The sequence below is a fragment of the Quercus suber genome, unplaced genomic scaffold (genome assembly GCF_002906115.3).
Source record: "Quercus suber isolate HL8 unplaced genomic scaffold, Cork oak 2.0 scaffold_88, whole genome shotgun sequence".
NCBI classification, from domain to species: Eukaryota; Viridiplantae; Streptophyta; class Magnoliopsida; order Fagales; family Fagaceae; genus Quercus; species Quercus suber.
Window position 1 is genome coordinate 391,460 of NW_027069553.1, and position 72,089 is coordinate 463,548.

General features: G+C 36.1%; 4 protein-coding genes, 1 long non-coding RNA gene, 3 other non-coding genes and 1 pseudogene across 9 annotated transcripts in view; 4 read left to right on the plus strand and 5 right to left on the minus strand.

Annotated features, from left to right (window-relative positions):
• The window catches only part of LOC136067868 (uncharacterized), a 4,708-nt gene extending 344 nt beyond the window's left edge, over positions 1-4,364 (minus strand). Inside the window, exons 1-5 of one of the 2 annotated variants that reach the window (XR_010629266.1) lie at positions 4,095-4,364; positions 3,952-4,015; positions 2,108-2,317; positions 284-443; positions 1-178 (exon numbers count right to left, since the gene is read on the minus strand). The exon at positions 1-178 is cut by the window's left edge and continues 344 nt beyond it. This is a non-coding gene — a long non-coding RNA (uncharacterized LOC136067868). The remainder of the gene's footprint in view (positions 179-283; positions 444-2,107; positions 2,318-3,951; positions 4,016-4,094) is intronic. The other variant, XR_010629267.1, reaches the window with a different exon arrangement.
• A 1,967-nt stretch (positions 4,365-6,331) lies between these two features.
• Positions 6,332-6,985, plus strand: LOC112000250 (uncharacterized). The gene has a single exon (XM_024032346.2). It carries the CDS (start codon positions 6,332-6,334, stop codon positions 6,983-6,985), a length of 654 nt encoding a protein of 217 aa, XP_023888114.2.
• Positions 6,986-22,033: 15,048 nt separating this feature from the next.
• LOC112032903 (pectinesterase 2-like) lies at positions 22,034-22,654 on the plus strand. The gene has a single exon (XM_024065668.2). The coding sequence runs from the start codon at positions 22,034-22,036 to the stop codon at positions 22,652-22,654; it is 621 nt and encodes a 206-aa protein (XP_023921436.2).
• Positions 22,655-24,218: 1,564 nt separating this feature from the next.
• Positions 24,219-24,342, minus strand: LOC112017915 (small nucleolar RNA snoR98). Its single transcript, XR_002883536.1, has one exon. It is a non-coding gene; the product is annotated as a small nucleolar RNA snoR98 (small nucleolar RNA).
• Positions 24,343-24,871: 529 nt separating this feature from the next.
• LOC112017917 (small nucleolar RNA snoR53Y) lies at positions 24,872-24,957 on the minus strand. Its single transcript, XR_002883538.1, has one exon. It is a non-coding gene; the product is annotated as a small nucleolar RNA snoR53Y (small nucleolar RNA).
• A 135-nt stretch (positions 24,958-25,092) lies between these two features.
• LOC112017916 (small nucleolar RNA snoR69Y) lies at positions 25,093-25,187 on the minus strand. The gene has a single exon (XR_002883537.1). It is a non-coding gene; the product is annotated as a small nucleolar RNA snoR69Y (small nucleolar RNA).
• Positions 25,188-33,739: 8,552 nt separating this feature from the next.
• LOC112017911 (F-box protein PP2-B15) lies at positions 33,740-37,821 on the minus strand. Its single transcript, XM_065774210.1, has 3 exons — positions 37,459-37,821; positions 34,890-35,008; positions 33,740-34,483 (listed from the first exon to the last, which is right to left on the minus strand). The coding sequence occupies exons 1-3, from the start codon at positions 37,720-37,722 to the stop codon at positions 34,024-34,026; spliced, it is 843 nt and encodes a 280-aa protein (XP_065630282.1). The 5' UTR covers positions 37,723-37,821; the 3' UTR covers positions 33,740-34,023.
• Positions 37,822-57,080: 19,259 nt separating this feature from the next.
• On the plus strand, positions 57,081-57,716 carry LOC112017891 (uncharacterized). Its single transcript, XM_024050349.1, has one exon. The coding sequence runs from the start codon at positions 57,081-57,083 to the stop codon at positions 57,714-57,716; it is 636 nt and encodes a 211-aa protein (XP_023906117.1).
• An 8,199-nt stretch (positions 57,717-65,915) lies between these two features.
• On the plus strand, positions 65,916-70,144 carry LOC112017892 (SKP1-like protein 1A; annotated as a pseudogene).
• Positions 70,145-72,089: the final 1,945 nt, after the last annotated feature.

Here is a 72,089-nt window from a genome sequence, read left to right on the forward strand (position 1 = left end):
TTAGGAGCTCCCATGCTTCTGCTTCCCTTGCATAAGCCTCATCTCTTTCATTTCTTGCAGCTACAGTGTTGGCCTTATATCTCGCAAACCTTTCGTGGACAAGTGGTGCCGTTGCACGGCCACATGGGCATGTATTCTTGTCCAACCATCTGAAGAACTTACATGCCTGATCAGAGTCCTGCATACAACATTGAAGACATATATAAGATGGTCAGCAAAGATAGTAAAAAAAAAATGACAAGTCGAATATGTAATGACAATAAAATTGAAGATAGAAACTAACTGGCACCCACTGCTGACATCCATAGAACCTCCTACCGAAATTATGGATAGACAAAGAGGTCCTTTCCACACACCGATCCATATCGCACATATGGTCGGAAGAGGTGGACTCATAAGTAGTGGCAGAAGACATGGTTATGACTTTTCTTTTTCCAATATATCTACACACATATAATTACATATATATATATATATATAATGTCAGTACATAGCTCTACATAATCAATGCACTGTCAATGGAAATTCATCTTTTTGTTGTTAACTTCATAGCCTTCATTATTGTTCTACCACCTAGCAGTAGGCAAATTGATTGATTGAACCTCCTACTATAGTATACTACATTTTACAGATCTCTGCTTGTATGAGTTGAAAATTGATTAGATTGGATTGCCTTTGACGTATACCAAGAAACATGTAATTCATATAAATTCTATCTGCCATCAATGTAAAGGATACTTTTAGAGATTAGGTAAAGCAGATCTAGAAAATAGTCCTAGGATTGTACTACTTGTCATAATATGTCTAGCACACTGCACACCATGTATTGTTGATACTTTACTGCAGTTCTCAAAAATGAATATTGCTTGCTGCTTTCTGTTATTTTATTTATGAAGATATTCTTGACATGCAAACTGTGTTCATCGGATCCTACACTAGTAGCATAAGAGAATAAAACAATATTTGTTCCATGATGTGAACATTTTAACAAAATAAACAGCAGGTAGCATAAGAGAATAAAAATTTATTTTTATAAGTCCTTAGCAAAGGAAAACATTAAAACTTCATTTGTGTCAATGTGTGTGTGTGTGCCCACACTCCTACACTCTTGAGAGAAAACCCTTCACAACGCAAGGATTTGAAGAAAACAACAATTTACTAGTTGTATTTCATATTTCCTTCAAAAGAAATATCATTTTAGTGGAAACAAATTTAAAAACACTTGTGGGACTTCGAGTGGTTAGTTTCTGGATTTAGTTAACAGAATGCATTACATTCTATAAAAGGTTGGAAGGGACAATTGAGAGGCAGGTCATGTTTTGGTGTTAAATCTAGACCCTTCTTAAGTCTATCTTTGAGTGTGCTGTAATCTGTGACAGCAGACATTAAATCAAGATTCTTTTGCTTTTTTCATTGTTCTCTCAGTACTTTTCACAACATGTAATGATATACATTGTTTACCAAGATAACTTTAATTTTTATCACATTTTAAATGACTCTAGAAAACACAACTCGAGTTCACTAAGGCAGCAACTTCAGATTCAACAAAAGATACAGCCGCCCATTGTAGAAAAGGACTACATCTGGGAGGAGTGGAAACTATTCCTTCACAAACGTCCTAAAGTTACAAATTATTAGAGCAGTACTTTACTTTGCACACTTCTTTAAATCAAAGTATAGTGAAATATAAAGAGCAAGGAAACCTATCCAATTAGCTTAATGGAGAAAATGCTACAAATACAAACTGCAATGTTGTTGAAAGCATAGGAGATGAAATGCCAAAACCATACAAGAATTTGAATAGAAAAGTACATGACATACAACAACAACAACAACAACATAACCTCAGTCCTAAACATTAGGGTTAGCTACGGATCCTCAAGAGACTAACCACAGTTCTGTACAGGATCCATTCATAATAAAGTGACTAAACCTATTGCAACCCTTCTCTTTTTTTCTTTTTCTTTTTTTTTGGGGGGGGGGGGGGGGGGGGGGGAGGGCGCTTGGGACCAAATATGAATCACCAACATTAGCTGTGACCAAAATAGATTATGTCCATGTCTCCAACATTGGAATAAATCATAATTACTGCCACCAACATAATTACCTTTTGCTTGATCACAATTTCATGCTGTAATTGGCGTATCTTTTCACAAATTACTTGAAGGTTGTCCTCGTGCAAGGATATCTTCACAGCATCTTCGCTAGATCCATCCAAGAGCAAAGTTTCTCTCTTATGTTTGTTAGCTGTGGGCCTCTCTCTCAAGTCCTCTATCTTTCTTGCAATAGATTCTGCCTAGCTCTACATTAATAATATCTGTAAGAGGTGCCCATCACAAACAGGAAAAAACTGAAAGGGAAGAATATATCATGTGTTGCTGAGATAAAATAAGGATGTTCACAAAATATCATATTTTTACTTGAAAATTCCACATGTACTCTGTGAAAACAAAATCACCATCTTCAAAAAGTCAAGCCAGAGGACTAATGACAAAAGTTAATTTTTGTTGTAAGATACCGCAATAATTTTATGTATTACCACTGATTTGCACTTGTCATTTTACATCTTTTATTAGAAATATAAAAAAAAGGAAAGAAAAAAGACACTCTTTAAGGCCAATTCTGTGGGACCAAAACAAAAATCTAATTACAAAAGCTATTCTTAAACGTAGAAAACACTCATGCAAACAAGGCTAGAGCCGTACATGCAGCAATATGATTATGTAAATGGACTGAAAATTTAGCTGAAGAGACCCTCCCATCACAACTCAAATACACACACACACACACACACACACACACACACACACACACACACACACATATATGTAATTTTTTTGAATTATAATAACCTGAACATGTTGTTGCAGGGATGATATCAGTGCCACCCAACAGAAAACTATCAACTGAAGAAAATAAGTTTCTTTTAAGAGACCTTAACATAATCCTACAAGAGGGTTAATAGGACAAGCAAAAAGTTCAATTTCTCCACCACACAATTTTCCTGTTATTAGACCTTAACATAATCTAATAGCTTCTTTATTAGTTTAAAATAATAACAATAATATATATATGTATGTATGTATGTATGTTTTAATGAAGAAGTTGTGGTCCAGTGGTATAAGCTGCACCTCCATTGAGGGAAATCCAAAAACCAGGATTACAAATTCTTTACCATTTGTTCAAAGGGGTGCATTAGAGTAGGATTCACTTTACCATTTTTAGAACTTCCATCAGTTCCATGCAAGTCTTACTAGAATGGGATTCTATTTTTATCAAACCCTTCTATGCGTACATCAATTGACTAGATTACTCATAAGTCATCAAATACCTCTCCAATGTTGACAACACACTAAACTTGGCCCTGCAAAATAAAAATAAATCTCCAGAAGACCAACTTTAATTTCCACCATCCCAACATTTGAATTTCTCTTCTTTCAAAAACTATGAATAAGCTCTAGATCAATTATGTTATTTTTGGCAATCCGTCTATTAGGTACAAAAGCCGACTGTTGGGGTCTAATGAGTTTATGCAATAATGGTCTTTTAGCAATAATATTTGTTATGGACTTGTGACCACATTGCACAAACTAATTCCTCTATAATGGACGACAGAGCTCGGATTAATAGTGACTTGTCCAACCATGTGCCAATAATGTTTGAAGAATAGCCTCAGCATATCATTATGACTGGGAAATTTGAGACAATTTTAATTTCAATGATGACTGACTTAATTTCCTTAGGATTAGGGTAACTCCAAATCAAATAGTTTTCCTTCCGCGTCATACATGGTTGAAGGATATTATCAAGACTTTATGTGAAGCATAAATAAAGGGGACTATATAACTTAAAAAACGTGAGATTTGAAGCAGCAAAGTAAACACAATTCATGTTTTCAGTGATATTGAAGCAGCAAAGTAACAAAAAAAAAGTGTTGATTTATTTACATGCCTGAGTTGAAATCTGCCTAGGGATTCTTCTAAGACCTCGGCGAGATGAACTTTGAAGAACCCACCTGCAAAACCCAGAACATTTTTCTCAAAATCCAAATGCAAAACACACAAATCAGCTAAATAAACAAAGTGAGAGAGTACAGGACTGTCGAGGTAGCATCGTCTTGGGTCGGAGGAGACCGGCTGTGACAAAATCGGGAAATGGGTACTGTTTCTTATGCTCGTCGGCGCCGCTGGGTCACGACGGAGGAGATGGCGCCGACGTACGTGTCGGAGAGATCGGTGTTCTTCACTGGCGACGGTCCTGACGAGGCGAGGGAGCTTGAAATGAGAAATGGGAAGGGGAAATGGGAGAGTGACCGGGCTGAAGGGGGAAGGGGAAATGGGAAATGAGAAAAGAGAAGCTGAAATGGGGATGAGTAGCTAGGCGCGGGTAACAAAACAGAGCCAGCTGGATATGTGACAAAGCTGGGGCCCATGAATAGTGATGAAATTTTTTGATTTATGGCATTGTACTGATAAGCCAAACGGGTATTGATTTAGAGTGATGGGTGATGAGTGATGAAAAATGAGTGATGAGTGATGAAAATTGAGTGACGAAAATTGAGTGACCAAAAAAAAAGTTGCCAAACACCCTCTTATTAGTCAAGAAAAAGCAACATACAAATTTTTGATTGCTTTGGATGCTGCAAGTAGAGCTGCTTTTGCTTCCGCTGTTAGGGGGTTCATGCTTGTCTCGTGTCTGTCAACTCTATCCATGAAAAGTCATCTCTCCTTAGTGGTTTCTTGCTACTGTTGCTATACATGCTTTGTCTTTATTAATGGCTGCATAAACCATCTTATTGCTTTCATCACCACCAATCAGTAAACACCCATTATTAGAGGCGGAGCATTAGCATCGGTTGTTCTAAAAACTTACCTTTTTTTTTAAGAAAAAAAAAAACTTTCTTTTTTAACACATCAAAAGTTACTTTATTTATTTTAATATAGCATTTGACAATACATTTCTTATCGCATCTCTTACTTAACACATCACTATTAAAATAACCTAAAATAAAATTAAGCTTTTGTTAAAAAAAGACTCATCCACAAAGTAAAAGACTTGACCTTATAATAAAAAAATTAATTAAAAAAAAAAACCCCCACAAATGAGAGACTTGACATGTGAGAGGAGAGAGAAAAGGAAAAGAAAGAATAAAAAAAAAAAAAAAAAAAAAAAATTGGGTTGGGTTGGGTTGGGTCGAATATTTTTTGACCCACCATGGTGGGTCGGGTCAAAAAATTCCCTCAACCTGACCCAACCCGACCCATGCACACCCCTACTAGTCTCCCTTATGCAACCCTCCCCCTTTTATTATTTGACCAAGTATACTTACTTCCTCTGAAGCACAAATCAATAGCACCACACTCAAACATAACATCTCACAGCCCATTGTAAGAAGGGCTTATCTCAACATTGCCTCATTACTTTTCCTTTTGAGTCAGAGTTAAATCTCCAAGATAGAACCAAGGGCCGTCAAAACAAGACACTAGATTCCTCAACTGCTTTCAAACTTTCTTTTTGTATGACACATATGGAGAGCCATAAAAGTCAACCAGAAGCTAAGGCTTATCATGCACATCTAAGTTAACTAACATACCAATTAGGTTACTCTCATGTGCAAAAATGTCGACTTTCAAACCCAACCTCCATGGAGCACCAAGACCACCTGCGTTATTACCTTCAGATTCTACACAAAATTTGCCTTCGAAGTCAATAGCCCTCCTAACTTCTTCCATTCAACTCTTGAGCCTTAGTCTCACAGTTTTTTTTTTTTTTTTTTTAAAAGGGCTAGTGAAACCTCAACAGGCCCTAAGGGCTCTCATTGTCGAGGCATGGTTAATTCCTCGATCGTTCTAGTTTAGGATCTTCATGGTAAGGATGGGATAGGTAACTAGGAAATAAAATGGGCTTTGTGTGGCACACCTAAAAATGTATTGTATGTGCAAGCTAGATGAATTTCAGGAGAAGAGGTGTGAAGAGTAAGAAACTTACTGAGAAGAAAGAAAGATGTTCTTAATGAGAAATATGAGAATTTTTGAAAGCCTCATGGAGGGAAGAAAAAAAAAAAAAAACCAAGCATGCTGTGAGCAATAGAGATTTTGATTAAGAGAACAAGTTGAATTTAGAGAGAGAGAGAGAGAGAGGAAATAACAGTGGGGTTTATATATTCTCCATATTAAATATCATTCAACAGTAGTGGCATACTTTTCTCTCTAGGCTTTCCACGAAAACTTGGAGGTGAAAACTAGGCTTGCCGTTTAGGCAAATATCCTCTCTCCGTTCCGACGGTAAAGCCCATTTCAAACTGCTGTGTCTTTCTTGCAAAACCAACGATATGGAGGACATCACGAACCAGTGTGCAGGACTGAAACTATTAGAAAGGGAAGGGAATGAGGTGGACTTGACACTGACTGTGAGAAAGAATGGTTGTGTACTGGCAGGAAAGTTTTGTACGAAAAGAAGAGTGAACCTAGAATCAGTAGCTAGAGTTATGAAGACTGTGCGGCGAACTAAGGAAAACTTTGAGGTGTACGATATGGGTGATAACAGGGTCATCTTCCATTTTAGTTTAAAAGAGGACCTCGACAAGGTACTTTTGTTGAGTCTATGGTCGAAGTACCTGCTGATCCTCCACAAACTTGGCGCAGAGGAAGTAGTGACGAAAGTGAAGTTTAACAATGCATCCTTTTGGGTACAAATACATGGGCTCCCTACCATGTGCCAGACGAAGGAGGCAGGAACGGTGATTGGTGGGACCTTGGGGAAGGTGGAAAAGGTGGACATGGATGCAAAGGGCTTTCACTTGAGAGGACATATGCGCATCAGAGTTTCCATGGATATAACAGTACCGTTATGTCGAGGAAGGCTAGTCCGTCTCGGAGGGCCATCACCGCAATGGGTGGACTTCAAGTACGAACGCCTACCGATATTTTGTTACTGGTGCGGGATGGTCGACCATGATGAGTGTGACTGCATTCAATGGATTTGAAGTAAAGAAACTCTTCGCACGGAGGAGAAACCATACGGACCTTAGCTACAGGCAACGCAAGAATGGTTACAGAAACCGTAGCTCGTCAACACAACAAGGGGTGACTATGGAGGGTCGAAAGCACACAATATTGATAGAAGCCCAAGCGAGGAAGAGAAGCGGGCATGCATGGAGGTGGCGGTGGTAAAGGAGGACCTCAACACAAGGACCGAGAAAGCCTGTGATAGGCACGTGAGGAGTCACGTGGCAATCTCAGACTCTTTTAACACGCAGCTGATACGTCCAATCTAGGAAAACCTGCAATATACAGCTTTTGAAAAGCAACTATGTGACATCGACATAACCATTGCAGATGAGACGTCAATTTCAGAACAGCCTTTAAGCCCGGATATGGTGCAGGTTTTTTCAGCGGAATTGATGAACACGGCACAAGGAAAGAGGGTCAACGAAGGGGGAGAAGATGAACAACAGTAGTGACATTGGGGTTGGGCCTAGAGTGGACTTAGGCCGAAAGAATGAACACTTGGACCGGTCCACTAACTCTAGCCTTACACCTCACCTCATGGGCCAAGAAGTGCAAGAATGCAATTTTGTCACGGGCTTACAGACTCTTAAGCCTCAAGGGATTAATAAAAATAAAACAATGAAGGGCCCCATTCAAAGAAAAAGCAAAGCTGGACGTAATCTGGAAGGAAAGGAAAACCATGCACGTGGGGCTCGGGGTCAAATGCATGGGGAGGAAAAAAAGGAAGTTACGATGATGGAAGTGGAAGCAAACGGCGTAGGAGCAAAAAGGAAGGAACGTCTACCATTGGAGGAGATACCAGTAAACGATGAAACTGGTAAGAAACTAAAACTTGATGGAGATGTCATGGCTCTAGGAAAAATCATGGCACAACACCTGGGATCGGCGTTGGCTACAAGGCAGCCACGCCTGGAGCAATGAGTACAGTAAGTTAGAACTGTTGGGAGCTTGGGAACCCCTATACAGTGAAAGCTTTTTAGAAGCTCATTTTGGAGGAAGATCCCATCTTAGTTTTCCTTATGGAAACCAAGTTTGTAGTGTCTGAGATGACACTTATTAAGCGCAAACTAGACCGGCAACAGGGTCTTGTGGTTCCTAGTATTCGGCGTGGAGGGGGTTTAGCACTCCTATGGAAGAGTTCTACGAAAGTGGATGTCCAAACCTTCTCACCCCGACATATTGATGCGATTGTTACTGAAGAACAGAGTAAGAAACAATGGAGATTTATGGGTTTCTATGGACACCCTGAAACAAATAAACGGATGGATTCTTGGAGATTTCTAGAAGAGCTAAGCACAAGAAGTACCCTACCCTAGAGCTGTATGGGTGACTTTAATGAGATAATGCATGGGAGAAAGAAGGAAGGTGGTAATACATGCCCTGTATGGCAAATGAAGAACTTCAGCGATGTGGTCAACCAATACAACCTAAGAGATATTGGCTACATAGGGTCAGACTTCACATGGTGTAGAAGACTGGGTAATCGTGGTTGGGTTAAAGAGAGACTAGATAGAGCTTTGGTATCCATGAATTGGGCTAGTATATTCCCTAAGGTGAGGCTACACCACGTAGCTGCCTCCACCTCAGATCACTGCATGCTAGTGTTAAAGGCTCCTAGTGATAGACTGTGAAGAATCCGAAGGAAGAAGCTATTCAGGTTTGAATCCATGTGGTTAAGGGATGAGGGGTGTAAGGAGATAGTGGCTAACGCATGGGACAGAGCAATTAATATGGGAGGACAACATCCTTTCTCTTAATGTATGGAGGTGTGTAGGCAGTCTCTGACGACGTGGAATAGGAACACTTTTGGGCATGTGGGTAGGAAAATAGTAGGGTTAGAGGAAAAGCTTCAATGTCTGGAGGGGAGGAAATGTAACATCAACATAATGGATGAGATCCAGGAAACAAAGCTGGAGTTGAATAGAATGCTCTTGGTGGAAGAGGATATATGGTAGCAAAGATCAAGGAATGGTTAGTTAAAGTCGGGAGACTGCAACACATCCTTTTTTCACACCAAGACTTCTAACAGACATCAACGAAACATCATCACAAGGATCAAGGATTCAAATGATGTTTGGCAGGAGGATGAGGAAATCGTGGGTAGAACTTTTGTGGAGTACTATACAAAGTTGTTTACTTTATCCCATGCAGAAGTCAGTGCAGAACTTCTTGAGGCCGTCCAGGGCAAGGTGACAAACAGAATGAACAGCCTACTCCTGCAGGAATTTCAAGCTCATGATGTGGAGAAAGTGCTGAAGCAGATGCACCTATTGAAAGTGCCTGGACCAAACGGTATGCCTTCCATTTTTTACCAGCAATTTTGGCCTACTGTGAATTCTATTGTTATAAAAACTGTGTTAGACTTTCTTAATAATGGCGTAGCCCCTCCTAAGTTCCATGAAACACATATTATACTGATTCCTAAAACGAAGAACCCAAAAAGAGTAACGGATTACAGGCCGATCAGCCTATGCAACGTGGCCTACAAGCTTGCATCCAAGGCAGTGGGTTCCTCCTGACATTTATTAATTTTATGTATTTGATTTTTTAGCAATTAAATAAATTGGCTTTTCAACCTGCTTCTCAAAAAAAAAAAAAAAAAAAAAAGTCCTGCCAACTGTGAGTTTCACCCTTAGTAATTATGTTCCCAAGGTCCTCCCTCTACTATCTTAGTCTTGCATCCTCTTCCTACTGTTTTTTTTCTTTTTTTTTGAATGGAAAATACTCAGTTTTCATTCATAATTGGAAAAAGCACGTACATCTTGCATCCATGCATGCAGAATACATCCCGGGCACTCCTCAAGCCGAACTAGAAAGTCCTCCACGTTCACTGCATGTTGGGCCAGTGTGTGGACAGAAACATTTCCTTGTCTTTTTGTGTGTGAAAAAGCAAAAGTACGAAATCGTTGAGCACTTTGGAGTATTCCTTTGACCACATTTTGAATAGATGGGGCAACTTCATTCAGTCCGTGAATAGCATTGTTGAGCACTAACGAGTCGCTCTCAAACAGCACGTCCCGAACACCGACATCTCTCGCAAATTTGACCCCAACCTCCATGGCTTTTGCCTCAGTCTCCAACGGCCCCAACGGAGCAAACAATTTTCGACAAAGCGCTGCTATCACCTGTCCTACTTCATCTCTAATGACCACTCCCACGCCAGCTTGCTTCCGTTTAGAGAACACGGCCCCGCCAATGTTCACTTTATAGCATCTTGTTGGAGGTGGGACCCATTTTACAAGTTGGTTTTGTTCTGCGGTGGTTGATAGTCATTCATTTGCTATCTGGAATTCCTCCAGCAAGCTAAGGGAGCTCCTTGTCACTGCCAGTCCACTTCGTCACTTGCCCCCATGACTTACTTCATTCCTATTTTTCCATATCCCCCAGCAGCTCATGATTGTCCGCTCCAAGATTCCTAGACGTGACTCCTCCCACTTTTGAAGAAGCCATATCACATCCATAAAGTCCCACGAAGGTTGAAAGTCAAAAGGGAGGGAGAGTTTGCACGATGACCACACCTTTTTTGCATGTTCGCAAAACCAAAAGAAATGGCTTATGGTCTCCACCTGCTCCCCACAAACCTCACATGTACTGTCTTTAGTGATGTTTCTCTGTCGTAAATTTTCTTTTGTGGCTAGGATATTTCTACAAGCTTTCCATGCAAAATATCTGACCTTGTTTGGCACATTCATCTGCCATAATCTCTTCCAGGTCTGTTTCATTGGTGACTGGTTCAAGCTTTCCGCCATCACAGTATCCCATTATTCCTCCTGTGCTAGTCTATACGCACTTTTAACTGTGAACCATCTGTTCTTGTTTTCAGCCCATATCACTCTATCTCTTGCTCCAGTGAAACACAACGGTATGCTTAGGATGGCATTTGTATCCTGTAGTAGAAAGCATTGGCTGACTAGGTCCCTCTTCCATTCCTTGCTATCTTCATCCATAAGGTCACTAGCCCACTGTATTTGCCTCGACACCCTCTCTGGTGTAACAACCTTATATGTTCGTGGACTTGGAATCCATTTGTCTTTCCAAGCCTTAATCTGTGTACCATCTTCCACTTGCCATCTCATTCCCCGTCTCATCAGTGGCTGTGCTGCCAAAATGCTCCTCTATGCATATGAAGGCTGGCACCCCATGTCCGCATCCACAAAATTGTAGTTTGGGAAGTATTTTGCCTTGTATACCTGATAAAACAAGGAGGAGGGATCTGTTTGGAGTCTCCACTCCTGTTTTGCTAGGAGGGCAAGGTTGAAAAGCCGTAAATCCCGGAATCCCATCCCACCTTTCTCCTTCGGTAAACACATCTTCTCCCAACTCAGCCAAGCCAATTTCTTTTCATCCTTTACTTGCCCCCACCAGAATTGCCTAACCATTCCTGTCAATTCATCACATAGTGTATTAGGGAGCTTAAAGCAACTCATTGTGTAGGATGGCACTGCTTGTGCTACCGCCTTAATCAGAACCTCCTTCTTGGCATTAGATAACAATTTTTCCTTCCACCCGGTAAGTTTGTTTGCCACCCTTTTTTATTTTCCCACTAAAGAAGGCAGACCTAGATAAGACTCGTGTGGTCTGATGATTTGTGCCCCAAACATTGTTTTTATTACATCCCTTGTGTCGTGGTTTATGTTGTGGCGAAAGAAGAGAGAAGTCTTGCTTTTTTTGAGTTGTTGGCTAGAGGACTCCTTATAAACTTTGAGCACCCCCTGAATTTCCTTACCCTNACCTCCAACAAGATGCTATAAAGTGAACATTGGCGGGGCCGTGTTCTCTAAACGGAAGCAAGCTGGCGTGGGAGTGGTCATTAGAGATGAAGTAGGACAGGTGATAGCAGCGCTTTGTCGAAAATTGTTTGCTCCGTTGGGGCCGTTGGAGACTGAGGCAAAAGCCATGGAGGTTGGGGTCAAATTTGCGAGAGATGTCGGTGTTCGGGACGTGCTGTTTGAGAGCGACTCGTTAGTGCTCAACAATGCTATTCACGGACTGAATGAAGTTGCCCCATCTATTCAAAATGTGGTCAAAGGAATACTCCAAAGTGCTCAACGATTTCGTACTTTTGCTTTTTCACACACAAAAAGACAAGGAAATGTTTCTGTCCACACACTGGCCCAACATGCAGTGAACGTGGAGGACTTTCTAGTTCGGCTTGAGGAGTGCCCGGGATGTATTCTGCATGCATGGATGCAAGATGTACGTGCTTTTTCCAATTATGAATGAAAACTGAGTATTTTCCATTCAAAAAAAAAAGAAAAAAAACAGTAGGAAGAGGATGCAAGACTAAGATAGTAGAGGGAGGACCTTGGGAACATAATTACTAAGGGTGAAACTCACAGTTGGCCAGGACTTTTTTTTTTTTTTTTTTTTTTGAGAAGCAGGTTGAAAAGCCAATTTATTTAATTGCTAAAAAATCAAATACATAAAATTAATAAATGTCAGGAGGAATAGACTCCATTCAAACTAGAACAGGAAAGGAAAATCTCGCTCTCTTGGCTGGAGCATGTGCCAAAGTGTTGCCTTGCCAAAGGTTCGACATGTATGGGAGAGAATAGTTCTAAAGAAAACCAACTAAAGACATGATGTCTCGAATCAAGTGACCACTGGATGGATGATGGAAGCATTGATTTTGATAGTCAAGATAATCAAATTCATAGGACTTCTATAATTATAACCAATTTCATACCCATTTTCACAACTATGTTATGTAACAGATTGCCTATCACTCTCACACAGGCCTACTACATTTTTTTCACCACTTTAGATTAGTCATATAGGTTGAAAATTGGTGTGAAATCAATTGTGGTCCTAGAATTTCTTTTCAAAGGTTTTAGGTGCCCTTTAGCAAGAAAGAAACTTTGTGACCAGTAAAAGGCAACATCGTTTATAATGGAATTGTAAGCTGGTCAAAACTCAAACATGCTTCTTTATCACAAATACTATAATCTTTAAAAAAAAAAAAAAAAGAAGAAGAAGAAGAAGAAGAAGGCAAATGGTGATTTAAGAAACCATTTTGATTTCATAATGTCTAAATGTATATCTTTTCTTGCAAAGCAATAGAATTTTAAAATAACTAGTTACATTTCTTTACGATAAATATTTTATTTTATTAATATTATAGATAATTTTATTTTTTAATTTATCATTCTACAATCAAAAGAGATATAAAGATAATGCTAGTCAATGTTTTTAATAGGAACATGATAAAATAATCTACTAAATTTTATTCATCTATAAAAGTTCTATTGGTATTTCGCGAGACAATCCACATTGATGTTAGGGCCGACTCAATATAGTTAGGGGCCTAAGGCAACAATTTTATGTGAGGCTTTTGTGTTTAAATATAATTAAAGTAATTCTAAAAAAATCAATATTGATTGTGAGAAAAAATATATAACGCTATGTGGCGAGTTGTGAGATGTGGAGAAAAAAAATAGTGGATCCATAGGGTTTGCATCTCCACCGCTCACAACTTACCACGCAAAAGTTGTGATTTTTTTTTTGTGAGATTAGCATTTCTCCTTCATTTTAGGGATTGATATACACACACACACACACAAGACAACTAGGGGGTTTGGCACACAGATGAAAGACAGATAGCTACAATAGTAAAGGACTACTACAAGGGATTGTTCACATCCTCAAATCCGGTGAACATGGATGGGGTCCTTAACTCAATTGAACGGGTGGTCACAGATGGCATGAACCAAACTCTAACCAATTCATACACAGAGCAAGAAGTAAGGGTGGCACCTTTACAAATGCACCCCTCGAAGGCACCGAGACCGGATGGCATGTCACCCTTTTTCTTTCAAAAATATTGGCACATAGTTGGGCCCGACATTACCTCTATTATTCTATCAGTTTTACATTTTGGTAAAGTGTCTCCATAAAATGAACTATATTCATATTGTGTTAATCCCCAAGAAGAACAACCCGCAATATGTCACTAAGTATTGACCGATTAGCTTGAGCAATGTGGTTTCATGGATTGTATCAAAGGTTCTAACTAACCGTCTGAAAACTATTCTCCCGCAAGTCATCTCAGACTCTTAGAGTGCATTTGTGCCTGAAAGACTTATCACTAACAACACTACAGTGGCCTTTAAGAGGCCCCACAAAATGCAGAATAGTAGGAGAGGGAAGGTTGGCCATATGGTGATAAAACTAGACATTAGTAAAGCCTATGACCGAGTGAAATGGAAATTTTTGCGACGGATTATGTTGAAGTTGGGCTAATCCGAGCAATGGGTTAACCTAGCCATGGAAACTGTCCAGCCTGCATCTTACTCAATGCTCATCAATGGCAAGCCCAAGGGATTTATTAAGCTGTTGCAGGGCATCCGACAAGGGGACCCTCTTTCCCCATATCTTTCTTTTTTTTTTTCTTTTTTTTTTCTTTTTTTTTTATGTGTTGAGGGCCTATCTTTGATGTTGAGACAGGCAACAAAAAGACAAATCAAATGCAAGAAATACTTTCCTGTAGAGGGGGAATTCATATCTCTCACCTCCTATTTGCAGATGACAGCCTCTTATTCAGCCAAGCAACACATCAGGAATGTTAGCACCTCCACCACATTCTTGCCCAATATGAAGAAGCCTCTAGGCAAGCCATTAATAGACAAAAAACAACTTTGTTCTTTAGTCGTAACAAGCTAAGAAGTGAAGAAGGATATTCGGACAATGCTAGGTGCATAGATTATGATAGATTGTGAATGGTACTTAGGGCTCCTTATGGTGGGTGGTAAGTCAAAAGTGGGTACTTTTAAGGAAATTCTGGAACGAATCACTAAACAAGTGATGGGTTGGAAAAAGTATTGCATTTTGAAAGCAGGTAGGGAGATTCTTATCAAAACTATAGCCCAGGCAATACTGACTTATTCCATGAGCATCTTCAGAATACCTAAAGTGGTGTATGATGGCATTAACTCGATCTTGGCAAAATATTGGTGGGGCCAAATGCGAAATGAGAAAAAAAATCCATTGGATCAATTGGGGGAAACTATGCTGGCCTAAGAATAAAGGAGGGATAGGTTTTTGGGACTTTAATGCTTTTAACTTAGCTATGCTCGCAAAGCAAGCTTGGTGTCTCATCCAAGGAACACATTCGTTATTCTATTGAGTGTATAGGGCTCGTTACTTCCCTACATGTTCATTTATGGAGGTTGAGTTGGGAAGTAACCTCTTATACGTTTGGTGGAGTTTATTGCAAGCGAGGGAGCTTATAATGGAAGGCTTTGCATGGCAAATAGATGATGGTGAAACTGTGGGGGTAGCTAGCCACAAATGGCTTCCTTAACTCCCCATCTTTCGACTTAAAGCGGATCAATCCCTGAAGGTGTGGAGTCTTTTTAACTCGAACACTGGCTAGTGGGATAGAGCTCTTCTCCAACCTATGTTCACTGCCTCCACAAGAGATGCAGTCCTTTGGATCAAATTGGGCAATTTAGGAGGTCGAGACAAGCTATGCTGGATGGAGACTAAGCATAGAAACTTCACTGTCAAATCTGCATATCATGTTGCAGTTAGAATGGCCAAGCCTCCCAGTGGTGAACATTCTCTGGCTAGCCAAGATTGCAAGCTTTGGACAAAGTTTTGGATGTTGAATATGTGAGAGACCTCGAAAGTTGACTCTCAAAAAAGAGAGATTTTTGGAGTGCTTTTTAAGGCACCTCTCTTTTTGGGTAAGTGGTATGGAGTTGCCACTTATTTTTTTATACAAAAAAAAATAAGAAAAAAATAAATACATGACTAAATTGTTCTCTTCATTGATTGAATAAATATTACATATTTGAAAATTACCTGGTTTTGGGTCCTAGTTACAATCTATCAAATAATTATATGGCTTATTGTCCTAGTTACATCCTACCCAAAATAAAAAGTAAAGACAAGGCTAGATTTACTTAGCCAAAATTCTAAATTCGAAGGTTAGGTTACGGAATGGGAAGGTGTTAGGAATCCATTTTGCCCAAATAAAGTCTAGTCTTTTAGACTCTTGTAACTAATGTACTTTTTTATGCATGTCATGAATGATATGTTGAACATGTGAAACAAAACTTAAATCACACAAATTTATTTATGAATGTGTTAGGTTCTAAGGTCTTAGGATTTTATGTATTTAGAACTCTAATTTGTAATGTTGGCAAACCATGATCAAAACAATGTATTTAGTCTTGTTTAGGCTTGCTCAAAGTTGGTTTATTATTGTAAAGTTGGAATCGAGTGGCTGCAGAAGTACTTGGGACTTTCGGCCTAGCTCAATCGATTGAATAATAGACTCGATCGATCGAAAATCGCACAGGTTGTTTTTTCTGCAGAATTTTCAACTCAGCCCTACTTCATTAAACGTTTAGGGTTTTATGTTTTTACCCCTAGGTATATAAACAAAACCCTAGCCACGTTTTTTAAGGTTGCTCCAATTGTATTGTTGCTCATACATTGTTGTTTTGTGTAAATCTCTTGTGAGATCTTTGAGGAGTTTTCCTTTACACAAAGTTTAGGGTTTTCAAGTTGGAGATATTATCTACATCTTGATGATCAACTTGGTTACTTCCATTGAAGCTTAAAGATAATCAAGCGGGGGTGCTTGTAGCTGATTGAAGAATCCAAGAAAGAAGGAGTCCGTGGATTCGGAGCTTGCACGTGGTCATGTCAGTAAGTTCTACTGGTGGGTAGCATTATAAAATCTATACGTTATATATATATATATATATATTATAATGGGTTATTTGAGGAAAAATAAGAAAATCACAATAAAAAAAATATTCATTTTCTTGAATGCATAATTGTAAAATTGCATTTCATAGAACATAAACGGAAAATTACATGGTCTTGGTCATAGATACAATCTAATAAAGTACATGATTTTGATTCCTAGTTACTTTATAAAAATGCAAAATGAATTGGATATGACCTAGTTTATAAACCAATCTAAGATCAGAGGTCAAGTTACAGAGTGGAAAGATGTTAGGCACCAACCCCTTCTAATGAATCAATCCTCTAGAATATTGTGGCCATGATGATGTCATACAAGCATCCAAGTATGTCACAAGGAGAGTAAATTTGCATGTTATGTTCAAAAAAATGGATTGAAAGATTAGGGTTTTGAAAAAGGTTTTGATCATGTGAGTATAGGTCATAATCCCTATGATAACTTAGCATGATTTTATATGAGCATGACACAAAATAGAAAATGTGTTAGAATGTTGAGAGGTAAAAAACTAATAATCTCTCTCTCTCTCTCTCTCTCTCTCTTAATAAATATGATATTATTTAAAACTTATAATGTTTGTTTCATAAGAATTATTTTTTATCATTAGACTAAAATTTGAATGTGTTTTTTTTAAGATAGGCAAGACAACCCAAATACCTTATTCAACAATAAAACTTTTTGTTAATTGAGCTAACTAAAATCATATCTCATTTCATTTGACAAAAATTAAACAATATAAAAGATTTAGTTTTAATATATCTAATGTTTGCCATTTGAAATAATTTATGATTAGTTTTCTTATCTTATTTGGTATATGTAATTTTAAATTGCGTGGCAACTGGCATCATTTCGTGTGTAGTTGTGGCATTTAATAATAAATACAAGTCAATAAGGGAAAAATAAGACTTGCAAATATAATATTAGTAATATTATTATTATTGATAATTCTCATAAGAAAAGGGTAATATTATTGACAAGGCATTCATAATCCATTTAATAAAGTGACTCTTTAATTGTGCACATCCTAATAGTTATTAAATTGCAAGAGAAAATAGGAAAATTATTGGATGCTTCCTTTCTGAGCGGAAAAGTCTAAGATCACATAATTTTTCATAACTTCTTGTCACAATTGTGATGTGACAAAGTGTGATTGGTGAAGAAAAAATGGTGGGTTATGTGTAAGTGATAGTTAATCATTCACAATCTGCCACGTCAGAGCTATGTCAAAAAAGTTGTGGAATAATTTGTGGTTCTAGAATTACTCTTTTTGAGCATGACGAAGTAGTCCTCATTTCTCTTATATTCGGTGAATCCTACTATGAGTTTAATTAATAAACTTTATTATAAATATGAAATGAGAGAGTACTATATCACCGAGCTTTAGAAGCGCTCAATAATTACTTGACAAAATAAGAGAAGTTTATATATATATATATATATATATAGACACACACACACACCTATTGAATGATTAGTGATTCAGGTACTCCATCTGCCTATAAATAGCTTACTAGTGAGTTTTCTCAAACTATCCCTCATAAGAGCATTCTCATTAAAACTTTTAAAATTTTTAGCATTTAGCATATCAAAAAGTTACTTTATCAATTTCAACAACTCATTTTACAGTACATCAACATCAAATGTTCTATTTTGTTACTATTTTGTTTAAAACAATATAAACTACTCATTAAAATAATAAAAATCAACTACACAAACCACCTTTTCCACCACAAGCATTAAAATAATAATATTTTTTTTAAAAGATTGGAGCTAAAGTGAGCTTTCGAAGATGAAAGCTCATTGTAGCTCAATTGGCTTTTTTTTATTTTTTTATTTTTATTTTTTTTTAAGTTTAGCATGTTTGTTGTAGCTTGCTTTTTGGTGCTTTTTACAAACTTGATGTTAAAATTTAGCATTTATAGCATTTAGCATTCTTAATAAGAATGGTTTCCTATCCAAAGCCAGTTCCTCTCTTTATGTCTTTCTACTCATTTTATGAAAAAGTATAATTTTCTACTTTCTGGGTATAAGTTTGTGAAGTTTTTAGTTATAAGTTTCTCTAGATGTATAAGGTATAAAAATGAGTTTGTGAAGTTTTTTAATAGAACGATCTGTTCTGTACCTCAAGCTTTCAAGTTTTTGTGGATTTGCAATTATTTAGCAGCAAGTTTATGAAATTATTTGAAGTATACAAAATTATTTATACTCTCTAAAATATAACTTAAAGTTGTCAAATTTTCATTACATCTTAGCCATAAAATGGCCCTGATCTATTCTAGAGCAAATGGAAAGAATTCTAATGCTCGAGGTGAAGTAGTTTATTAACACATCATATATACATTATAAATAAAATTCTCTTTCATATGATGATCTTATAATTGCTATTCAAGATCATGGCATTTAAGAGTAATACTCTAAGAGTCTTAATCTTTTCTTGCGCAGTCTTTTCGTTCTTCGGTTTGCTTCTATCTTACACTTCAAATGTGACAGTTACCATTGATGGTAGTGGTGACTATCAAACTATTACTGCGGCTGTGAAGAATATACCGATGAATAGAAAACATGAGTATGTTATTTTCATCAAGAAAGGAACTTACAATGAATCAATTTATATTGGAATGAATATGTCCAACTTAGTGTTCATTGAAGATGGCAAGCAGAAGACAGTTACTGAATTTTCTGAGAGTGTTGCTTCTGGGTTTGAAAAACACGAGGTTCAGCTACACTGGGTAAAGGTTTTTTTTTTTTTTTTTTTTTAAGTATTATTGCATTAAGCATATTTTTAAACATGTAATTTGTTTCCCCACTAGATCATTCACCTCTCCAAAAGCCAAGCTCTGAAACTTGGAAATTGGCCACTATTTTGTTGCAATTTGTATGAGTTTTCCTTGATGCCATCTTTTGATGTTTTAGGATGTGCATGTAAGGCTTAACCAAATTGTAAGGATAATAATAGTAGATAATTTTTATTTGTCATCTTTTATGTCTCATTGCTAGTGAATTCATTAAGATCGAACAAAACATATAAGAGCTGTTCGATCACTAGCTTCTTAAACATATAGTAGATTTTTTTTTTTTCTTTTTTAGTTTTTAAGAAACTTAAATTCTGTAAGGATGTGGTGCAAAATCTATGTTTTACCCATTCAATCCCAACATATCACATCATCTTATTATATATTTGAGAATAAGTACAATTATACTCAATCAATTCTAATACTCATATATAAATCCAACCAAATTGGGAATTTATTAAGACGTTATTCTGTGTGGTAAGATGTATTGAATTTTAAGTAAAATGCTGATATGACAATCTCTTATTGGATGATGTAAAATATGGATTTTACACCCCATCCTTATTAAATTCGGACTCGTTTGTTAAAATGTGAGATAAAAAGTGGTTTTAAGTATATAAGTTAGCTTATTTAAAAAATAATAATAATAATTTATTTGCTTATTTGTTAAAACTAGTTGGAAACCGTGCAATGCATAAGAAAATATAATCTATTTTATTTATTTTATTTTATTTTATTTTATTATTTCTTGTTTAAATACGAAATGTGATAATTATTATAGTTATTAATAAATATTTATTATTACTGTTTTTGAATAGAAAAGTATATATTCTAGTATTATATATGGTGTTTTCTGTATATGGAAGCATATATTATATCATTTAAAGAAAATTTAAATATAAAATAAAATTTAAATTTAGTTAAAAAATTATATATTAAAATAATGATTGTAAAATTGTAAAGCCTAACAAGCTTACATGGCACAATATTATGAAGTCAACCAAGAATCATTAATAAGTATTTATTATTATTATTATTATTATTATATATCTATATATATATATATGTATTTTTTTGGTAGAATGTTATTTATCTATATGAAACTATATATTTGACCATTTCAAGAACATATGATGTGACAATAGTCTAATGGAATGTTTGAATAAATAATAGAATTTAAATTTGATTTAAAAAATATATAGTACCAAATATATATATATATAATATTTTTCATCAATAAATTGAAAAAAAAAAGTTATATTTAAAGCTCATGAGACACAAATATTAAAAGGTCAATCAAAAGTCCAACATTCTCAATTTTATATATATTTCAATAAGCCGTGTAATGCATGGGAAATTTCATTAAATATTATTTTATCTAAAAAATGACCCTCTCTCTCTCTCTCTCTCTCTCTCTCATTTTGTTTATAAATTTGAAATTTGATAGTTATGATAATTATTAATAGGTATTTATTATGATTTTGTTTTTATATGAAACCATTAAATATATAATTATGGTAATTATTAATAGATATTTATTATGGTAGTGTTTGCATATGAAACTATTAATTTTATATATATATTATTTAATAAGGTGTACTGTGGGAGCATTTTTTGCTTCAAAGCCAAGGGATAGACCAATTAGAGCCTAGGCAAATTTTGCTCTTGTCCCACATAGAAAAGAAAGCCTCCCTCTTCATGCCATATAAGGGATGAGCCAATGAGAAAGAGTAAAAAATGCCCCCACATTAAAAGGTTAACCAAACTAATGGTACTCTTTCTCATTGGCTCATCCCTTATATGATAAGGGGCATTCTTTTTCATGTGGAACAAGAGCAAAATTTGCCTAGACTCCAATTGGTCTAGCCCTTGGCTTTGAAGCAAAAAATGCCCCCACATGTATTCATATTGACTATTTAAATATGTAATTGATTTTTTTTTTTATCTCAAGTAATTAAAAAATTGACATTAAAATTTTGAGATCTCAAAATAAAGAAGTGTGAACATGTAATTTTCATAAATATAAAGATGATACGGCCGGCAGGTTTGCCGCTGATGGTAATGTCATTTTCCTAAATATCAAATGAAGAAAAGTTGCTTGATTTGTGAAACAAGGTTGACTAGGCAGACAATCATTTTTAACCTTCACATTTAATGTATAATCATGGTATAATTTTTTGGGTTTTAGTTTGTCCTAGGGGCATATGTTACGAAATTAATTTAGGAAAATTTTTATGAAAAAATGAAAAAAAAGTAACTAATTGATTTGATAATTTTCTTTTAAAATTTTTTCATGAAAAGTTTTCTAAAATAGATGGTTAATGTATGCCCTTAGGACATACATAGTCGGACCCTAATTTTTTAATTTTTTATTTATATAGGTTCATGTTAATTAATTTTTCTTTCAAAGCTAATTTTCCTTTGTGGTTTTTTTTTTTTTAATAGATATTAGTGTCAATGATGTACTGATCAAAGGCATATCTATTTTGAATTCGGCTTGATCAGAAGGTGGCCAAGCTATGGCTTTGAGGACTGCAGGGGATAACATAGCGGTCTACCAATGCTCTATCAAAGGCTATCAAGACACTTTACCTTCTGCATATGGGCAACAATTTTTTAGAGAGAGTGAGATATATGGTACAGTAGATTTCATTTTTGGAGATGCCAATGTTGTTTTTCAAAATTGCATGATTTATGTGAGGAAACCAACCCATGGCCAAGTTAATGTAATAACAGCCCAAGGCCGAGGGGAGCCGAAGAAGACTGGAACAGTGCTACACAACTGTTCTATTATTGTAGACAAGGAATTTGAGCCCTATACAATGGAGGTCAAGACATTCTTAGGAAGGCCTTGGTTGGACTATTCTCAAACAATAGTCATGGAGTGCTTTCTTGGTGAGATCATTGACCCCGAAGGATGGCTTAAGTTCAATGGTGATGTTGCCTTGTCTCCATTGCATTATGTGGAATATGGGAACCGAGGCGCTAGAGCAGATACCAAAGGAAGGATTACATGGCCTGGTTACAACATTGCCAACAACTCTAATGATGTCCAAGAATACACTGTAAATTGGTTTATAAATGGAACTAATTGGCTCCCACGTATGGGAGTTCCATTTATGCCTCGTTTCATAAATTAGTGCTTTCTGAAGTAACAGGTAGTTTGAAATCAAAGCAAATAATAAAATTTCATATGATGGAATATTGTCTTTAATTTTATATAATTCAATAATTGGGAGTGGAGAATTTGAACCTTAAAAATCTTCGTTGAAACCAACATTTAGGTGGCCTAGTTGGTAAGAAACCGAGCTGGCAAGTTTCAGGACTTGGATTCGAGCCTTAACAACTAGCTGTGTGTTTGTGCTCTTTATATCCCATTTTCATCCCAAACGGTCCAAAAGAATAATAAGTGAGTTTTTCATAGACCGAGAGTATGGGGTCTCGCCCGGGAGCGGGTAGGGTGTCATTATGGTCACGCTCAGTTAGAAAAGCCACACTGGTCGCCCCCCTCTACCCCTTTTTGACACAAAAAAACATTATATACTTCTAATAAATAAAATTTTTGTAAACATCTATTTAATTTTCTTGTCTTTTTTTATTCAACTCAAAATTTCAACATGTTAGACTTTAGGATAATTTTTTAGAATCCTCATTATCTAATAAATTGGCCAAGGTTTGCTTCAAGAAAAGGTTGGCTCAAATAGAGTATAGATGATGACCTTCGGCTTATACTGGGGAGGAATGACCTTCGGCTTATACTGGGGAGAAGACTCACATGAGTTTGCAAATGGCATGTAAATATAGTAGGAATGGTATAAAGCTTAAAGATTACAAGTTTTGAGACCACTGCATTGCTTAATAATAGTGAACACTGAACATGCATTTCTTTGTCTTGTAGCTCACAGTGTTTTTTTTTGGGTTATCTAAAGAACATTGATTTTACATGTTTAAATTTTCGAAATTATACCATATCTAATAAGAACTTAAAAACTATCATACTGAAATAGATATTTATATGTTAAATAGCTATCTTAACTTTGTGTGTGACCAAAATTTTTATACAAATAAGATTAATTTTTTATGACATAATTATTAGAATTCATAAAATTAATGTCTCTTTTAATTAATGTAAATCTCTATATACTTTAAAAATCAAATAATTTATATCTTTATTTTGTAATACAAATAAAATCTAAAATTAATTTTAATCACTATTTTGTCCCATGTTAGCACGTGCTGCCATAACTAGTCCTCTATAAAAGCTTGTTTTAGAATATTCCTGTTGTCTGATTCAATAGCATGTTATGGCTTTAAGAACATGGGCTAATTTTCCTTTCAATTCCGGTAGTAGGCCGAACTTTCATTCAATAAATGTGAACATTATAAGAAAGGTTATAATGGACTAGCAGATAGTCTTGGGCCTAATAAGCTAACAAGCCCATATCCTCATCCAGAAAACAAAAACTATTAAATGATATTGCAGTTATATACAAAAATAAATTTGATACTTTGTATTTTTTTTTTTCTAAGAAAATAAAAATTACATATTTTTTAATACAAAATAGAAATTTTAGGCTAAAATAATAAAAATATATTAATCTACAAGAGTATATTAATCTAAGTTTGTATGTGAGTTTCATTTTAAAGACTTGAACTATTCGTAAAATCCGCATCAACCGGTAGAAAAAATAAATAGTTGCTAAACAATATAACAGAAGAGCCAAACTTGAAAACCAAACAAAGTGGCATACAAGTATTAGATTTCTGTCTTAATGTCTGGGGAAGATATTCTGCTTTCTGAGTAGAGGGAAATCTGTCATTGAGAAACAGATACCACTTCACCCACTCCCCCAAAGGATACTTTATCTTATATGGGTTTCTCTGATTCATATATTCATCGAGGCACCAAGAATCATGGGGATGCCATGTTTCCACTAGTTTTGCCGCATTGTTTCATAGTTTCGCACATTTGACTGATGGAAGACACAACCGGAGCTTAGGATACCCAAATCTGATTTGGTTCAACCAAGCTGTTTCCTCTAGTTTCACACATTGTTTCATAGTTTAACCCAAATCTTATTTGGAACTATTTGAATTGGTCAAAAAAAAAACAATGGGTTCAAACTCCTTAATTTCATTTGAATACAATAACCAAGCGTAGCTTAATATATAAACTGATAGAATTTAATAACGTGTTTTAAAATTTATCAAAAACCAAAGCTTAAGAGAAGCATTATTTACACATAATTTTTTTAAAAAAATTAATACAAGCACGTTTTCACTAAAAATACATAATAGCAGAATACGCAAATTCAAAAGAAACTTCAAGACAGAATCCAACAAAACAGAATTGAAATAATTCCCTCAGTTAAATGAATAGAGAAAGGATCAATCACGGAATTATCAGCATTAGCATGGTTCATACAGAAACATCATAGGGAACAATTCGGGGTACCAAAAAAATAACAAAGTGGAAACTCAAATAAAAACACAAACCTCCCTGAATAAATATAAAATCCTACAAAATAGATTAAGATTAAGAAAATTAAAGAAGAAGAAGAAGAAGAAGAAGAAAACATATAAGGGTCAGATAAAATGTGGATAAAGACTATTCCTAGACCTACAAAAGGTCTCATAATGAGCTGGGATTACACATTTATCATCATCCCCAAAGACAACAAGAAGGCAGAAATCTAAAAGACCCACCTCCAAAATTTCATTGCGACCATCTAAAAGTACCAATATTTACACAAATATTTAATAATAATAAAAATAGACAGAGAAAAATTTGATAAAATTTACAGAGGATTTGAATCAGGGAAAGATAGAGACAGAGAGTATCGTATTGTGGAGATGAAAGGTGAGGAGAGTTCGGATTATAAAAGCGAATGACAGTGTGTGGTGAGGCGGCTAGGGTTTAGGTTGTTTTTTTTTTCTTCTTATTTACGATTATGACCCTGGGCTTAGGATGAAATTATAAGGTAATGTGGGCCGAGTTTTTAATAAAGTGTAGCCTTACGTTTCATTACCACCACCAGCCAAGCCCCGGCCCAAAAGTAATGTTGGTCCCCTCGCCAAGACTTCCTTCTTTTATCGAATCGGTAATATCTAAAACCTATAAGGCTATAACACGTTTGTTCCATGGTGAAACGTAATGCAATAATATATATAAATTGGTAGAGTAATTCCTGCAAAAATTGACTGATATTTTAGTTTGATAATAAAAAAATTATCATTAATTAAGAACAAATGTCATAAGTTAAAACTTTCTTAAAAAAAAAAGTAGAACTTATAAATTTTTTAAAAAAGTAATAATTTTTTCATGTTATACAACGAAATGCATGCGTTGTCATATGTATGCATGCGTTGTCATCTGTACATAAATGTGACAGATTTTAATGATTCCCATATTTTAAAATTCCACAAAAAATATTTTAAAATAAAACAAGACAATTTTTTATAACTAATTGCTAAGCATGTTAGATTTGAACTAGTTAAGCACTGAATTAACTATGAAAAGTACATACCACATGTTTAGATCTTTTTACGCCCGGGAGAGTTTGGAGAGGGTTCAAATGATCATGATATTAAGCACAATAGGATTTCCATGAACCAAATAAATAAATAATTTCATTCTTTACACATCTAAGTAGGGCCGTAAAAGAGCCAAACTTTGCCAAGAAGTGTATGTTTGAGTCTGACTCGTTAATAAAAATCAAATACTCAAGTTTGGCTCGAGCTTGAGACAAGCCTAAAAAAAATGTTTGAACTCGAGCTCATGAGAATGTTAAAAAATTTGAGTTCGGCTTGACTTGGCTTGATTAATTAATCAAGCTAAGCTTGAGCTTAATATCAAACTCAAACTCAAACTTGAGCTTAAGTCAAGCTTTTTGTTGATGGTTGTTTTGGAAGTCAAAAAGAAAGAAGAAGCCCAGCAACACAGGTAGAAAGGAGTTGGTAAATGATAGAAAAAACCATTAAACCCAAGCAGCAAGAATAATGGATCACAGGTCCATGAAATAAACAAACAGGTCTCGAGAAAGCAAACGGGCCCAAAGTAGCCCGAAAAGAGAGAAATAACAAACTCATGAGCAGTATATGATGTAGAAAAGTGAGAATAAGCCACGGCAGACCTGAAGTAATGCAAGTAAAAAAAGTGAGGGGTTGATGGCAAGCTCATGAACCTCAAGGATGAGAACAAGGTAATTGGGTCAGGGAAGCCCAATAGAGTTAGTAAAACCCCATGAGAATACAAAGTTAGGAAAAGGGCCAAGGAAGCCCAAGAAAAGCAAATGGGCCAAGGATACTTGAGAGAAAACAAATGGGACACAAGAGCCCGCAAGTAATCTGATGAAAAAACTAATGGTCATACTGAGCCACTGGGGAAAGATAAACGGCAGGCCCAAAAAGGTCCAGCAAGATTTGGTCAAATAAATATCACAGCAAGAATGATAGAGTGATATGGCAGGAAATGATAGCAATTAAGGAGTAGACTAAAAGAAGGCAAAGCCTAACATCAGCTAAAGCCCAGCCCCTAAGGGGAGTGGAAAATCAGAAAGCAGCTCACAAAAAACGTCAAGGACGGATGACAGACTGTGCAGGCAAGCCTCCAGACCACGATGAATGCATGAGCAGTAGGCAGATTTTGAACATACATGGAAGGGAGGCACGTGTAAGGCTCAGACATCACCAGCCTGTACCTAGTCAATACGGGAGATGGTGAGGTCATGGGTCAAAGGTAAGAGGGCATGGTTTGGCAGTGGGGAGAGGGGAAAAATCTATTATGAGGTTCTTGCTTGGGCTTTTTTAGGGGAAGTATCCTGTTGGGATGACATACCATCCAAAAGAAGTAAGGCTGAGTTGAAACTACTAGGTGCATGCCATAAGGGATAGGGAGAGAGAGCACCCACACCGTAGCAGGAAAGGGTGCCATGGCAGACAAACAAACAAAAGAGTCTTCTTTGTCTGGTGATGGAGAATGGCATACAGACGAACTAGTTGTGGTCAGCAAGTATACCTAGACTAGACAAAGGTGGTTAAGGGATAAAATTGTAAAACCCGGTCACAGCAAGCACTATAAAAGGAGGCCCCTGCCGTGCATAAAAAAAAGGGGAGCTACAATCATGGTAACAAGAACCACAAAGTAAAACTACGAAATAGAAAACAAGTGTGGAGGAAAGAAAAGAAAGATAAGAGAAAAATTAAAAAAGGAAGAAAGAAATAAACAAAGAGTTAGATTAGCAGGCATGCACCAATAGCTTAATTCCCTCTCTCCCTCTCAAAGTCATGCTCTCTGCTAGAAGCAAAAGAGTTCACTTGGGCACCAACCATTCAGGTCCGTTTATCTCAAAGTGATTAATTTCAACGGTAGGATTTCCCTGAGAGATTATTCGCATTGAGAAGAAACGTTCTTCTCTCTCTAGTTTCGGTTCTGCGGATTAGACTTGATCTAATTTCTTTCTTTTTGATTAACCCATATGCAATCCACTTATTCTCTCGCTCACTTTATAAAATTTATTGTTGTTATTATGATTTTCCTTCTTAATTAGGGGTTATTTACTCACTTTAATTAAGAAGCAGAAATACTTTTTTTATTTATTTATTTTTATTATTATTATCATATCTGTCTGCCACGACTCATCTAAAATAGCCATACCTAACGTAAGCATGCTTTTGGCAGATAAGGCATAGTTTGCACACAAGCCGAATCAAATTGAGTTGCAGTTGGACCGGTCTCAACTCCCTTACTCAGAATACTTGGGCCTAGTACCATAGGAGGCAGCTCATCTCAATATAACAAAAAGGTCCACTACACTTTTTAGGTTGAGATCCAAAAAAATTGCACCATCAAATGCTTATATCACCAAAAATCAAGTAAAAAAAAAAAAAAAAACTCATTTTATCATGCTTCTAATTCCACCTGTGATTAGAAATTGTTCAAATTACAACTTTACATAATTAAATCCATCCATTCATCATTCATTGTCTATACCTTGAGTAATTGTTCAAAATAAATTTTTTTACATCCACATTTATCATCTATGCAACTATAATATTTACAAATATAAATAAATTAACATTCCAAAACATATATGAATAACAAGCTATAAATTAACATTTCAAAACGAGTTTATTTAGTAAATATATATCAAACTATAAATGAGCCTAAGCTCGACATGCTTTGTATCGAGCCTTATTGTTCACAAACTTGTTTATGAACAATTATTTTTGCTTGGGCTCAGCTTGTTTATCAAACAAGCCCAAAATTAAGCCTCGAGCTTGATTTATTTATAAATAAACGAATATGAATGAGTTTTTTATCGAGCTAAGTTCGAGTTGTTTATAAACAGCTTGATTCGTTTTCAGCCCTACATCTAAGCCATTATGTTCAAAGAAAAATATTTTCAATTCTATGTTAGATTCTTCGAACCAATAATTATGCACTAAATTAACTGTGAAAAGAGCATATATGCCACATGTCATGCCCTGAACCCAACTATAAAGATAGGCATGTGACAATCTCTACATGCTTATAAAGTAAGCACCCTACAAGTGTGCAATACCTTCTTAGCAACTAAAATTTATCCTCAAAAATTAAATCAAATAAATCCAAAATACCTCAACAATTTCTTCATGAACAGATCTCTAATAATTTAATAGGAACAAAATCCAAACCTCATGTACATAATGCCAATTGGCCAATAAATATAAAACTATTAGAAAACCATCTAATCCCAAAATCACTAAGCTTCTTTTTCTCCTCACAGCACAACATTAAAACTTCCAAAACTTGCTATTCTTCACAATCTGAAACTGGAGGGGAAAAAAAGGGTGAGCTGACAACTCAATAAGTAACCAACATCCTAGTAAGTTCTATCAACCAATAGATCTGTAAAGTAATAAGATGTAATATGAGTTTTCAAAATTTATAATAAATTATGAGTTTTCAAAAATAACTAAAGAAGTTTCATAGTCTTAAAATAATAAGTTGCAAATGGATCACATACTTTAATCTTACAAATATATCATAGATGGTTTAAAAAATAGTCAATTTTTCATATATCAAAAACTATAACTTACAATAGGTTCCAAAAATATATAAGCAATTTAAGTGACTCAAAATAGTTCAAATACTCAAACATTTCCAAAATCACATATGTAGTTTTAAGGACTTAAAATAGTTCAAATATTCAAACGTAATTTATATTCTTAACAATCTTATGACTATGGTCACGATATATCCCTGTGGCTGGGCATCAGAATACCAATGAATAACTCCCATTGGCTGAGTATCAGAGTACCAATGAATAACCCCCATTGGCTAGGTATCAAAATCAATTCATAGTTAGATTGTTCATAATCATATATATGAAATCATAGTTTCTAACAAAAATATATCTTATTTAAGTATGTATATAAAAATCATATACTCGGTATTAAAATATATTTATAATAATCCTTTACTTGAAATTAGTAATACAATAGAAATAAAAATTCTAACAATTATAAACAATTTTCAGTAGTTAAAAATACATTAATATAAGCAAAATAAAACTCAATTAGGATAAGGTTACTTACCTCTAAAAGCCATATCAAAAGGAACTTCTCCCTAACACTTCCTCTAAAATCCTTAGATATCACCTAAACAATTTTTCAAATATCATTTACTTAATAATCTAACATTTTTAAAGAAAACTTATATGAATACCTTGCCAGAAGAGAGACTGTTAAAAATATCCAATAATTTTCCACTATTATTTCATAGTTAAAAATCCATGTATTCATAATATATATATTTCCTCTACTTTCTACCACTAACATTACCTAGTGATAAAGCCTGTAGATACACCATACGTATAGCCATATAGGGTCAAAAGTACACCACCTAATCTTCTATACGTGTGCTCATATATATATATATATATATATTAACCCCCATTCACCCCTAGTTCTCTTTGAGATGAGGACAAAACTAGGAAAAATGTACTATATTTTATATCATACAAAATCAAGCCTATACAAACATCATTACCTTTTGCAATTCGCCAAAACCCCAATTTGGTAAACCTATGCAAAAACCAGACCCAAGAGCCTTCTTTTACACTTAAGACAACACAGGGCCCAGAAAATAAATCAAATTCCTTCTTCGTTTACATTGTTAAACTCATTGGATATATAAACAGTCTCACTATTGCCCAAAATACTCACATAAAAAAAAAAATCAATTCCCTATAAAGCCTAAATTTGACAAAGAACGTGATTTCTTAGGTCTTACCTCAAGTGTGCCGTCAATCTTTCACTACTTGAACAAACTCAAAGAGTTAGAAGTCCTCCTCTAAAATATTTATCATTATACTCTAACTTAATTAGCTTATATATATAGTTAGGGTTTCAACCTAATTTTCTAAAAACTCCCTTAATAATATTAATTATAAAAATTGACCCCACAAAAAGATTTACTTAAATAACCCTTTTAAATTTTTTTTTCCGAGTATTACAATCTCCCTCACTTACAAGAATTTAGTCCTTTGAATTCATCACAAGGGGAACCAATTTATAATGCTTCCGCTAAGCTACTCTAAAGCCACAATCGTATTGGTCTATACAAATTTATCTCCCATCACCACAGTAAGAGCAATAAAATAATGAAGAATTCCTTCTCCTTCTTTTTATTTTATTTTATTTTTTATTTTTATGCATATCACTCGACCCAAATTGCACTATAATTTACTTCCATAGTGAATATAAATAAATTTCAAAACCTATATGTTCAAGTAAACCCAGTAAAACGATAGTTTTTCAATAAGTAATCTCCAATAATTATAAATGGTGAAGGAGCCTCCAAGGTTGTGATAAAAGAAAACCACAATCAAAGTCTACCATAAATCATTATGCTTAGAGATCAAATTGAGTTTTATATTACTTCCACTTAAATATAAGTTCAAAACTATTTCACAACATATGCATAGACTTTTGCTTCCTCAAAATTTGTAAAATAAAAAAATTTCCAAAGCAAATGGAGCCATGATGCTTCCGTTGCATAATACAATACTACTATAAAATCTCTTACTCAATTACCCATAGTTTAAGAACAACCATATTATGAAAAAAATGTAAGATTCTTTAAAGATATACATATCTCTAGTCTCAATAGCTCTCTAAGTTCCTTTCAATATGAATAAAAGTTCCAAGGCCCATTCATTTAGATTAACCCCAACAACTGATTTTCCATTGATTATTAATTTCAAAAAAATTCCAAGGCCTAAGTAGTCTCCAAAAATTACAACAAGGGAAATCCACAATTTTGAGATTCACCATAGACCATTGAATGCTAGCATCCATTTAATTCTATACCTCAAAATTAAGTAGTGCATCCAAAGTTCCATTCTTTCATAAGTTCAAAACTCATTTACAATATGTGTATATCTTTTCTTCCTCGAGTTTTGTAAAATAGAAATTCCAAAGTCTCCATAAATAATCTATTGACCATTGACATAAGGGTTTGTCATAGAACATCTATCTTAATCATAAATTATCTTCTCAAATAAGCAACATTTATTCACCTTTAATCTCTAAATGATACTTGGGCTGGAACTCATTGAAGAGCTGGGTTCCTTATAATTACATTTCTTATTATGAAAACAAATCTCTAAGTATACATCGGCTAGAAAGGAATAGTTCATGAAGTATCTCAAACCATTTTTTTTATTTTTTTTACCTTGCAAATAATATTGTCCTAGCAGCCTAGAACTTATAGTACAATGCAATTTATAATCATTAACCATCTGCCAATATAAAACAAATGGTACCAGAAATGACTACAATTCAAATTGTAAAAGTCTTAAAAAAAAAAAAGAAAAAAAAAAAGAAAAAAATCTCTTGCCACCCAAATCCATCAATATCCAATCAAAATTGGTTCACAAATCCAATTTTATAATACCACAAACATTGCTTTCTACAAGCTTCTATTTTGGCAAAATTCGGTCTGAGATTTTAGCCTTAGGATGGCTATCTTGTTTGCCAGGAAATTAACCATTAATTTTAAAATTAACAAATTAATATAATGCAAGTACGCCTTAGCTGGAGGCCTTCATGCAATTGATGATTAAGTTTGGGCAGTGTAGCTTCAAATGCTACTGAGGGAGTTTTTTCAAAGGGTTCTATTAGTAGACTGTCTATTTCTGAGAGAGACTTAAATATTTTAGAGAAGATCTGAGAAGGACTTTGTTAAATTGAGCAAAATCTTTCAGTTAATATAAAATCTTTTTGAAAACAAACTTTAAATAAACTTTTTGAAAAGAGATATATTCCTTTTTGAAAATAATATGTATGTACTTAAGTGCTACAGGGTAGAGTTTATAGCATCATCTACCATTGGGTCTATAGCAGCAATAGTATCTGTTGCTGGTACAATTCCGTTGGCACTCATGCCTTTAAATATGAAGATTTCTTTTAACAAATATATATCTTTGGGGATTGGGGGTAGGATAAACTTAAAGAATATTTCTGTCTTAAAAATTTGAGTATATATTTCATTGTTAGTCGTAGAAAAAGAATAAAGTAAAGCCAAAAAGGGATTTCCTAGAATAACTTTAGAGGACAATTTGTCTGTTAAGAAGAAAGGTGTTCTAAAATTGATTCTATTATTATATATGTATGTCTTTGTCAATTTATTACTTATTTTTAGTCTATCACCATTAGCTTGAGTTAATTTGTTTGTTGTTGATTCATAATATTTGGAAGGTATTAATCATTCTTGTATGCAATTAATGTCAGTACCTGAATCAACAAGTGCAACAATTGTTAACGAAAATTCTTTATGAACAACCAGGTTATTTCAGTATATCATTTCTGGAATATCATTCTATCGATTATATTTAAAAATTCATTTTTATAAGAACTTTTATTAGTATAATCATGTCTGTCGGGAAGAGAGGAGTCTGTCAAGGGTTCATTACAATATTTAATTCGATCCTTTATACTAATTACTTGTGCAGCTATCTACTCAGTCATATCTTTTAAAATGAAATTTTCTTATTTTAATTATTTCAATTCTTTTCTTAGATTATTAATATCTATTTATAAATTTGTCATTGTTACAAGTTTACTGAGTTTAAATCTGTCAGTTTTTTCTAATAGAAAACATTGTTACAATTTTCTAGTTCGTTTACAGCCCTACATCTAAGCCTGTGTTCAAAGAAAAATATTTTCAATTCTATGTTAGATTCTTCAAACCAATAATTATGTACTATATTAACTGTGAAAAGAGCATATATGCCACATCTTTAGATCTTTTAAGGTCCGAGAGAGTATGGGGAAGGTTCAAATGAGAATCAAATGACCATGCTATTAAGCACAATAGCACTCTCATGAACCAAATAAATAAAAAATTCTTTACACAACAGATTGTCTTCATCATAATTCAAGAAAATAACATATTTGGAGCCCAAGTTTTGCAATAAACAGTTCTAGTTAATAAAATTTGCACAAAGAAGCACAAGCCTTGAGATTACTCTATAGGTCTAAGTTCAATTCCCTCAACAATAAGACCACCTTTTAAATGCTCACCCTTCACCTCCTTTAAGCACATCTTCACCTCCTCATCACCTTCATCATTATAAAAATACCCCAACTTAATCTCTATCCATCCATCTTTGCGTTCACCAGGGCCTGCTTGTCTCTCTTGAAAGACCTTTGATTTCATTGCTTTAATTCGATTCACAGAAGGTATACTTTCCAAAGATTGTTTTTCAATTTTAGGGCGACTTAAGTATACTGTCCCTTGTGATTTGAAATTACCAACTTCAAGTGACACCTCTGATGGTAAAGAATCTAACCCATAAGCACGATCAGCAAAGTTCACAATGAGATAGGCACCATAACTTGTTCTTGGTGAAAGCAATCGAGTGCTCAACAAGCCTTCAATTTGTAGCCAGGAAATGGTCCTAAGCTCAGCAACTTCAGCAAATCTGAAAGTTTGGCAAAGAAAATAAGCTGTTAATTATATTTTTCTAATAGAAAACACTAGGATCCATCATGCGAATTTCGTATTGATTAATCATAAAGAATAAATTTTTAATTTAGAAACGAATGCATGTGTTAAGTTGAACATTATGTCTAAATAAAGCAAGTTAACACACTAAGAACTATTGTGTATCATTTAATTTAATCCTATCCCAAGGATCATTCATTGCTACTTGAATCCTAGACATGGAAAGGGTTATCATATTTGCTACTCCTTTTTGTAGTTCTAATTGGTATTTATTTATTTTATAAATATTTTTTTGGGGTTAATGCATGAATACACCTTCAAAGCATTAACCTTTAGCAATGCAATGATAAATTCTTTTGTGATTATTAGGATTTAGTGCAAACCTTGATTGAGAAAGTGGTTTCCAGCACCAATAAAGAGGATGGCTTGCCCATTTGATTGAAAGCTCCCTTGCACCCAACATGTAACATTTCTTATTTGATGATATCTCTACTGAGAAGATCTGTGTCAATTAAAACGAAATAGTACCATGATAATTACTGTGTGTACTGTCATGCCATGTGACTAAAAACCTTTTGTATGTGTTTCAGTAATGTAAAAACAAATAAAGAAAAGGTGGAAACCAAAAAGTATTAAAAGAAAAACACAAAAAGAAAAAAGAGCATGGTTCATGGGGGAAGCACACAAAAGTTGACTTCAGGAAAGACCACCCAATACGAATCATAACTCATAAGGATAAGTTTATGTGGAAGAGATTGGGCCACCTTTTCTATATTCTTATCTCTAACAAGAAATTATGCTGATGAAATGATTGATTATAAGCAGGCAATTGCATGATGATATTGGATTGGATCTGTTTCAATTTTCTTTTTCTTTTTTTCTTTTTTTTTTTTTTTTTAGTTTTTATGTGATAGCCTTAATTAACACTGTGTCTTGGAATTTATATATATATATATATATATATAAAGAATAAAATAAATTGGATAAATGATAAAGAATTCAGTTGTTATGTTTCTAAGTTTTTTTTTTTTTTGTTATTATTTCCAACATATGATTTTCGCTCCATGGTAATTAATTGCTTTATATTGTTAGGCCAAGAAACCAATTGGTTTATGTTAGAAATAAAATAAAATTTCAAATTTTTTATTCAACGATAAAAAACTTTACTAATTGAGTTGAGCTAACTGAAACCTGCGTATTTAAGAATTTGTAAGGAAAAAAAAATTTAAAAGAAAAGAAATATATTTTACTAAATATACCCTTTATATTATATTTTAGTATGAAAAAAATAAAAACAATAATATGATTTCTTCTTAACTAATGAGGGGGAATGGAAGTGAAAAAGACTTTTACAAGGAAATGAACATTTAATTCCATTCACTTCTATGCCTTTCTTCAATCCCAAACCCCTTTGCATTCTATTTATTCTATAAAACAGTGCATTCAAATGCACTGTTAAGGGCATTTGTGCATCTACAAGCGATGGAACAAATATGAAGTTTGTTACAAAATTCATATTTGGTCCACCGCCTGTAGATGCTCAAGCAACCTTGATGAATTATCCAGAATGCATTTTCTCATTAATTTTTTTAATTATTTCTCATTAGTATACAAAAGGCTGCACATGCATTCATTGTCAATGGATCAAATTAACTCCTTCGTAATTGATCTAATGCTTTGAATGCATAGGCCACCTTGAGAACAAGTTGTATTTATTTTCGTTTTCTCTTCTTCTAGCTTCTAGCGTATGAAAGCCTTTCAGGGCTTTTTCTTTGCTTTCATAAAAAATGTATTAGTTAAAAACTCCTTAAATTAGTTTATGTTTCATTCTCATCCACCTTATTACTATTTAAAGGCAGATAAACTCCTTAAATTAGTTTATGTTTCATTCTCATCCACCTAATTACTGACTAAAGGCAGCCAAACAAAAGCGGTAGTTAAGAATTTTTATTTGGGAGACTGAGCTATGGTACAAATTTTTTAATGAAGACAACACCTCCCCACCTCCCCCAAACCCATGCATAGTAGAAATTAGTATCTTTATAAAATAAAATAAAATAAAAAGATGCTTGATGGCAATTTTTCATAGAATAAAATTGATTATTTGCTGATTCCATAGTGAAATTCCTAAAATTTTCATTTTTAATATAAACTACTAAATTTCCTACCAAATATGGGAGTAAAAAAATCTCAATTCAACTATGAAATTTTCAAAAATATAAATGATTCAAAACTGTAAGTGATATAAAAACACATTTTATAATAATAATTAAAAAAAATTGAGAAAAATAAAGTAGTTTCTCTATAACTATCAGACCAATTAAACAATTCTCTTTTTTAGGACAAGTCTAACTCAAATATTGGGGGGAATTCCTATTTTTGTAAACTAGCCAAGAGAAACTCCATATGCTACATGGTACAACTTTATATTTCTCCTTAGGGTTGGTCAAACGTACTCTTTGATTTAAAATTTCTATCCAGCCTTAATTAATTCTTGTCCTTTTGTAATTACGAAAGGACAACAATTAATACAAGGGCAGCCATGAGGATTGCCTCTCAGTGTACATTCTACCAATCTATTTTTTTTCGTTACTTGTTTTTATGCATTTGACAAATGTTCCAATTTTTATATTTTTCCAACTTATTTTACATTTTTCTTTTTGAGAAACCAACTTATTTTACTTTATTACCAAGAAAAGGAATAATACTAGCTAATAGATAGTAGTTGACATTCGTGCAATGAGAATCTCTTTTTCCCCCCACAAATTTTTTCAATGGACTAGTAATTTACTTGACTACTCAAATTAACAAAGTTACAGGATTTCGTTAAAGAAAAAGAGTGAATAGAAATGACAGATTATTGTGGCATAATTGTCCTAAAAAAATCATTGTAAAAATAATAGAAAATAGTTATGTATGCACTAGATGTAATAATAATTTATAATTAATTACCTTTCTACCTTCATCAATTAGTTGTGGTTTACTTAACCTGGAAAACAACTCTTTCTTGGATGAATAAGCCAACGGAGAGACTAATCTGGAGAGGATTTCTTCATAGTTAGATGGCAGAAATTTCTCCCACACGGTGTCTGAATCAGCCATGTACCGGATTAGCGACGAGACGAAGGCGGATCGGCACACATCTTGAGGAGATGTTAAGGACATAATGTGTGCAAAACAATCTTCAGGCAAGAGGTCCAAAGTGATTTCTCTCATACTTATTGATGATCACAAACTATGACACAATGAAATAAAATATGTTGCATATAAAACGAAGAACAATGGTATTATTGTGGCCTTATTTTTAAAAGTATTGTATCTAATGCATTTCTAAGTCTCAAACTGGATCTATATATATATATATATATACATACCAAATGGTCCAATAATATCGTTAATATGACGACATTTCTTTTGGGTCCATTTAGTATGACAACATGAAGGGAAAACATGAGGACATCCAATTTTTTTGATGAACACATGAGGACATCCAATGACACTGCAAAGAAGTGATAATTTTAGGGACTGATACGTTAGCGTATGATGTTACATCTTGAATTTTCTACCCCATGTTACCAGTAATAGGTCACGTAGGAAAAAAAAAGTATAAAAACAATTGCACACGTAATTCTCCAAGCGACTTAGCCAAAAAAACAAAAAACAAAAACAAAAAATTGCACACTCATTGATGAAATACTACTTCCAAACTTGATGGTATTAGACCTACAATTTAATGGGGACACATGCCCAAAAGTTATGAAAAGAAGAAACATTATTCTCCAAATAACTATATAATTTTTTTTCCAACTTATTTAAGTGGTAAATTTCAATTAAACTAACATTAATTACATTCACATTCACATCTACGTGAACTTACTACTAATATTATTTATTTTTATTTATTTATATATTATAATTGGTAAAATCAAACTGTTGTATTTTTTTTTTTTTTTTACCACTGTTTAAAATGCGCACGTACCGTGTGTCTAACTAGTAGATAAGATATAAGCCCATTGACCAAGAGTAATTCCTTCCTTTTCTTTATATTTCAAATCTTGTGTAAAATATGAACATTGATTACAAAATTCCTTTCCTTTCCTAGCAACCAAATGCATCTTCTACTATCTTCCATCACCCGACACATCTGCACTCCAGAGTACACATAAAACAAATGAAGAATCAATCAAAACATGTCCACACATAAAATGAAAAAAGAAACACCTTTATGACTTTTTCTTTATGTTTCGTATAACCTTTGTAGTACCCTTTTTCTCCCTTACTTTTAAAACAAACATGCTTTCATTAGTCTTTAGGCCTTTAATTCCTTGAATGCTAGCTGAGCCCTCCTTTAATTATTGATGACCCTTATAACCTCCATCAAACTCATCTTCACGTCCTCATAAGTTTCATCACTAAACAACTCCCCCAGCTCAATTTCCATCCCAGTGGTGGCTCCAAGATTTTTTTCTAGGAGGGTCAATAATGGCAGAGCCGAAAATTTGTTGGTGAGGGATAGATGGATAAAAAATCAGATAAATAAATTTTTTTTTTTTTGTTTGTTTTTCTATATATACAATTTCCATGTTATATACAATACAACTATGTTATACAATAGTCTAAAAAGTTACTAACAGTTCAAAGTTTTTTTTTAGGGGAACTAATAGTTTAAATAACTGATCATACATTTTTAACAAATTAATAATAAATTATTATATTTATAAGTTATATCAATTGAATGAAAAAATATAGAATAAATAAGAATAGTAACATACTTAGGACTATGGTTGAGAGTGTTCAATTACCAATTGTTCCAAAAAGCTTAAGCTATTGAGATACAGTAAATTTAATCATTTAACCACACATACTTCTAACAGAGATTAAGCGTGAAACTAAGAAAAATAATACTCTTGTAATAAAATTTTGCTTTTGAAGTGTAGAAAAATATTTCTTGGACTTGAAAATGTGTAAAGTACTTATCAAACTACTTGATTGGACATAGAGAAAAACTAAGAAAATATAAAAATTAAGGATCATATTCAAGCTTATTTCAATTGGGCTTAACAAAAAAAATTTAAGGTAAGGGTGTTCAAAATTTTTATTATAGAGATAAAAAAAAATTAAAAATAATATATAATGTTTCTTTTGGGACCAAGTCAGGGGTTCATTTGAACCCCCTGGGCTGGTCATGGAGCCGCCCATGTTCCATCCACCCATTCAGGTCCTTCTATGACTGTCTTTCCCAACGTTTCAGTGTTGTTTTGTTGCTTATTGCCATCTTCATGACATTGATAAGTCATGCCATTACGTACACATTTTGTTGCCCACTTCAACTGACATTTAGATGGTATAAAATCAAGCCCATGTGAACAATTAGACATTTTCATTTTAAGATAAGTACCATATATATATATATATATATATAACATGGAGCAATAATCCAATGCAAAAAAAGCTAGTAATCAGTACATCATTCAAGGTTACTTTTCTTGTGTTTTTGGAAATCACATAGGATTTGATATATATATATATATATATATCCTTAGATGAGTTCTCCAACTTGAAGCTCTGCATTATTGGGAACATAGAGTGAAAAATAAAATGAAGTAAAATATTATTTTAAATTTATCCTATATATTTTTATTTCACCACTCTAGGCCACCTATGGACATTACATCAAATGGTACCATTTCCATTGTGTTCGAATTTGAAATGTCATTGTTTTTTTCTTTTGAGAAGGAATTCAACATGTCATTTGAAATCTCTCAATCTCACTATCATATATAGCATGTGAAATAAATGTATGGCATGCATAGAATTAGTTGTGAAAATTCAAGGGAAACATTTACATGTTTCTTACAAGTTATAATAAAAATTATAAAAGATATAAAATAATCATTAAGGTTACATTAACATGAAGCCAAGCCATTTTTTTATGTAGAATAATAGTTATCTTCATCAAACAGAGTGAAACATCCAAGAAAAACACATAAACGAATCCATAAGGTGAGTATGTGAAACGAAAGAGAAGATGAAGTTTGGTTTGAAGGAGTTCAAAGTAGGGGTGACAAATGGGCGGGTTAGGTTATAAATGGATTGGATATGTAATTATCCATTAATCCATTTATGACCCATTTATATATAAATTAATTACCTATTACCCACCCGACCCATTTAATTAGTAATTTATTCATTTAACCCATGTGACCCAAATACCTCTAAAACTATTTGACCTCTAAAATTACCAAAATACCCTTAAATAACAAATACACCTACACTTCCAAAATCAACAATATACCCTTGGACATCCAAAATTATCCCTAAAATATCTTCAAAATCTCTAAAATGAGCAAAATATCCATGAAACCTCTAAAATGACCAAAATGCCTCCAATATCTTTAAAATCACAAATATGCTCAAAAATCACTAAAATAACTAAAATATCCCCCCAAATCTCTAAAATTATCAAAATACTCATGAAACCTCTAAAATAACCAAAATACTCCTGATATCTCTAAAATCACCAAATATGCTCAAAAACCACTAAAATGACCAAAATGAGAAAAATACCTATGAAACCTCAAAAATGACCAAAATACCCCTAATATTTCTAAAATCACCAAATATGCTTAAAAACCACTAAAATTACCAAAATATCTAAAGTGAGCAAAATACCTATGAAACCTATAAAATGACAAAAATATCCCTAATATCTCTAAAATTACCAAATATGCTCAAAAACCACTAAAATGAGCAACATACCCCCAAAATCTCTAAAATTAACAAACTACCCCCCCCCCCCCCATAAAACTTAAAAACTACCAAAATACCCCCGAAACCTATAAAATGACAAAAATAACCCCCCCCCCCCAAAACCTATAAAGTGACAAAAATGCCCTTAAAACCTATAAGATGGTAAAAATACACCTTAGATCTAAAGAATGACCAAAATACACCAAAACCCTCTAAAATGATAAAAAAAATAACCCGAAACCTCAAAAATTTACCAAAAATACCACAAAACCTAACCAAAATAGCCCTTATCCTCTAAAACAGCCAAAATACCCTCTCAAAGATTTAAAATGACCAAAATACCCTTGAAACTTTTAAAACGACCAAAATACCCCTAAACCTGTAAGATGACCAAAATACACTTGAAACATCTAAAATGACCAAAATAGAGGCCTGTGGTATTTTGGATTTGTGAAGGTATTTTTGACAAATTAAAGATTCTAAGGGTATTTCGATCATTTTATAGGTTTCGAGGAAATTTTTGTAATATTTTTCTTGATATGAATAAAAATTGTCACCCTTACTTCAAAGGAGCAAGTTTGCAAGAAGGCATAGAAATCAAATCCATAGTCATTAGTCAAGTGATCTATTCATGTAGCTTCAAATATTCACTGCATGCCTGCACATGAGGCCTTTTTTTTTTTTTTTTTGGTTAATTAGGATTTCTTTTAGCTATTTTTCATTTTCGTAAAATGGAAAAACAAATGTATATTTTTTCTTGATTATCACATGTTGTTTAAACCCTAAAATATGTCTTAGGGAATAGTTGTAAACTTATGAGATCTTTGGTTGTTACATGTTCAATTTAGATGTATTTTTCTATGTTATTTGTGTTATAATCATGCTCTTCACATATTCATGCATAGCATTTTTAACACGATTAATTCATTAGAATTGTAGATTCTATAATGTTAGAAATACTGAAATCAATAGTGTTGTATTTCATAATCAAAGAATATACATGAGTGCCTTTATATAGGAGGCATATGTGTGTAGTACAAGTAAATATGTGTGCAGTACAAGTAAATATGTGTGCAGTACAAGTAAAAGTATAGTACAAAAATGTGTGCTATACAAGTAATCTAACTGGGCTTAAAGCCTACAACATTATACACGTTAACAGCCCCCCTCAAACTCAAGGTGGATGTGAGACTAGCTTGAGGTTGTCAACCAAATCACGAAGGTGTCCCTTAGGATGTGGCTTAGTGAAGATATTGGCAGGTTGATCTTTGGAGGAGACTGAGAAGAGCTTGGAGCACCATGGACAAGATGATAACGGATAAATTACAATCAATCTCGATGTGTTTAGTCTGTTCATGGAAGACATCATTGTGAGCAATATGAATGACACTCTAGCTGTCATAATAAAGAGGAGTAGCAAATGATGTGGACACACCTAAATCCTTAAGAAGCCATCGTAGCAAAAGGAGCTCAGATGTGGTATCAGTAAGGGCACGATATTCTGATTTAGTACTGGAGCGGGCCACAAAAGTTTGTTTCTAATAGGCCACAAACTGAATGACCCATTATGATTAAACCAATTAAATAATTAGTCAAGTTATTAATTAATCAATTTAACATGCAAATATATGGAAGAACAAACAAATCACCAAAAACTAAATATGCAGCAGAAATTGAAAGATACGGTGATTTGTTTACGAATGGGAAAAACCTTTGCAGCAAAAATCCTACCGGGTGATTTTCAAGTCACCACTCCCGAAACTCCACTATTATCAAATCAAGGGGTTACAAGTAAAGGAATCCCAAGTACCTTACCAACCTACAGTTGAACCTTTACCCCAATACCCAATTGGACTTGATCTGTAGTGACAATTCTCCCTTTTGATGCACGGCTCCCAAGTACGTGACTAACCAATGCGCAGATCCTAGTACGCGACTTCAAACACCAACTTAGAAGGAGAGGTTGGTTGCAAAGTTCTTCAGTTCATCCTACACGATGAAGATCAGGAAGATGTTTGGTCACAAAACCCTTTTGTGCAAAATACACAGTAACTTCTTTAGAGAAAATGAACTAGGTCAAGAATTTCGTCTTTGATCACAAATTGCTTGAACAGAGTTTGCTCAATGCTTATGCAACTTGTGTATATCTTAACGGCTCTTAAAACAATCATTTTATATGTTTAGGGTTTGGAGAAAAAAAGGCCCAAAAGCATATTCACGGATCCCAAGAAATCAGATCAGAAAATCTGATTTTATAAATCTTGATAAATAGTAGGTGTCGAGGAGCTATCGAGCAGGTGTCGAGTTTTAATGAAATTGCACTTCACCTTGTTTTTCTTGGACAGACTTGATGACCTCAACACTTGATCTTGAAACCTTATTTCTTGAAGTATTAAAAACACCTAGAACTACCCAATTACAAGTAAAGTGCGTTTTGTCAAAGGATTAGTCAATTTACATAAATAAGTGACATATATTCTTAACAAGTGAAAATACATATGTCCTAACAATCTCCCCTTTTGACAATCCGTGACAAAACCACAATAAACAAATGAACATATGAGAGAAGTCATAAATCACTCAACTCATACTCACTTGTTGAATACAATAAAATCTATCCTAACACAAACTTTTGAAAAACTTTGTAAGAAGAGAGTTTATGGCAAGTAAAATTTGACAACCTGTATTTCTGAAATACTTTAAACAAAACTCATCAAGGCATCTTGTGTAAAACAGAAATAATAGATTGCATACAAGTATAATAAACATGTGTATGAAGATAGAGAAGAAACAACACATGAAGAGAGAGGTGAAAGAAACATACATCCACATATAGAGAGAAAATAAGTACAATGTATGTAAAACTGGTCACAAAACCTTATATACAAGATCAATGTATCTATAAAGAATAGAAAAGAAAAAATACATCAAAACCTCCCTACATCCCTCAAATATCAACACTCCCCCTAACAAAAATGTCCTATACTAACTCTCCCCCTAAGATGACTACTCTCATAACCCAAAACTGCTCCCCCTTTTTGTCACGAGTGATAAAGGGTAGAGTGTCATGTAGACATCTCATCAGTAGAGCTAGCATCTCCATCATCATTATCATCTGAAGCGTCATCGTCATTACCATTATCATCATAATCCTCAGAGTCAAAAGCTGCTGGAGGAGGTGGTGAAGGAGTAGTCTTAGGAGCAAAACCACCCATGGTCGCCTACCGTCGTGCAATACGACCAACACGAACATTCACCTGATATAACTCAGAGGAGAGTGTATCGAGGCGAGCATCCATGCACTGTAGCTGCACCATGATGTCTCTGAGAGATACATCGCCCATAGAGGAAGAAGGAGCAGATGTAGATGAAGTAGATCTGGATGGAGCTGAATGGGAGGGAGGAGTGAAAACCGTCTGTCTTGACCTAAACTGAGCCTCACTACGTTTTACGGTAGCAGCATCTATGGCACAAATGTGTGTGAAGTGGTCGGACACAGGAAAAAGAATAGAAAAATGACGTAAGATTCTCGTGATAACGGAAAGAAAGATGAACTTATCACGGGACACTGAATCTAAATGAACATCTATGATAGAAAGGATGAAATGAGAAGGAAAATCGATAATAAGATGCTCAAGAAGAGATAACAAAAATCGAGCACGAGGCTCTGTGATGGAGTTGTAGTGAGAGAGTGGATGGAGTACAAAAGTCATCACTATGTTTAGGAATCTAGGACCTTTAGCAAAAGGTCTACATGATGTATACTGATGCTCACCCCAATCAACGGGGCGCTGACAAAAAGCAGAAATGAGCTCATCTTTAAATACAGTCCTCAAACGCTCACAAGAAGGATAGTCAGGAAACTCTATCCTAAGAATCCTAAGCACATCCGCAACTAGCTGCGGTGTGACAGGAATACGCGTACCTCGAACGCAAGTAAAAAAGAGAGGTACTGAACGATCAATCCCGTGCATGTTAGAGTAAAACTCCTGAATAAGCACGAAAGGACAAGTGACTGGGATGGTACACAGTGACTCCCATCCCTTACTGTGAATTACAGAGGGAAGGTCAGTGTCGGCGAAGTCCGCCAAAATGACTTGGCGTTTTGAATGAATACCTCATCTAGAAAAGTTCTCTGAAAATGCCTTGTGGGCATCACCATCACAGAACCAAAGATTTAGAGGAGTAGAATCAGAAGATGAAGAAGCTCCAGAACGCAGAAGGTTTCGAGCAGAAGTGGATTTACGCATAGGTGCCATAGACACTACTAACGTAAACAGAATGAGGAAGAGATAGAGAAGGAGACAATCAGAAAAGTCCCAAAACAGTTCACATATATCAAATATATTGAACAAAAAGTACGTATGCATGGGGAATGCATGAACATGTGACATGCAAAAAAAAAAAAAAAAAAAAACATCATGGGCTTAGCCCAATCCAATCATGGGGAATGCATGAACATGTGACATGCAAAAAAAAAAAAAAAAAAAAACATCATGGGCTTAGCCCAATCCAAGCCTACCAGCACACAAGCAGAAAACACACATCTAAATGCATGAAAATACCATTCTAATGCGCATGAAATGTAATGTATGACATTTTGAACACATGTAAGTGAAAACCCAACCCAAAATTTCAAGAAAATCTCAATAATTTTCAAAAACCCCAAAAATTTTCAAAAACCCCAAAACCTAAGATTCAAAACATGAAATGCATGAAAAAGGAAGGAAAAAGAGATCTTACCAAGTGATTTGAAGCAAGGAATGGCCAAAAATCACGTGGATTGGAGATTTTGAGTGAGAAAAGAGGTTGGGGAGATGAACAGCCGCGGATAGATTGAGAGAGATCGAGGAAATGAGAACTGGATCGCAACAAGAGCTTATATAGAACCTTCAGTAATTCTCAACAGATGAGGTATTGAGAGGAGTCGAGATAGCTATCGAGGTAGGTGTTGAGAAAATGAACGTCGACAGATGAAGGTGTCGAGAGGTATCGAGGAACAACAATCAGTTTCAAAGAACAGAAGCTCAATCGATCGACAAGGTATCAAGAAGGTATCAAGGAGACAGGAACTTTCTCGATTGATCCATCAGGTGTCAAAGAGGTGTCGAGATTGTGATAAGAAAAAGGCTTGAGAAGTTCGACAGATAACAAGGTATCGAGGAGGTGTCGAGCTAGCTTTTAAAAACTGTTTTCCGAGAAGAGAAAAACACATATATGAATGCAATCCAACATGTACCTCAACCAATGATCCATTCAACATATTAAACTCTCAAAATCATCTCTCAACAAAAATTTTAAGCATATGGATCCTCAAAAACACACATACACACTAAACAAGTCTAACCAATTTTATTTTTCAAAAACAAATCAAGACAATTTAGTGAGCATATATTAGTACATGTAAACACTTGTGATGGCCAAATCACATTGTACCTGCACATGTATCAAAAGTGGCAAAGAATATTGCGTGTTGTGTGTGAAAAATATCGCAAGATTGCATATGTGTATACATGTTATGACGATATGAGATATGAGAAAATAATTCTAACTCACACACAATTATAACTGTTTGATGGGGACTATCACCTTTGACATACATCCTATAACTCTCACATCTCCTAGAATACATGCTTGCAACCATATTTAAAGCATTTTTAATCTTTTTTCTTTTTATTTTCTTTGCATATTTTCTTTTATTTTAGCATACCATACATAGGCATATAAAAGAGAGAAAAGAAATACCCAAGATGTTAAACAATTGACATCGTATTTTTGCTATGCCGAAGCATACGAATGTCTTTGACATTGCACTTTTGCTATGCCAAAGGATACATGTGTCATATTATGATTGGTGGAAGATAATGGTAAGATGGTTATTTATACATTTCTCTTAGGATTTTCTAGTCCTACCCATCAAAAAGAGTGATACGAGTGTTAAGTTTAAGAGATAACTTAATCTTACTCATCACAAACAAGAGCCACAAAGCTCACTTACTTAGTTGTGCATAGAGATGCTCATCTAAGCTACAAAAGATACAAAATTTATAAAACTCTGTTTCATTGGCCATCCAAGGTACACAAGTACCAAAGTACACAAAACACACACTGTTTTTGTATTTTTCTGATTTTTTCAATTTTTTTTTTCAAAAAACAAAATAAACAAAATTGAAAGTAAACACACAAAAATATGTTAAACAAAGCAAAGCATAAAACTAGACTGACTTAACAAAAATGCAAAACACACAAACAATGCAACAAACAAGAAAAATAAGAAGAAAGAAGAAAGTGATAAAATCACTTAGAGTTCTTTTTCTTTCACACCTTGGAAGAATATTTCCTTTGATTAAATCCTTGAATCGGTAGTGAGGAAGAAGAATTGAAATCGTTCAAGTTCGAAAGGAACATGAGGGCTTTAAGGAGATCACCAAGAGGAGCAAGAAAGGATTGAAGCTGATTCTGGCTACCAGACGCGATCATGTCATTGCTCTGTTGAGTGGTTAGCCGCTTATAGCAATTTCGTTGAGTATGACCGGTAGTTCCACAATGATGACAGAGATGCTGCTTCTTTTGTTTAGACTTTTGAGAGTTAGCCTTCTTAGCCCTAGGGTTTTAACATCTTTCTTATCCTGTTTAGGGGGTGCTCCTAAGATAGATTTACCATTGTCTAAGTTCTCACTAGCTAATTCAGTTTTATCATCAGTGTTTTCAATATCAGTGTTATTAACAGGAGAAACAAAAACAGTAGCACTAGTAGAAGCAATATGAGAGGAAGAAAGATCATACCCTAAACCTGTTCGATCCGAAGCAGATTTCTGGATGCTGAGCATCTCATCAAGTTTTGCACTTAAAGTCCTCTCCAGTTGAGCTCTAACTTGAAACAGCTCCGCTTCAAGCTTCTTGGTCTTCTCAGCCAAGAAATTGTTCTCAAACATCAGTGCTCCAATAGTTTGATTCGCCTCATCAAACTTTGTGGATAGCTCTTCATGATCAAGTTCCACATCACTAAGTTTCTTGGTGGCTAGCCTATACAATTTCTCATGCTTCTCAAAGAGCTTGTAAAGCTTCTTATAGGCTGAATGGATATCATCTTGATCATTCATCTTCTCGAATTTGGACTCCACCAGTTCTTCTTCTTCGTCCACTTCTTCAACAATCCCTTCAGTAGGACTGACTGTGGCAGTGAAGGCATTTAAGATTCCTTCATCCTCCTTGTTGGAATCATCTTTGGGCTCAGTGTCACTTAAGGTTGCAGCAAGTGCCTTACTCTTCCCAATACTTTTGAGATATGTAGGGCATTCATGCTTCATGTGACCAAAACCATGACATCCAAAACATTTTGGTCTTGCCGAAATAGTGTACTAACCACCATCCTTAGCATTCTTCTTTCCTTTGTCTTGGCTTTTAAACTGAGAAGAACTGGATTGTCTGCGGTCCTTGTCGAAGCTCCTCTCATTGGCATTCTTCATAAACTTCTTGAACTGTCTTGTAATGTAGGACTTCATCTTGGAATCTTCATCATCTGAAGACTCATCTGTGTCACTGCTCTTTGCCTTCAAGGCCATGCTCTTGCCTTTACCCGACTTGCCAATCCTAGATAATCCTATCTCGTAGGTCTGCAAGTTTCCAACCAGCTGAGTTAAAGAAATCTTGTCAATGTCCTTTGATTCCTCTATAGCAGTAATCTTCACATGGAATCTCTCGGGTAGAGATCTGAGTACCTTCCTTACAATCTTGGGTTCAGGGATGGTTTCCCCAAGATTGAAGGCTGAGTTTATTATGTCCTTGAGTTTGACATAGAACTCATCAAATGACTCATCCTCCTCCATCTTTATTTCTTCAAAGCTTGTAGTGAGCTTTTGAAACTTTGAATCCTTGACAGCCTTTGTACCCTCATAGATTGTCTAGAGGATGGTCCATGTTTCCTTTGCAGTTTCAGTAGAGAATATCTTCTTCAACTCCTCATTGGTGACTGCGCTAAATAGGGCATTTAATGCTCTGCTGTTGAAGTTTGCCACATTGATCTTGGCGTTATCCCAATCGGCCGGCTCTTATTTAGGTTTGGTCCAGCCAATCTCTACAGCTTGCCACACATTCTCATCTAAAGATTGCAAGAAAGCTCTTATGCGTACTTTCCAATATGCATAGTTAGTGCCATCAAATAAAGGAGGTATGACTAAGGACTGTCCTATATCCATGACAAACAGGGGTCAATAGATCAACGTAGCAAAGATTAAACCTAATCAGAGTGTGTCTGCTCTGATACCACTTGATAAGCCACAAATTGAATGACCCCTTGTGATTAAACCAATTAATTAATTAGTCAAGTTATTAATTAATCAATTTAACATGCAAATATATAGAAGTACAAACAAATCACCAAAAACTAAATATACAGCAGAAATTGAAAGACACGGTGATTTGTTTATGAATAAGAAAAACCTTTGCAACAAAAACCCCACCGGGTGATTTTCAGGTTACCACTCCCGAAACTCCACTATTATCAAATCAAGTGGTTACAAGTAAAAGAATCCTAAGTATCTTACCAACCTACAGTTGAACCCTTACCCTAATACCCAATTGGACTTGATTTGTAGTGACAGTTTCCCCTTTTGATGCATGGCTCCCAAGTACGTGACTAACCAATGCACGGATCTTAATACCCGACTTCAAACACCAACATAGAAGGGGATGTTGGCTGCAAAGTTCTTCAGTTCATCCTACACGATGAAGATCAGGAAGATGCTTGGTCACAAAACCTTTTGGTACAAAATACACAGCAATTTCTTCAGAGAAGATGAGCTAGGTCAAGAACTTCGTCTTTGATCACAAATTGCTTGACTAGAGTTTGCTCAATGCTTGTGCAACTTGTGTATATCTTGACGGCTCTTAAAACAATCATTTTATATGTTTAGGATTTGGAGAAAAGAATGCCCAAAAGCATATTCACGGATCCCAAAAAATTAGATCAAAAAATCTGATTTTATAAATCTCGACAGATTGCAGGTGTTGAAGAGCTATCGAGCAGGTGTCGAGCTTTAATGAAATTGCACTTCAGCTTATTTTTCTTAGACAGACTTGATGACTTCTACACTTGATCTTGAAACCTTGTTTCTTGAAGTATTAAAAATACTTAGAACTACCCAATTACAAGTAGAGTGCGTTTTGTCAAAAGATTATCCAATTTACATAAATAAGTGACATATGTTCTTAACAAGTGAAAACACATATGTCCTAACAGTTTCTTATTTCGCCAAGAAATCAAAGAAGAATCAAGTAGAAAGCAATAACCCGTAATGGACCTGCGATCAGTAGGATCTCCTTCCCAATCAGCATCAGAGAATGCACGAAGTACAAGAGGAGATTGAGCTGAGTAGAAAAGGCCATGGAAGAGAGTGCTCTTCAAGTATTGAAGAATGCACATAACAATAGCATAATGAGTCGATTGTAGAGCAGACAGATACTAGCTCACCTGATGAACAATATAGGAAATGTCTGGATGAGTAACTATGAGATAAATAAGGCTGCCAACCAATCGTATATAAAGAGAGGGATTAGACAATGGTTTACCCTCCGAGGGTGTCAGATGCGCATTAAGTTCAACTGGAGTGTTAATAATCTTGCTGTCAGTGAGTTTAGCTAAAGACAAAAGGTCAGAAGCATACTTGGCTTGAGTAATATAAAGACCATCTGTGGAATGAGTGATTTCAAGACCCAAGAAATAGCTGAGATGTCCAAGATCTTTCATCTCAAAATGCTAACTGAGAAAATTCATGAGTTCTTGAATGTCACTGAGGTCATCACTAGTTATGATCATATCATCCACATATAGGAGAAGCAAAATGGTGTCTTTATCATTGCGACGAAGAAATAAGGCAGAATCATAAGAACTGGCAGTATAACCCAAGCGAAAGATGGTGGAGCTAGACTTGGCAAACTAAGCTCGTAGAGCTTGTTTAATGCTATAAAGTGTACGTCCAAGGTGACAAACCTTGTTTGATTCAATAGAAAGACCAAGAGGAGGTTGCATATAGACTTCTTCACTCAAATCCCCATTAAGGAAGGCATTCTTAACATCCATCTGAAAAATGTCCTATTTACTAGCAGAGGCAACAGCTAAGAGGGTAGAACAGATGAGATACGAGCAACTAGAGTAAATGTCTCTTCATAATCAATCCCATACTCCTTTGTAAAACCTTTTGCAACAAGACGAGCCTTGTAACGCTCAATGGACCCATCAGAGTGAGTCTTGATCTTATAGATCCACTTACAACCAACCATAGACTATCTAGAAGGGAGAGTAACTAGATCCTAAGTATGGTTTTTGGTTAATGCATCAAGTTCTTCTTTCATTGCAATCTACCATAAAGGGTCAGTGGAGGCCTCACAATAGGTTTGAGGCTCGTGGAGTGTAGTAAGGGCAGTGTAACAATGATAGTCAAGTAAATGTGCAGAATGGTTCTTACCCGGTTTGTGTGGCGAGGTGGAATGTCTTATGGAGGATCTTCAGACGGAGCAGGAGCAGGGGACCCAGGCTCAAGGTGTGATAGCTCGTCATCAACCTGTTCATCTTCGACTTGTCTAGGAGAAGCATCAAAAATATTTGGAGGTTGGATAGAGAAGTCCAAAGGAGGATCAAGAGCATTTGTAGAAGGAACATGAGACTTATCTGGAAAGATTTCTAAAACAAAGGAGGTAATTAGGGAAGAATAAAAGTGAGAGAGTTCAACAAACAAGCGGTGTTCCCAAAAGACAACATTACAGGAAACACGAAGACGATGAGAGACAGGATTATAACACCGATACCCTTTTTGAGTTTCGCCATAACCAACGAAATAACAAAATCTAGATCGAAACTCAAGTTTGTTGTGCTCATGGGGCTGAAGAAGAACGAAACAAGTAGATCCGAAGGAGCGAAGGTAATGATAGTCAGGGGGTGACCCAAAAAGGCACTCATACGGAGTTTGATTATGGATGATAGCGCTTGGAATGCGATTAATAGCATGAACAGCATGAAGAGCGGTTTCACCCCAAAATGAGGCAGGAACTTTGGCAGAAAGAAAAAGAGCACGAACAGTGTCAAGAATACGACGAAATTTTCTTTCAGCTCGACCATTTTGCTGAGAGGTACTTGGACAAGTTAGATGATGTACAGTGCCATAGGAATGTAACAGAGCTTGAAAAGCATATTGAGTATATTCAAGAGCATTATCAAATCAAAAAGTTTTGATACATTTGAAGAATTGTTTTTGAACCATTTTTGCAAAGTTACTATTTATTGGTAAGATTTCAGAACGAGATTTCATAGGAAAAATCCAACTATAACAAGAATAATCATCAATAAAAACAATGAAATATCGAGATCCACCAATACTAGCAACAGGAGAAGGTCCCCAAACATCAAAATGAATTAACTCAAAAATACTATTAGAGTAGATTCACTGTTATTGAAAGGCAAAGCTGGCTATTTTTCTAACTGGCATTGAGTATAATCAAAATTGTCTTTGGACACAGAACCTAATAGACCTTTAGAAGGTAACTATTGTACCCAAGAATATGGTACATGACCAAGACGAGAATGCTAAAGTGCGATAAAAGGTGAGTAAGAAACCACAACAGCTGCAGCAGCAACAGAAATAGGAGCAACAGATGGAAGATGAAGATTGTCCATGGGAAACATATGCCCAACTCTAGGACCGGTCCCAAAATCTTGCCTTGTCCTCAGATCCTGCACAATACACCCAAAATAGTAAAAAATAATGCGATATCCTAGTTCAGGTAATTGTCCCACAGAGCACAAATTATAGGATAGGTCAGGTATATAGAAGAACCTAGGAACAGAGAGGTTGGAGGTTGAAATAAAACCTAGACTATTCCCATGCATGGTGGAACCATCAGCTATATGAATATTAAGGGAATATGGGGCAGGGTCAAGTTTGGAGAATTAGGACGAGTGAGGTGTCATGTGATTGCAACAGGCAGAATCAAAAAGCCAAGTTTGAGACGGGTAGAACTGAGAAAGCAGTAGAAAAAGATGCAATACCAGTCATACTTAAGCTGCCCTAGTTCATGTGAGGATCATGTGGTTGTGACTACCCCAGAAAAAGATGCCCTAGTTCTTGCGACCCTTAAGAAAACTACGCATAGCTTGAGACTAAGATAAGTAATTCTTATTTCCCTCCAATATAGTATTAATGGGGTGAGGAAGAAAAATATCATTTTTATCCATTTAGAGACACAATATGCAAAAATAGACAGCAAAAATGAAATCTACGCGAAAAACTGGATAAGGAGAACTTGGACTACAAAAAAGTCAACCTTGGGGAAAAGTCAACAATCTGGTCAAAGTCAAATGTTCGGTCAATGGTAAAAGTCAACACAGTCAACGGTTAGCAGAGATGACGTCAACAAGATGACGTAGCGCTGACATCAGCAGATGATTGGAGGTTGACGTGCCACTAATGACATCACGAGTGACGTAAGCCTGGAGCTGATGAAGGCACATGGGGTGCGTATGGCGCATGAGCTTTGACGTTGAAACTTTGGGCGGCGCGTGTAGCCTCCGATGGCTGCGAGGCTTCCACCAACATGTAGATTAGCGCAAGATGATCTCAATGATACCTGCAGAAACGAAATTAGAGCAATATTCACGGTGGTGATGATACGTGCAGTGGTCTGTGTGGTGTGGGACTCCTTAACGACAGTGGTTGCAGGTCCGAAACTCAAAGACAACGGCTGGAAGACGTCAGAGGTTCAACAACAAGAGGCTGCGGTGACTATTGTGATGGCGGAAGCGATGTTGAGAATGAAGTAACACCGATAAAGACAAGACTGCTAAAAAGGTCAGAGCAGTTGCTCTGATACCATGTTAGAAATACTGAAATCAATAGTGTTGTATTTTATAATCAAAGAATATATATGAGTGCCTATATATAGGAGACATATGTGTGCAGTACAAGTAAGAGTGTAATACAAAAATGTGTGCTATACAAGTAATCTAACTGAGCCTAAAGTCCACAACATTATACACGTTAACATATAATATATAGTCATGTTTGCATGCATTTCCCATGTAGATTTGTATATCTGTGTGATATAAAATCACTCTCTAGCTTAGGGTAGCGATATAAAATATATTTGTCTTAAACATGAATTTAGCACGTGGAACAACATGTTCACGCATTTTTCATCGAATTTGCAATATATGTTCTTGATCTTGCATCTAATATAATCAAGAAAAAAAAATTATTATTATTATTATTATTTTATAGCATCACGAGCATGTCATCTAGGATAGATATATGTGTTTTCTTAGGATTGAAATGAGAGTGATTCCATATCAAAAAGAAAAAAAATGAGAGTGATTCATATGAAATAATGAGGAATAGGTTAGATGATTACATTTTAAGATTTAATACCCAAGGTGAATTTTTATGATTATAAGTGAACATGCTCATCCATCAAGTAGAAACGATATCTAGGACATACTTTCAAATTCTCTCACATTTACATGTAATCTTAAAATAGGTTGCATTGCATGCTTATGTTTCTTTCTTTCTTTCTTTCTTTTTTTAGTGTGTTATCAATTATTTCATTCAATGTGCTTTTGTTTAGCAGCCTTCATTTACTTTAGTTATGAGAACAATTTATCTCTAGAGTAATTATTTTTCCATTTTTGTGGTCTTGTTTAGTAGTTGAAAGACAATTAAATGAATTTATTTTGGCCATTATACCATATTAGATAGGAAAGTCGGAAGCCTAGCAACTTCCCAACATATTTGTAACTTAGCGCCCAAGCTTTAGTTATTAGAATATAGATATAGATTAATTAGGTGTTTTTTTTGGGTCTAATTCACTTTTACTTTCTTTTTAGAATGTAATTATAAAATACAACTTTGTAGTTTTCTTTCATTGTATCTAGGACACCTTGTAATTCGATTTTATTTAAATATTTCATGCAATTTGAATATTTGATTAATAAAGTTCATTTGTAAGGGTTTTTTTTTTTTTTTTTTAAATAATTTATAGTATCATTAGCATCGTCCATATGAATTAGTCAAATTGAATAGTAAGAATAATGAGTTTTAAATAATAATAAAAACTTATAATATGGAATATAAATTGTGAGGGGAAAAAGGCCCAGCCCAACGTAATGAGCCAAAGGCCCATTGGAGGGCTATTTTGCGACCGAGAAGAAGAAGATGGAAAAGGCAGGGCCCGTCTGGAAGTAGGACCCTCAGAAGGAAGAATTATCATGATCCGATCCTGTCCGAAGAGGTTGTAATCCTCTGACGCAATATTAGAAATTAATTGAATGTGTGAAAGGCCAAAATGAACTTCCGAGGACTCCACCTGATCAAGATAAGCTCTGAGCATGTTGTGGAATGATAAGGATGGAGAAATATCTAAGGGGAAAGCTGCTACCACCGTATTTAATGCACTGCAGCAACTTTTCTAGCCACATTTATGTGGAGAAGACCCTTGAATAGTGCATCTTAACCTACCGCCACTCACACAGAGCTAAAAGAAGATGCCTGACATGACATGTACTTAAGCAAACTCATGGATGAGGAACAAGTGGACGATGGAGATAAGGAGAAGGGTGACTATATAAAGGAAGGAAGCCCCTAACAAGAAGGGGAGGAAAAAAAGGGAGAGCTCGATTGTAACCCTAAGACTTATGTTCATCAGATAAATAATAGTGTAACTCTTCGGATTTTCAGATTTTACGTGTAAACTCATTTTGGCTTATATTTGAATGTTGTGATCCATTGTTATCAATCTCATACTTAACCTAGCTCTTTCACCCATACTCTACAAATTAATTGTTTTTGGACTTGGGCCACAAATACCAACCCTACAATTGGCGCCGTCTGTGGGAAGGGCTTGAGTGTAAGGGGAAGTAGCAGCAGTTGATCATGGCTGAACATGGGCAACAACTGGCGGAGTCTAGGGCGTCCCAGCATATTGATCCTTTTCTCAATTTGGAGCGAAGGCAAGACCGTGAAGGCAGTGTGCATACTACACACACTAAACGAACTCAACCTCGTGGCGGAAGTCACGTTTCTCATGCAGAGAAAAACAGTATGCAAATAGAGATTGAAAGGTTAAGAAGGGAGCTGCGCCATGCGAAGAGAAAACGTGCTGCCTCGCACCTTGATGACGACTCGGATGACGGACAGGACATCACCTATGAGCAGAGGTCTCGAACTCCAATCAGTGAAACTTTTTCATATGAGGATGAGCACCCTCGTAAGAAGCAACCTCAAGGGCCACCACATGGAAGGGTGGGCAATGATGCCATGAGTAAGGCTTTAAATCAAATCTCCAGGTCACCTTTCACGCATAGGATCGAAGGAGCAAAGCTTCCTCGGCGTTTCAACCAGCCAACCTTTACTATTTACAACGGCAAAACCGACCCTGTGGAGCATGTCAGCCATTTTAATCAAAGAATAGCTGTCTATTCCAGGGATGAAGCTTTGATGTGCAAGGTATTCCCCTCTAGTCTTGGACCCGTGGCCATGAGATGGTTTGATAACCTAAAAGCAGACTCCATTGATTCTTATCTAGAGCTCACTCAAGCTTTTGGTTCACGTTTCGTCACATGCCGAAGGGTGGCCAGGCCCTTGTCTTCTCTGCTATCCTTAAGCATGCGTGAGGGCGAGTCACTTAAGGCGTATTCGGATAGATACTGGGAGATGTTTAATGATATAGAGGACAACTTTGATGCAATAGCCTTAGAGACGTTCAAGCTAGGCCTCCCCACTGATCATGGTTTAAGAACATCCTTGTCCGGCAAGCCTGTTACTGACATGCGTTAGCTTATGGACCGTATTAAGAAGTACAAAAGGGTTGAAGAGGATCAGCAGCAAGGGAAGGGTAAGGATAAAGTTACCCCCAAAGACAGGAAGGACTTTAGGTCGGATCGCTATAACAACAATAAGTCGAGGAGAGATTTCACCGGGCACTCAGGCTTAGCAAATGCTCAAGTAGTTAATACAGTGTTCAAAGAGCTCGTTCATCAAGTCCTGGAAAAGATCAAGAACAAGTCATTTTTTAGATGGCCGATTAAAATGGTGGGGAACCCGGAGAGACGCAATCATAATCTCTATTGTCAGTATCACCAAGACCATGGGCATACTACTGAAGACTGTAGAAGCTTATGGGATCATTTGGACCAACTGGTCCGTGAAAGCAAGTTGAGGCATCTTTTGCATCACTCCAGTGGTCGAGGAGGTCAAGCGAATTCTGAGTCCAAAAAGAGGGATTCTACAAAACCCCCATTAGGTATTATTAATGTCATTTTTGCAGCACCAGAGAGAACAGGATCCTGGCCGACAAAGGTTATGTCTGTGGCTCGATTGCCAACAAGAGATACTGACCGAAATTCGAGGAGCCCTAGACAGGCTGAACCGCCCATTTTAGGCTTTTCGGACGAAGATAAAGCTGGGACCATTTAGCCTCACGATGATGCTTTGGTAGTCACACTCAGGATCGGGGGAGATCATGTATCCTGACCTCTTCAAGGGGCTGAGTCTCACGCTTGGTGACTTGACTCCGTACTGTTCTCCCCTGGTCAGCTTCGAGGGAAGGATGGTTACTCCAAAAAGACAGATACGGCTGCCTGTGCAGACTGGCTCGGAAATAGTTGAGGTGGACTTCATTGTGGTAGATGTCTATTCCCCTTATACGGCGATTGTAGCCAAGCCTTGGTTACATACGCTAGGGGCTGTTTCCTCCACTCTGCATCAGAAAGTCAAATATCCTTCCGAAGGGCACGTTTGTGAGATCCGCGGAGATCAATCCTCGGCTAGGCAATGTTTGGTGGCTGCCATAGACACGAGCCTGAGAGTGAATCCTTGGCTAGGGTGGAGGGGGACCTATAGCAGTTAAAGGGTCGGTTGTCACCCGTCAAGGGACAGGATGAAAGCGTAAAATGAGAGGATTTAATACGGGTTTTAGTTGGGACCAATCCTAAAAGATACTTTCAAATCGGATTTCAGATACCTTAGTTAGAGAAAGAAGAGCTAATTAAGTTCCTTAAAAGAAATATTGATGTATTCGCATGGAGTACTTATGAAGCCCAGGGGTGGACCCAGAGTTCATTTACCATCATTTGAGGGTTAACCCTCTGAGTATACCAAAGAAGCAACCTTCTCGGCGACCATCCAGAGAGCATGCTGAGGTAGTCAAGGAAGAGGTGATGAAGCTCAAACAAGCTGGGGCTATTAAGGAAGTTTTTTACCCCGAATGGTTGGCAAATACTGTGGTGGTAAAAAAGAAAAGTGGAAAGTGGCGAGTTTGTGTGGACTTCACAGACTTGAATAAAGCTTGTCCTAAGGACCCTTTCCCCATGCCGAAGATTGATCAATTAGTAGATGCTACTGTTGGCCATCCTCAGATGAGTTTCTTAGATGCTTTCCAAAGTTATCATCAGATACACTAGCCCCAGATGACCAGGAGAAAACCGCTTTTGTTACCTTCATTGGTAATTACCACTATAAAGTGATGCCGTTTGGTCTGAAAAATGCAGGTTCTACCTATCAGCGGATGATGACCAAGATGTTTGAATCACAACTGGGCAAAATCATTGAGGTCTATATAGATGATATGGTGGTTAAAAGCAAGGTTATTTCTGAGCATTTGAAGGATCTTGGTAATGTTTTTAAGACTCTGAGGAGACATAAGTTGCGCTTGAACGCGTTAAAGTGCTCATTCGATGTGGGATTAGGCAAATTTTTGGGTTACATGGTAACGCACAGGGGAATTGAGGTCAATCCTGATTAGATAAAGGCTATTCAAAATCTGCAGCCTCCTCGAAATTCGAAAGAGGTCTAGAAGTTAACAGGGATGACAGCTGTCTTGAACTGATTCATCTCCAGGTTTACAGACAGATGCAAACCTTTCTTCTCGCTGATTAACAAGTGGAAGGGATTTGAATGGACTGAAGAATGTGCCTCGGCTTTCCAGTAACTTAAAGACTACTTGTCTCGGCCACCAATTATGTCTAGCCCTGAGCCGGATGAGGTCTTATTTGCCTATATCGCAGTGGTCCCCCATGCTGTAAGTTTAGTGCTGATAAGAGTGGATCAAGGCATACAAAGGCCGGTCTACTGTGTAAGTAAGTCTCTACATGAAGCCGAGATCAAATACTTGCCATTGGAAAAGGTCATTTTGGCCGTAGTGCTTGGAACACAAAAATTGCCCCACTATTTCCAAGCACATACTGTCGTGGTGCTCACGCAACTCCCACTTAAGACAGTACTTCGAAGCGCTGATTACACAGGGAGGATAGCCAAGTGGGGCACTATTCTAGGGGCTTTTGATATCAAGTATATGCCTGGCACTTCAGTCAAAGGGCAGATCCTTGCGGATTTGGTGGTCGAGTTCACGGAGCCCAGTTTAGAAGAAGTAACGGTAAAGAGGGGCATGGATGGAAAATCGGTCGGCATGATTTCTCAACAAGATCCTGCCCGATGGGAAGTGTACGTAGACGGTGCTGTGAACTGAAAAGGTTCTGGAGTGGGGCTGGTCTTGACATCTCCAAAAGGAATCATCATTGAAAAATCGCTAAGGCTGGATTTTGGCGCGACCAATAATGACGCAGAGTATGAAGCTTTATTGATGGGAATGGCTATGGTCTGAAGAATGGGAGGAAAGGTCGTGGAATTGTTCTCGGATTCAAGATTAGTTGTGGGCCAAGTACAAGGGGAATTTGAAGCAAAGGATGAAAGGATGCAAGGATACTTGAATCGAGTTAAACGTCTGCAGGGGAATTCGAATTTTTTAGCTTGCTACATGTTTCTAGAAGTAACAATGTACAAGCAGATTCTTTGGCAACACTAGCTACGTCTTCGGATCAAGACTTGCCGAGAGTTATCCTCGTTGAGGATCTCCGTGAGCCTACTGGAGCAAGAGGGGATGCAGTCCAAGTGCACCAGATTCAAGAAAGTTCATGCTGGATGGATCCCCTAATCAAATTCTTGAAGGATGACACCTTGCCAGAAGAGCGGGGAGAGGCTGACAAGATTCGAAGGAAGGCTACCAGGTTTTGGCTATCCGAAGACCGAAAGTTATACAAACGTTCCTACTCGGGGCCATACCTGTTGTGTATTCACCCAGAGGTGGCTGAGTTGCTACTGAAAGAATTGCATAAAGGAATTTGTGGGAGTCACACTGGAGGCAGGTCATTGGCCCACCGAGCCCTTACCCAGGGGTATTGGTGGCCGAACATGCAAAAAGAGGCCCATGACTATGTGAAGAAATGTGATCAATGTCAGCGATACGCACCGAACATACACCAATTAGGTGGAGTCCTCAACCCACTATCTAGTCCGTGGCCGTTTGCCCAATGGGGTTTAGACATAGTGGGTCCATTCCCCAAGGCTGTAGGAGACAGGAAGTACCTTCTGGTCGGCACCGACTATTTCAAGAAATGGGTCGAAGCCGAGCCTCTAGCCAATATCCGAGACGTGGATGTGCAAAAATTTGTGTGGAAGAATATTATCACTCGTTTCGGAGTTCCTCATACTCTCATTTCGAACAACGGCTTACAGTTCGACAATAGCGCATTTTGGAGTTACTGTAGCGAACTAAGAATCACGAACAGATACTCTACTCCTTCCTACCCTCAGGGAAATGGGCAAGCTGAAGTGGTTAATAAAGTCATAGTTAATGGGTTAAAGAAAAGGTTGGACAACGCAAAGGGTAAGTAGGTCGAAGAGTTGCCACACGTGCTCTGGGCTTATAGAACTACACCTCACAGATCTACTGGAGAGACTCCTTTTTCAATGACTTATAGGGCTGAAGCTATCATTCCTTTGGAAACAGGTTTCCCAACTTTGAGAACTAGCTTGTTCAGTCCGGCCAGCAATGATGAGCTCTTAGAAGCAGGATTGGATTTGATTGAAGAAAGAAGAGAAAGTGCAATGGTTTGGCTGGCTCATTACCAGCAAAAGCTTAGGCAGGGTTATGATGCCAAGGTCAAGCTAAGACCCTTAGAACTTGGTGATTTGGTACTCAGGAAAGTCGTCGGCACTACGAAAAACTCAACCTGGGGAAAATTAGGACCAAACTGGGAGGGACCATATCGCATTACTTCATGTGCCGGCATTGGGGCATACCTCCTAGAGGACTTGGATAGTCATGTAATACCATGCCCCTGGAATGTAAATAACCTCAAAAGGTACTATTATTAATCGAATCGTTTCTTTGTTTATTATGATAACTAGTCCCTCCTCATTGGTTCTCTAAGTGTATAAACTTAAACCCAATCATGCCTGTAGTCCTCGGACCAGATGATTTTGGGTTAGTTAACACTCCTTATTGGTTCTTTAAGTGTTTAAACTTAAACCCAATCATACTTGTAGTCCTCAGACCATATGATTTTGGGTTAGTTAACACTCATTATTGGTTCTTTAAGTGTTTAAACTTAAACCCAATTATGCCTGTAGTCCTCGGACTGATGATTTTGGGTTAGTTAACACTCCTTATTGGTTCTTTAAGTGTTTAAACTTAAACCCAATCATGCCTGTAGTCCTCGGACTAGATGATTTTGGGTTAGTTAACACTCCTTATTGGTTCTTTAAGTGTTTAAACTTAAACCCAATCATGCCTGTAGTCCTCGGACTAGATGATTTTGGGTTAGTTAACACTTCTTATTGGTTCTTTAAGTGTTTAAACTTAAACCCAATCATGCCTGTAGTCCTCAGACCAGATGATTTTGGGTTAGTTAACACTCCTTATTGGTTCTTTAAGTGTTTAAACTTAAACCCAATCATGCCTATAGTCCTCGGACCAGATGATTTTGGATTAGTTAACACTCCCTATTGGTTCCCTAAATACTTATGTTTAAACCCAATCGTGTTTGTGATCTTCCGACCAGGTGATTTTTAGTTAGTTAATATTGTTGTGCCGTTATTAATACTAAGTTATTTTTAGAATAAATCTTGCCTGGCATTAGTGACTGTGTTTAAATGTCAACCTTAAGCCTGTGTTAACATTCCTAAGTATACATGCAAAAGGATTTGTGCATTCTTGTAATATTTGTTATGGCCATCCTTTACCAGTAGCTTCTATATATTGTCTGCTTCGGAACCAATTTTTATTGCATATATTGTCAGCAAGGCAGAGTAATTATGTCTGTCTCTATTGCTATAACTACAAAGTGAAGTTACTTGTAACAAAAGAAAATCATACAGAATGCAACAAATACACCAAAGCTAAAAGAAAAACTATTTCATTAATAAAAGTAAGATAGTTTACAACTCCCTACAGTAAGGGGGGAATGATATTAAAAAAAAAAAAAAACAACAACAACAACAACAACAACAAAATAACTAAAGCCTAAGTTTTTGTTGGAGCTTGGTCTTGGGGATCCGAGGGTATTTTCTTTCCTTCCAAGACCTCACCTTTTTCCTGCTGTGGCTCAGTAGGGGGGGCCTGATCACCTAGCGGGTTGGAATCCTCGGTAGGCTCAAGGATGACTAGGGGAGCTGGGTCAACCAAAGGCTGTTCCGAGACCTCTGGAAGTTGTGCTAGAGGAGGGGCATCAGCCTCTGGAAGCTGTCGGATGTCTTCATCATAAAAGATATTCTATGGCAACCTCAGCTCTGAATCAGCAGGCACTCCAGCAGCATCCAACGCTTTGCCCCAGGTCATATCACAATAGTCCCGAGCAACTGAAGTGAATTGCTTGGTAAGACCTTTCTCCGTCGTCTCCACTCCCAGCTGATAGGACGCTTTCTTTTCGGCCTCGGTCGCCTCCTTGGCTAGCTGAGCGTCCCTCCGAGCCTCCTTGGTAGCCTCCTTGGCCTTCAGCAGTTCGGCGCGAAGCTCCTTCACAAGTTCCTTCTCGGTTGCCAGATTTTTCTAAGCTTCGTTCAGTAGCTTGCGTTGGGCTTCGGCCTGGGTCTCAGCATTTCTAAGACCAGCATGGAAGCTATCCCTTTCATGGGTCACTCCCTTTAGCTGGTCCGAGATCTGAGAGACCTCGTCCTTTAGGCTACCCAGTGCCCTTTCCGCTTCGGACCTAGCCTGGGCCTCTGCTTGGGCTTCCACATAGGCCTTGCGGTTCCATTCTTTGGCCATGAAGACCTGCTGGGTGATTTGAACAAATAAGGTAATAGTGTTAGCATATAAATATAAAAAATTAATACTATGACTGAGGAGTTGAATGAGCATGCTTACCATGGCCAAGTCCCTCTTCAAGGACATAAGGAGATCATACTGGCTGAAACGCCTATATGACTCCATGTCTCGAGGGAGGAGCAGTGGTTGTTCCAGCGCTTTGGCAATAAGGCCAGCCCTACCCCCGTCGTAATTTCTGACAGAGGTCTCCCAGGAAAAAGGGACGCCATCGAGTTCTAGCCTAGAAGACCACGTGCGTTGCCCTCGGCGCACATCGGCCATGGAGGGCTCCTCCCTGCTCTCCACAGAAGAGGCCCTTTTGCTGCGGTGGTCCTTTCCCACCTTCTGCTGCTTAGCCTTTGGTGGTAAAACCACCTCCCTCTCCTCGGGCTTAATTGGCCTCTTCTTCTTTAAATCTGGTATCGGCTTCAGGGCCGGATCGGAGACCTGGGGTGGGGGTGGAGGTGGAGGTAGATTCACCGCTGGTCGAGAGGTCCCCGTCCCCTTGGCCTCAGCTTTATTACCACTTTTCTTCAGAAGAAGTTTTAGGTCAGACATTTCTTCTTCCTCCGAAGAGTCCTCAGGGACTGTAGTCAACAGCAGGGGTGGGCGGATGCAGGATTGCCTATCAGGTTCCTCCTCGGAATCTGAAGAAGGTATTATCTGAACTCCCCCTTCAGTGTCCCCTTCAAATCTAAACTTGTCAATTTGCTCCTCTAATGAAGTGGACGAAGAGCCAACCCTTTCTCTTGTGGCCGCCGGTTCAAGGGGGACTTGTTGAACTGGTCGGATTAGCAACGGAACGCCCTGAGGGTTGGGGTATGGAACAGGTGCGAGGTCGTAGGGGGCCAAAAAGTTTTTCTGAGCAACGTCTATTCGTCGTAGCCAGTAATCACCTTGGGTGATGGCGTTACCTGCTGGGTGGATGTCTGCTTTTTTGGGCGTGTAGCCAAGTATGAGAGGGATGGACTGCAGCTGTCCGTCCTCGCTGACGAATATCTCCCAGCATAACAGGTAATTGAGGGCGGGGGCGTTAATAAGGCTGAGTCGAAGAGCAGTATGTGCCTTATCTGTAAAACAAACAAACCGGTCGGGTCAGAAAGCAAAAACAGGCGGATATAAAAAAGAAGCAGCTATGGAAAATGAAAGCCCTAAGACTATTGTAAGAGAACCTAAGTCTAAGAAGGCACACCTGGCTCTCCTAGCTCGGTCGGACAATGTAGACCATCGTGCCATGCGCTCGAGACGATTAAGTAGTCGTCTTTCATCCCTTTGTTTGATTTGGGAAGGCAGGAGAACAGTCTAACGATATCGGAGTGGGATTTGAGATAGTATCCCGCCCCTTTTTGGCCACGACACTCATACATGTATGCTAAGTTATGCCAAGTTAGCCCTAGTCCTAACTGCGCGTTTAAGGCATCGAAGGCCCTTAGTACCCTAAAGGTGTTGGGCACGCATTGCTCAGGAGAGAGCCTGTGGTTGGGGAGATAGTTTAAGGTGATGAAGCCCATTGGGAGGGTCATTCCCCCTTCAATGAAGGCTATCATAGGAATTACGACCTCTCCTTCTCTTCGGGCCGTTAATACCCTCTTTGGAGGACAATACCTCAGATTTACCCCCCGCGGGATATTATAATTTCGCTTGAATTCCTCTATCAACGCCGGACTATCAACGAGATATTGGAATTTGTCCATTTCTAAGAGAGTAACTGAAGCAATGAACAGAAGAATGGTTTTGAGGGGAGAAAAGGTTAGCCGAGAAGAAAATAAAGGATTAGGAGACGCCGAAACTTACACAAACAAGATTGGAGTAAGGTCCCTAAATTCGAAATGAACTCTTTGTAGATCTTGAAGGCAAAAATGCAGAAATCCGAAGAGGCGTGAAAGGCTTTCGAAGGGAGGGACTCTCTAGGTGCTCTGAGAATGCTCTGGGTACTCTAAAAATGTGTAAAGTAAAGAAAAATAACCTCCTTCAGAGGTTTATATACGGAGACAGATGAAACGGTGTCATTCATTCCGCCCAAATCCCGAAGACGAACCCTGGCCGTTTGATCAACAACCCACCGTTGGATGTAAAAGACAAAAAGCTGCCTAGAGTGATTGATACAGCGCTTTGGGAATATGGGAATTACAGCGGCAATAATGCGGCGCGCGTCTCTATGCCCTCGCACGTGTAAACGGGGGTATCTATGACTTCCCACTTTTAAATTTCTTAACTTTTCTTATTTTTATCTCTTTTTTCTTGCGTGGCAAATCAAAATCTTACCTTTTCTCCTCGGGTGCGAGGGAAAAACTAAAATTTTGAGGGGCTATTGTGGGGGGAAAAAGGCCCAGCCCAATGTAATGGGCCGAAGGCCCATAGGAGGGCTATTTTGCGATCGAGAAGAAGAAGATGGAAAAGGTAGGACCCGTCTGGAAGTGGGACCCTCAGAAGGAAGAATTATCATGATCCGAAGAGGATATCTCCTGTCCGAAGAGGTTGTAATCCTCTGACGCAATATTATAAATCAATTGAATGTGTGAAAGGCCAAAATGAACTTCCGAGGACTCCACCTGATCAAGATAGCTCTGAGCATGCTGTGGAACGATAAGGATGGAGAAATATCTAAGGGGAAAGCTGCTGCTACCGTATTTAATGCACTGCAGCAACTTTTCTGATCTCATTTATGTGGAGAAGACCCCTGAACAGTGCATCCTAAGCTACCGCCACTCACACAGAGCCAAAAGAAGATGCCTGACGTAACATGTACTTAAGCAAACTCATGGATGAGGAATAAGTGGACGATGGAGATGAGAAGAATGGTGACTATATAAAGGAAGGAAGCCCCTAACAAGAAGGGGAGGAAAAAAAGGGAGAGCTTGATTGTAACCCTAAGACTTATGTTCATCAGATAAATAATAGTGTAGCTCTTCGGATTTTCAGATTTTACGTGTAAACTCATTTTGGCTTATGTTTGAATGTTGTGATCCATTGTTATCAATCCCATACTTAACCTAGCTCTTTCACCCATACTTTACAAATTAATTGTTTTTGGGCTTGGGCCACAAATACCAACCCTACATAAATTAAATTTAAATTGGTAGTTAATAAAATACATACTATTTAAGTAATATTAAAATGAAAATTTACAGATTTTGTCTTAGATCTTAAATTATATTGAGTCGGCATTGTCTATATCCATTGAAGAAAAGAATCTAAGTGGTCCATTGAGTTGTAATTCTCACACGTGTAAGTCTCTTAAATTAGGGGAATAATCTACTGTGTTGGAATTCTCACACATGTCTCTTAAATTAGGGTGATAATATCTACAAATGAATTGTCACCATGAGATTCACTTTCGGAAGATTACTTTTAAAAACAAGGATAAAATTTATTTACAAAATTGATTATAACTTAAAGTTACAACTTTACTTAATATCTTGTTATTAGAAGTGAATTTTGACAAATCCACCATTGGATTACATTTTTTTTTTCTTATACTCTCCAAGCTTATAAAATTTATAGAAAATTAAAAATTAATAGTTATGTCATCAGTAAATTGTTTAAATTGCAAGTTTTTTTAGTTTAAAATTTTGCATAAAATATAATTTTATAAATCATATAGTAAATAATATTTGTTTGATACAAAATTTGACATGTGTATTATGAGCATAAAGAACATACAATCCAACGATTAAATTTTCAAAATATGTAATAATGTTAATGATATTGAGGAAGGTTGTGGCCTTAAACTACAACCAATTTTATAGTTAAACTTTGTTCTAAAAAAATCCTCAACCCATTCGGATTGTACTTCTCACAAATTGATACACCTACAAACCCGCAACCTATACATTGCACTATCTGAACATCCACCCTCCTCTCCCGCATTTTTTTTTTTCTCATTTTGAAAAAGAAGCCTTGCATTTTTTATATATAGCATCTCCTCAGTAGAAAATAACACATATAGTTCCATGGAATTTTTCATAAACCAACCAATAAATTGTACTAATTAGTGAGATACTGGATCTATCCTTTTTTTTTTTTTTCCACTATAGATTTTTGTAAGATGCTATCACATTGGCAACTCCACTCAATGTAGCTTAAAGTGTTTGGGTAAAATTCAATTAAAACTCCTAGGATTTGGGCCAATTCTAGTCAGGTGCAAGACCTTTCAAAATTAACCAACTTTCCCTAAACCCAACTTGAACCCTAAGATGATACTTATTTTTCTTCTCTCTCATGATGATTAGGGACCAATTAGTCAATTTTGAAAATTTTGGATTGGCTGGCTTTAGCCTAAACTTTAGAGGTGTTTACTATATTTTACCCTTATAAATATGTTCACCCATCTATCTAATAAAAATAAATGGCTTCGAGGTACTTTTAGAACATTTGTTAATCCATCATTTTAAAAAAGTTTTAATAGCACTTTTTTGAGAAATATAAATCACTATAAAAAAAAATATTAGTTTCTTTTTTTTCTTTTTTCTTCTCTCATGGTGATTAGGGGCCAAGTTAGTTAATTTTAAAAATTTTGGACTGGCTGGCATTAGCCTAAACCTTAGGGGTGCTAATTGTACTTTGCCCTTATAAATATGTTCTTCCATCTAGTAAAAATAAAAGTCTCCGAGGTGTCTTTATGTCATTTTTTAATTGGTTATTTTAGAAAAGTTTTAATATCACTTTTATGAAAAATATAAATTACTATAAAAAGAATTAGTTACTTTTTTCTTTTTTCATAAAAATTTTTAAAAATATTTTCTAAATTAATGCCTTAGGGCATACTTTAACTTTTCCCAAAATAATATATATATATATATATAAGTATAACCAAAAAAAATTTCCCCCTCCTGCTCCTTGAGCATATTTGTCAACGTTTATTCAATGCCTACATAAACTCAGAGTTAGTGGCGGCTCCAGAAATTTTTCTAAGGTGTTCTTCAAGAAGCATAAATTACACAATTTAATAAAAAGAAAATTTTATATATTGACAACAACAACAACAACATCAACAATAAGAAAACACGCAAATACATAAAGTTTTACAACATAAAGCCTATGAAGTTTAGTTGTAGTTGTTGTTAGTGTTGCTGAACAGGGACGGACGACAATGTTTGGGAAGAGTAAGTGAGTTTCTTATTTCCTTTTAGCTTTTATGTTTGATTTAGTTTTAGTTTAAATTGTTTAATGACTTGTGAATCCGCGAGGCATTGAGGCAGTGGGGATTTTTTTTTTTTTTTTTAAATATTTGTTGAATTAAAAACATAATCGTGTTAGTGTTGAAGTAGTGATAGTCTTAGTCTGAGATGAGATTGATCTTGTACTGGGCTTTTCTATTGGCATTTGATTTGGGCATTGTTAGTGGTTTTATTATAAATTTTTTTTTTCTAGATTTTCATTCAATTTTGGGGGGGGGGGGGGTGACATCATAAATAATATAATCAATAAAATTTTAAATTATATAAATAAAAATATAATAAGTTTATTACTAATAATATGATAGAAAAATGTAAAAATATAATATTTAGTGAAACTTTTTGTGTAAATTTAATCAAATTTCCTTAGAATGGACAATCACATGTTTAATTATAATCAATAAAATAAAAATTTTATTATATATATATATATAATGAATTAATTGAAGTTATATAAAAATTAAGTAATTTTTTAAGTTTATTCACTTATTTAACTAAAACTACTATTTTTTTTTAATCAAAATTATCGGAAAAAGAAAAAAGAAAAGTAGTTTTACAATGAAAAAAATAAAATTTACGTGACTTTGACTAATTAGTTGTATAATATATATTATAATGTTTTTAAGGAAAAGTAGTTGTACAATGATAGTGTGTCAGGTAAAACAAAAACAAAGAGTAAAGTCGTAGTATAAGCCTAAAAGAATATAAAAACATATGGTTCATTTTACTTGAAAGACCCTAATATATTGTTAAGTTGCTCAAATTATAGACCAAAATTTAATTTTATTGGCATAAAAAAAATTCAAGATGTTCCCAAATTTTTTTTAAAGGTTGATAAATATAAAATATAAAATTATTATTAATATTATTATTTTTCAGGTTAGAGTGGTCTTGGGACCACCCTGACCATTAGGTGGGGCCACCCCTGCCCGGAGTTGGCTTGATATAATTGATACACCGACATTGCCACAATCCCCATCTGTACAGGAATCATAGACACAATGCGACTCCATAACCCTCTATATATAGCATATATACTTGTCCTCGCTCTTCCTTTGTATTCTCTACGCTTGCAGTCTCTCTAGCTTTATATGTACACAACACAATCGTCTAGATTCTCTATCTTTATACGTTGAGGAGCCCAGACAATGAAATATTCGAGGTTGAAGAGCGTGTGGCCATTCAATCTTTAGCCATCAAGAACTTGGTAGATGATGGGTGCGCCAAGAACGTTATCCCTTTGCCAAACTTGGATGGTAAAACCCTAGCCAAGGTGATAAAGTGGTGCAAGACCCACTTGGACATGAAAGACGAGGAGGACAACAAGAAAGAAGAGAAGGAAAAACTCAAGAAGTATGAAGCTGAGTTTCTTGATGTTGATCAAGACTTTCTCTTTCATCTCATCATGGCTGCAAACTATCTCAATATTGAGAACTTGCTGGACAAATCGTGCGAGAAGGTTGCGAACGTGATTAAAGGAAAATACACCCAACGAAATACGTAAAGCATTCAACATCAAGAATGATTTTACTGCAGAAGAAGAGGCAGAAATGCTCAAGGAGAGCTCCTGGGCCTTTGAATAGTGATTTTTATTTTGTATAACTCAGTGGTTTTGATGTACGTTCTTGAGGTTGGCTTAATTAGCAAGGTTTTTAAACTCGACCGTTCATTGAACCGTAAAAGAGAGAGGTTTAAGATTTTTGAGGTCGAATTGGGATTGAACTGTGATAACGTCATAATTAATTTAATAATTAATTAAAGCCTAAATATAGATATTAAATTTATAAAACTAGCAAAATTGACTAATATATATATATATATGTGAGGAAAATTTAATAATTTTCAAGCATATATTTAATAATTAAATAAGAAAGTTAATAAAATAAAATAATAACAATGAAAACATTAAAATTTATAATAAATTTTTGAAGTAAAGTTGAATATCTTTGAAGGATTATAAATATAATTTTTTTTTTATATATACCTTGTAAGAGAGAGATAATTTAATTAAGTAGAATAAAATTGTGTTAAGTTGTTTTTATTAAAAAAAAAAATTGCTATTGGGTTGGATCGCATAGTTCTTGCCACTGGTTCATGCGGTCCAATTCCGGTTTTAGGGGTTCACAGAATTAACAAAAAATGCGATTCTTTATGCTTAAAAAACTGGTTTTCATCCTAGTTTTCGATTTTTACGATCCGATCTCTCGGTTTGGTTTGGTACTGAAAACCTTGCCCCTTAACTTATAGGCTATAGTAGTATAAATTTTAAATATAGCTTGTCTATCATATCTAAATATGTTAGTTTTAATTATCAGAGGGTGTCTATAAGGTATAGCCGAGCTCATGTGAAACCTCTGAGATCGTTTCAATTTCAAAGCCTTATATAGTTACATTATTGGTTAAAACTTAAAGCTTAGCAACTAATAGGCAAGATAAAAGCTTATAATTACAATAGTTGAGAGAAATTGTAGAGAGATGAGATTGCCAAAAAAAAAAAAAAAGACACGAGGAAGAAGATGATGTAGGGATGGCAATGGGGTGGCGTGGGGCCGAAGGATGGGGTCTTCGTCCCCGCCCCGCATGGTTTTATCTTGTCTCATCCCCGTCCCGCTCCGCATGACGAGAAAAACTTTCTAACCTCATCCTCGCCCCTTGGGCCCCGCGAAGACCTGCCCCACCCCATTAAACTTTACTTTTTGTTTATTTGCCCTACAACTAGTATAATTTTTTTTAATGAAACCTATTTCATTAATAAAAATATACTTGAAATTACAACTAAATTTATCCCATCAAATCAAATCAATTTTCAGAAAAAAAATTTTTTTTGAATAATATATCCAAACGTTTAACAAGATAATCACACCAAAAAAAAAAAAAAATCAATCTCATAGTATAACACATCACAAAATAAAAGTAGGGAATCATATTGGGTAAAATAAAATAAGCTAATATTTATATGTTTGTTTAAATAATAAGGTTTTAGAATATGAAAAATTTACAATTATAATCCTTAGCAATGCGAGACGGGGTAAGTCTAAAAAGTCTAAACCTATTCCCGCCCCGCCCCATGATACGGGACTAAAATCTTGCCTCATCTCTGCCCCACCACCTTTGCAGGGCGAGGAAAACCTAGCGTAGGGCGAAGCAAGGAGGGGCGGGTTAAGCAGGACGGGGCGGGGCAAAATTGTCATCCCTAAGACGATGATATGGACGAAAAAAAAAAAAAAAGAGTTAATGATGTGATTTTTTTTTTTTAATAAGAATAGTTAATGTCTGAATCACTAATTTCTATAGAGTAATAATGATATTACTATGAATGTTTTTTGACCCTTAAATCTAATAGTAATCAATAGTTCACAAAAGATGTAACTCTTGTGAAGTTATACTAGGTGTAATTTAAACTCATCTATATATATATATATACACACACATACACACAACTTTAATATGTTATTAAATTGAATAATAACGTTCATCCAAAAAAATATATATTTGAATGATAACTGCCAATAAAATGAAGCCTTTTAG

Excerpts from the sequence above, each read along its gene's own strand:
- LOC112017911 (XM_065774210.1), bottom strand. The coding sequence starts at position 37,722 with ATGAGAGAAATCACTTTGGACCTCTTGCCTGAAGATTGTTTTGCACAC. Across the intron at positions 35,009-37,458 it reads TAATTGATGAAGGTAGAAAG|ATCTTCTCAGTAGAGATATC; the intron begins GTAATTAATTAT and ends TAATTGACACAG. Across the intron at positions 34,484-34,889 it reads AAACCACTTTCTCAATCAAG|ATTTGCTGAAGTTGCTGAGC; the intron begins GTTTGCACTAAA and ends CCAAACTTTCAG.
- LOC112017891 (XM_024050349.1), top strand. The coding sequence starts at position 57,081 with ATGGACCGTATTAAGAAGTACAAAAGGGTTGAAGAGGATCAGCAGCAA.
- LOC112032903 (XM_024065668.2), top strand. The coding sequence starts at position 22,034 with ATGGCTTTGAGGACTGCAGGGGATAACATAGCGGTCTACCAATGCTCT.
- LOC112000250 (XM_024032346.2), top strand. The coding sequence starts at position 6,332 with ATGGAGGACATCACGAACCAGTGTGCAGGACTGAAACTATTAGAAAGG.